This window comes from Sorex fumeus, unplaced genomic scaffold (genome assembly GCF_029834395.1).
Source record: "Sorex fumeus unplaced genomic scaffold, SorFum_2.1 ptg000037l, whole genome shotgun sequence".
Classification (NCBI taxonomy): domain Eukaryota; kingdom Metazoa; phylum Chordata; class Mammalia; order Eulipotyphla; family Soricidae; genus Sorex; species Sorex fumeus.
In genome coordinates this window covers 1,796,749-1,868,314 of record NW_026606094.1, presented here as the reverse complement: position 1 = coordinate 1,868,314, position 71,566 = coordinate 1,796,749, and the positions used below count along the sequence as shown (strand labels likewise).

Sequence of the window (71,566 nt, the reverse complement as noted above, 5' to 3'; positions counted from 1 at the left end):
GCACTGGTGGAGGGATGGATGTTTGATAATTGTATGACTGAAACTCAAACATGAAAGCTTATAAATGTATCTCATGGTGATTCAATAAAAAAAGGAGGAGAAGGGAGGAGGAGGAGGAGGAAGAAGAAGAAGAAGAAGAAGAAGAAGAAGAAGAAGAAGAAGAAGAAGAAGAAGAAGAAGAAGAAGAAGAAGAAGAAGAAGAAGAAAAAGAAGAAGAAGAAGAAGAAGAAGAAGAAGAAGAAGAAGAAGAAGAAGAAGAAGAAGAAGAAGAAGAAGAAGAAGAAGAAGTCGCAGCAATTCAATGAGCTTAAGAAGCTGCCTGAAAGCCACAAAGGTCTATTGCCTTGGATAGCAGGAAAGTACTAGCAAGGAAAAAGCTGTACTCAGCAGGACTGGAGATCAAATTTAGGGTCTCACACATGCTAGGCATGTTCCCTACCACATGAACCACCTTCTTGGCCCTTTGTTCTTAATGTGGTGGGACTTGACTATCACCAAGCTAATCAGGGAAACTTTCCTGGAGCCAAGTGATATACAAACTACAGTGGCTTAGAAGGACCAACACAAACACAGGGTCACCCATTGACATCCCCAGAGGCCAACCCTGTTTGTGGGCACTTGAGATCACACACAAGCAGCACTAAGAGCCTATTGCCCCCAAAGAGGGGCCAACACGAGCATGCCAGGGGAGCCTCCACTGCACCCCGCTGCTCCTCTCCTCAGAAGGCCTGGGATCTGTGCCATGGGCCAGACTGGGAGGTGTTGGGTGATGCTAGGGGAACTTTCACCCTCTGGGTTCTTCTCAGGAGGAACAAGCAAACAAGTTTACATCCGACAGAGGAAGAGGAGAAAAGGACCTGATTTCATTCCAGGCTGATAGAGAATGTACAAGGCTCTGAGTTCTGGAGTTAAGGGGCCAACTGAGATTTCAGATCCTGAGCTCAGCAATGGGTCAGAAGCCTGGGGTGCCAAGCAGAGGATGGGGGCTCCTACATGATGAGGAAGGCATGACTTCAAAGAGCAGAGCCCTGCCTGGAGAGCTTTCCCTGGGCTGGGGACGGGGCCAGCAGCACAGCTCTCGCCTTGCCCGTGTGTAGCCCTGGTTTTATCCCCCACCCTTTCCCCTTGAGAAAGATAAATGCCTGTGATGAAAAAGTAAGACTCGTTCTAGACATGACCCTATATCAAGGTTATCTTCACTCGTGAAAGCTGTGATAACCAAAAATAAATTGAAAAATTACGCTAAGAGTTTCTCCAAGCCACACGGGGTCACTGACCTTCATTCCACAGATCAAAGTGACAGTTTTGGACCAAAAAAAAAGAGCTCTGGACATCTTGGGGAAAGCTACCTCAAAAGTTTGGGGAGAAAAAATAAACTTTGGGGAGTTAGGGGCAGAGGAATAATACTGCTGGCAGGGCACTTATCTTGTACAAGCTAATTGGGGTTCAATCCTCAGCACCCCATATAGTCCCCTGAGTCTCACCAAGAATAATTCTTGAGCACAGAGCCAGGAGTCAGCCCTAAGCAATGCCAGGTATAACCCCAAAACAATAAAAAAAGTTTGGGGAGCCCAAGAGACTCCAGTCCACAGACTCTGTCCCTGTACCAGCCTCCTTGTCTTTTCTTTCTCTGCCCATCACCCATTCTCCACCCTCCCAGCCCAGAAACCTGGTCAGCAAGAGGGTGGGCACTCCCCCCACATTCCCACACAACCCACAAGCTCCACTTGTGACTAGAGGAACTAGGAGAGCCAGCATGGCCAAGTGGCCTCCTTGGGGTGAGGAAGAGCCTCTGGGTAAGTGGGGAATCTCCCTCCCGCATTCCTTGTTCTCCTCTGGAAAGCTCCAGGCCATCCTGAAGCCTGAGCAAACCCCAAGGTAAGGTCCAGGTAATGCTGAACCCCGCCCCTCCAGCACCGTTACTAGACCTGCTGTGAGAACACAGCAGGACACTGGCCAGAGCGGAGCACCATCTCTGAAGCACTCTGGGAAAGCTTCTCTGTGTGGGCCCCAGACACCGCTCTGGGGGGTGGTTGGCATGGAGCTCTTTCCCAGTGCTGACTGAGGGGAGCCACGGGTCTTCCCCCGAGCCTGTGGGTCACAGGAGACACACACAGTGCATTCACCCTGCTGCCCTGGGTCTGGCTAAGGCTTCCATTCTAGAAGGTTCTACCAGGCAGCAAAGAAAAGAGTGGATAGCAGTAACTCATCCATCTGACAGGATTTGTGTTCCTTCCCTTGGAGGAAAAAAAAACCAATCACACCTTCTCCCAGTTGGAATGTGAACAATTACCCAACCCACCCTAAATGGAAAATGAATGCCAGGATTACTCAAATGACATCACTCTGGGAACCCAACGCATCCCGGCACCAATCTCTTTGAAAAGGCCCATATGGGAAGCTACAAATTCAATTTGTCTTGTCTCAGGGAAAAATGAGTTTTTAAGTATGTGGAATCAAAAATGATCTCCTATGTTCCAGACATTAGTGATCCAAAACAAATGCCCTGGGAGAAGAATTAGCCTGAAAATTCGAAGCATGCAGGTTGCCAAAGAGAAGAGAATTTAGGCTGTTATCCCAGCACAGAGTGTCTGCACTGGACACCCCCATATTCCACTGGGACTGTGGAGGAACAGCTACCGCAGACAGAAGCTTGGGCCCTTTGGCCCAGCCTGGGCCACTTCCCTGTACACACTTCTACCACCTCCCAGAACTTAAGGTCATCCTGCTAGGCTGGTCTGTGAACTGGGGTCTGTTCCAGGAACCAACCTGAAGGGGGTAGGTAGAGGAGAAAATGTTGGGAAGAGAAGGAAGGTTCTCACCAGTTTTGATCGGTTTCCCAAAGGTGAAGAACCTTAACACTCTTTTAAAAAGTCAGTTTAGGGGGCCTGAGAGATCCTATAGCAGGTAGGGCAGTTGCCTTGCAAGCAGCCAACCCAGATTCCATGCCCTGTATGCCATATTGTCCCCCAATCCCTGGCAGGAGCGATCCCTCAAAGCCAGGAATAAGCCCTGAGGAACACTGGGTGTGGCCCAAATCCCTCCCCTCAAAAGTCAGTTTATAAGGCCCAGAGAGATAACTGCACATGTCAGAACATATGCTTCGCAGGCAGGAGACCAAGGTCTGATCCTCACCACCGCCTGGTCCTCTAAGTATCTCCAGGAGTGACCCATCCCACCCCACAAGCACAAAGCCAGGAGAAGCACCTGAGCACCCTTGGGTGAGCTGCCAGACTAAAGATAAATGGATCACTTGATCACTTGACATCCTGTTACTCATCGATTTGCTCAAGCGGGCACCAGTAACGTCTCCATTCATCCCTGTCACATGCTAGTGTAGCCCAGTGGTGTCTGCTCATTCTAGGAACATGAAGAGCCTCAAACCGATCGTTCAGGATCTTGACGAAGAAGTCTGACCATCTCGTAGGTGGGCGGCCATGCGATCTTTTGACGTCCCATGGAATCCAGTCGGTAATGGCTCTAGTCCAGCAGTCATCTCCAAATCTCATTATGTGTCCAGCCCAACTGATTTTCGATGCCTTGGCAAATGAGACAGCGTCCCTGATTCTTGACCGTCGACGGAGATCGGAACTCGGGATTCTTTCTCTCATTTGAGTGAAGCCTGATACTCCAAGCTCCTTTCAATTCCTCTTTGGGAGATCCAAATATATAAATGGATAAATATTATTAAATAATCAGTTTCCAAGTCCTGGAGAGCACTGGTTGTTCTTTCCCAAGACAAACTGTTGACTAAAAAAGTCTGAGGCTGGAAGCCAGGAGACATCTGAGTTTAGACTCCACACTGACTGCTAGTGGTTGGTTAGCGCCAGGGTCTGGGATAAAATTCTTCCCGCCTCAAGTCCTTCCATTCCTCCACTGGTGAAACAATGATATGTAACTGACATCCGTATCTCTTTCACCCCCATACCTGAGGTATTTTTCTTTCTTTTCTTTCTGGATGTCTTTCAAGAGTCTCTAGAGCAGAGTCAGCGCACACAGTCTTCTAAATCAATCTGGGGGACCAGAGGTGCGACTCAGTTCTTGTCCTGACATGTGGTTCAATCCCCAGCACCATCATAACAAACAGGATTTAAAAATAAAAAATAAAAAAAAAGCAGTTTGTATTGGGTTTGACTCCAATCTCTGCTGCTTTGAACTGTGTGACCTCGAGCAAGACACTTAACCTCTCTGTGCTTTCCTTTCTTCTGTGAAAGATGATTTTACCTGTCTCCTAGCTTTGTGAAAGGGTAAGATGAATTAAGATCACTCAGGGTGGTGGGTAGCGCCATCATTTCCTGAGCAACTACTGTGTCCCAGATTCTACACAAGGCATTGTGGCTACAGAAAGGAGGCAGCGAGCCAGGCTCTCTGGCTGTCCAGGACTTTATTATCTCTGAGCAAAATGGGGGCCCAGGAGGCCTCTTGCAAGGTCACCTATGTGTGTCTGCCAGGGCACAGTGATTTGGGCATCCTGCATGACTGAGCGCCCGGCGGGACCCCAGAGCTCAGGCTGGGCCAGCTGCCATCTGCCCCATTTTCCTCCCCTGCTCCTTCCCTGCTTTCCTGCTCCGATTCCACTTGCAGGCTGACTTCACAGATGTCAGGGAGGTGGGACGGGGTCATGCTCAGTAACAGAGTCCACATCTCACCTGGGGGATGCTCTGGATGTACTCACCAACACTCCCCTGGCCCCCCAGAAAACCCTGCCCAAGCCCCAGACAATAATGATGGATCAAATCCCTCACTCAAAAGGTGGATCAACTCCCCCCCACACTTTTCTCCTCCCTCCTCCCTGCTCTCTCTGACATTCACCCCACTCTGTACTACCTCCAATTGCATCACTGTTCAGGGCCAGGGGCGGGGGGGGGGCACTCCACGAGCCCCATTTGAGGACTCAGAGCCTCCCTCGGCACCTCCCTCCCTCTGTGCCTGCTGAGGAAGACACTCCGGCCTGACTTTTCCTAGAACCCGCCTGAGCCTTCACCTCCTTGGGCGTGAGGACACTGGCTGCGGGAACATTCAGTTTTGTTTTTCCCAGAGGCATGGGGGTGGGAGCCCCCAGACTTGCTCCGATCCTGCCCAGTTGGCAGGGGGGAAGTAATGGAGACCACGCTGGGCACTGCTGAATGCAGCTGTGTCCTCAGCCCAGGATGATGAGAGCTGCAGGGGTCACAGACCCTCCATCCTGGGGGAAAGAAGGAGGTGATGGCCCAGAAATACCAAAGGGTTCCCTGCGGGCTCCCGGGCTGGCTGATGGATGCCTTTAATAGACACAGGGGGAGTTGGCAGGCCAAATGTTTATGCCCAAATACACACCGGCTGTTGAAGGAATTCCCACCCCCTCGCTGGAGCCTAGATGGTGAAAAACATTTTCGGAGGCTGCCTGTCCATGGCCTCCTGGGCATTTCTGCTCATCCCTGGGCTGCCAAGCAGTGGAGAGAGCAAGGAGCAGGGCAAAGGGCAAGCCTTTGGTCAATCCCAGCAAGCTCTGGGTCAAACCGATGAAATGACGACTAGTGAGAAGCGAGAGGGAAAGATAAGGCTGAAGAAATAGGTTTTCCCTCACATGCCACTGGCCTCAGTTAGATCCCTGACACGGCATAGGATCCCCTGAGCAGAACCAGGAGTGATTCCCTGAGGACAGAGCCAGGAGTAAGCCCTGAGCATTGAAAGGTAGGAGTCAAACTAAAATAAGAGGAAATGGGGAGGAAGTGGAGGAGGAGGAGAAGAGGGAAGTCGAAGGAGGAGAAAAAAAGGAGGAGGAGGAAAGAGAAGAGGAAGAGAAGGATATAACTAATTTGGGGGACAGGAAGTTGGTGCAGCACCCTAAGTTTTATCCCTGGTATCACATAACCTCTGAGTAGTGCTGAATTATGTGCCCCCCCCCACCCTTCATGGAAAAAAATAGCAATAATAATAATAATAGCTGTTTGGGCAACTGTTCCTCTGGGGGGGGGGGTTGTTTGTTTTTGTTTTTGTTTTGCTTTTTGGGTCACACCCGGCAATGCACAGAGGTTACTCCTGGCTCATGCACTCAGGAATTACTCCTGGAGGTGCTCAGGAGACCATACGGAATGCTGGGAATCGAACCTGGGTCAGCCGCATGCAAGGCAAACAAACGCGCTAACCACTGTGTTATAGCTCCAGCCCTGGGCCAACTGTTCTTGAGTGTTTACTATGTGCTAAGCCTGGTGCCAGCCTTGGGGAAAACAAAAGCAAATAAAGGCAAACTGAGCTCAGAGCCTCACCAGCAGACAGTTGCTCTGAGGGAGCAACGGGCAGGCTCCTGACTCAGCAGGAAACACTCAACGGGAGTCTTTGGGATGCAGTGCCCTTGCCTTCAATCCTCTCTTACCCTCCCCCCGCCCATGGGTGCCATAACCCTACCACAATAATGCTGATAAATAAAAGACTATTTTCAGCTTGACTTGTGTAAAGAGACAGTGCCCTGCCACATAAAGGTGGTTGACTGAAACAACATTTCACACATCCTGACAGATCTGCTGTGGGGAGGCCAGAAATTCTAAGTTAGCATGAGCCTGGGCTCCCCGCCTGCGCTGCCTTTTTAGCTGCATGAGCTGGGGCAAGTCCCCCCGCCCCCCGCCCATGTGGCATCTGCCCTGCTTTCACCCCCACAGGAGTGAGGCTCTGCACACACATAGGTGGGTCCTTGCCCTGGAGTTTTACCTAAGAGTTATTGGGATATTGCAATATGTAACAAGGCCAGGCCTTGGACAATGGTGTGATGCGTGTGTGTGTGTGGTGTGTGTGTGGTGTGTGTGTGATGTGTGGTGTGTGTGTGGTGTGTGTGTGTGTGTGTGTGCGGGGTGTGTGTGTGTGTGTGTGCGTGTGTGAGTGATTTCCTCCCCCTGCACCAAATCTTTACAAATGCAGCATCAGTGTCATCTAAAACAGACAAGATGGGAACCAGGTGGCCCTGGGACCTGGATAGCAGAAGTCATGGGCCCGCATGTCTGGCTGTCATTCCTTCCGTTAGACTGAACCCGGACTTGGGTCCCGAACCTCGTGACTGACAAAGAGGCCACGCCCCTGGCGCCCTCCTCAGTTCCACCGCCAGGGGGCGCTGGGCCAGAGAAGCATCTCAGTCTCTCATTCACCCCACCCCACCCCACCCCGCTCCACCCCTGCCTTGTTCTCCAAGCCCAGAGCAGGATATTCACCTTTGCTCCTACGGGTGTAGAAGTCTGAGATGGTGGGTGCCGCTGTACCTCTGATACCCAGAGGCGTGCAGGATCCGAGCCGCCCCCGTCAATGCAGACAGCAAGAGCTAATTCTCTTGCTGCCTGGCCTGGGACTCTTTCCTTTGCTTTGTTTGTTTGTTTGTTTGTTTGTTTGGGGAAGGGGGACGGCGTCACACCCGGCGTTGCTCAGGGCTGACTCCTGACTCTGCTCAGGAATCACTCCTGGCGGGGCTCAGGTGGGGGAAACATATGGGATGCTGGGACCAAACCAAGGTGGGCTTGTGTGCAAGATCACAGCCCTTCCCTGCTGTTCTGTCTCTCCAGTCTCAGAAATTTTCACTGCTCCCGGCCTCAGTTTTCTCATCTGGAAAAAAAAAAAAAAAAACTTGTGCTGGGCTTCTTATGGGTCTGTTCTAGATTTACTGGTTCCAAAAACAAATGCATCAGGGAAAGAACGATGCGCAGTCCAACCCTCCAGCAAACACAGAGCGTGGCCTGGAGCCAGCAAATAGAACACTCCTGGAAAATGAGTTTATTTCCTGCGCTGACTCAGGTCTGCGGGTTGCAGTTATCCCGAGGGCTTTGCTGATAATTCTGGCTGCAGCCAAGGGACCTGGAAGGTGGAGGGTTAAAAAAAAAAAAAAACGGGGCTGGCAAGGGCCAACAACGCCTGGGTACTCACCAGCTGTGCGATTTGGACAAGTTACTCAATCTCTCCCAGCTCAGAGATGCTAATGCGGCTGCCTCTCGGGCTGGGGGATGATGAATGAGCAAACGCAAGGGGAATCCTGGCCCCCGCGCCCCAGCAAGGCTGCACCCGGCGCTGCCGAGGGAGGAGGGAGTTGGAGGGGGCGCCCGTTAGGGGGGCTGCGGGGCCGCCTGGCTCCATCCCCTCTTCCCCAAGGATCTGGCCGGTTCTTGGCACCCGTTTCACCCGGAAAGGGGATTAAGAATCTCTACGTGACAGAGACTTGAGTCGGAGAAGGCGATTCCGCACCCCCACCCCCAAACGTTCGTGCACCCGCGGAGTTGCTCCTTCCTTTCTCTTTTTCCTGGAGGGAGGGGGTTATCGTTTATCGTTCCCAGAAAACGCCCGTGCGACCCCTTACCATCCCCGGGCTCACCCTGTGCCTTTCTCGAGACAGAGGGCAGGAGCCAGGGCCAGTCGCGCCTTTTCCAGGTGTGGAGCCTTTTGGGGGGGGGGGGCGGGGAGAGCTAGGGAAGGGGGTCCTGGTCTCCCTCCAGGATTCTCACCGCCCTTCCCCAGCCCCGCAGCTCAGGAGGCAGGAGCGGTCCTAACAATCCATCGCCGCCGCCGCGCCCCCTCCCCTCTCCCCCACCCCCGCCCCCCGCTGGCATCCAGCCGCGCACCCCCGTGCTGGGTCTAATGCATCGGTTTAGCAAATTTCCCTTTATTGTTGTTGGTTTGGGCTGTTGGCTCCCCCTCGCCCAACCTTTTTCATTTCCTTGTTCCCTTGAGTCAGCAATGCCGAGTCCAATGAAGCAGATGTGGGCGAAGGTAGAGAGATGCGCCTCCGGGCCCCCAGAGCAGCCCCAGCGTGGCCTGACTGTGCTTCTTGCCCTTTTTTCTGCCCAGGGCAGCCTTGGAGGGTTGGAGGGTCGGGTGAAGGCCACTGCTGTCCCGGAGGCAGGCCAGCCTCTCTTCTCTCACTCTCTGTCTCTGTCTCTCTCTGTCTCTGTCTCTCTCTGTCTCTGTCTCTCTCTGTCTCTGTCTCTGTATATCTCTGTCTCTCTCTGTCTCTGTCTCTGTATGTATCTGTCTCTCTCTGTCTCTGTCTCTGTATGTCTCTGTCTCTGTCTGTCTCTGTCTCTGTCTGTCTCTCTGTCTCTGTCTGTCTCTCTGTCTCTGTCTCTCTCTGTCTCTCTGTCTCTGTATGTCTCCGTCTCTCTCTGTCTCCGTCTCTCCCCCTACCCTTTCTGAGCCACACCCTGCACAGCTGGTGATCTAACCCAGTGTTATGCCTACTAAACTTGAGCATACTTTAGCCCTTTAAGACATCCCTGGGGCCAGATCTGTAGCGGAGCGAGAAGGACACTTGCCTTTCCTTGTACAAGCCCCACCAGCAGAAGTCACCCCTGAGTGCACAACCTGGAGTAAGCCAGGAGTGGCCCCAAAAACGAAAAGCAAAGGAAAAGAAAACCAAGTTAACACAATGGCCCTTTTGAACCTCAGGGATTTCGAATCCTTGATCAGTGTGTCACATTTAACTCATGTCATTCTCACTAGGAAATGCTGGATTAGTCGGATTATTACCCTCACATCGATACTGTCAGCTGCCAGACTGAGAAGACTGATGAAATGATAGAGTCGAGTCACCCATAACTTTTCATCTAAGCACTAAGACTTGTGGGATCACAGAGCAGCCCAACTGCTCAGAGGCCTGGAGCACATGCACTGTTGCATGCAGGAAACTCAGGTTTGATCCCTGACAGTGCATGTTCTCCTCCAGGACCCTCCAGGAGTGACCCCAGGAACCACCAGATGTGCACACCCTCTCCAAAAGAAAAGATCTGAAGAGTTATGTGGATGATTCCTGCCCACAAAAATATGACTCTTGAGGCTGGAAAGAGCACAGTCGGTAGGGCGTTTGCCTTGCACGCAGCCAACCGGGTTCAATTCCCAGCAGCCCATATGGTCCCCTGAGCACCGCCAGAAGTAACTCCTGAGTGCAGAGCCAGGAGTAATCCCTGTGCATCGCCAGGTGTGACCCAAAAAGCAAAAATTAAAAAAAAAAAAGACTCTTAAGGTCAGGGAGATAGAACAGAGGTTCCAGTGCTTGTTTTGCACACAGCTAACTCCAGTTTGAACCCCGACACCACATATGATCCCCCGAGCACCCTCAGAAATGATCCCTGAGCACAAAGTCAGGAGTGGCCTTGTGCATAATTGAGTGTGGCCCACCCAGAGGAGAAAGGAGAGACCTTCTATTCATTTGGTCTTGGGGCCATGGCCAGCTGAGTTCAGGGCTTACTTCTGTTGGGGCTCAGGGAACCCTATGTGGTGCCAGGGGTCAAACGCCTGCAAGGCAAGCACCTTACCCCTATACTATCTCTCCAGCCCAGAGCTTGCTTTTCAGCCAAAGGCCAGGAGAGGCAAGGCTGAGGCTGCAGTGGGTGGGCTCTAAGTCCAATTTCAAAGAATGATGCGAGTCGGCTGTTAAACAGCTGTTATGAACATTAAATTAGAATATATCCATACACTATGCCCCACTGATTTTTCACAAAGGTGCAAAAGCAATTCAATAAAGGATAAATAGCTTTAGCCACAAAGGATGCTGAAGCTATCGGAACTCATCAAAATGAAAAGTTTTGCTCTGCAAAGGATCCTGTTGAGAAGAAGAAAAGGCAGGCTACAGGCTGGGGGAAATACCTATAAATCATACAGCCTGGCAGCAAAACAAGTAGTAGCTAGAGGATAGAAAGGAGTTGAAAAATTCAACAGTGAAGAAGCCAAACAATTCAATTAGATAATGGGCAATTGCCAAGCACGGACATTTCCCTGACAAGATGAAATGTATAGACCGCAAGTAGTAATGAGTGAGATGTCCCAAAGCATTAAACACTGGGGAAATGAGACACAACCCACAGTAGTGTATCAATCACTGGGAGCCCAGCAGAGTGGCTAAAGTAGAAGTAATGGGCCACGATGGGGGAAATTGTCTGCTACGGAGGCAGGGGGAAGGTGGGAAAGGTGGGGTATACTCGGGAAATTGGTGGTGGGGAATGTGTGCTGGTGGGGGGATGGGTGTTTGATCATTGTGCGATTGTAACCCAAACATGAAAGTTTGTAACTGTATCTCACGGTGATTCAATAGAAAGAAAGAAAGAAAGAAAGAAAGAAAGAAAGAAAGAAAGAAAGAAAGAGAGAGAGAGAGAGAAGGGAGGGAGGGAGGGAGGGAGGGAGGAAGGAAGGAAGGAAGGAAGGAAGGAAGGAAGGAAGGAAGAGGCTGGAGCAATAGCTCAGTGGGTAGGGCATTTGCCTTGCACATGGCCGACCCAGGTTCAATTCCCAGCATCCCATATGGTCTCCTGAGCACTGCCAGGAGTAATTTCTGAGTGCAGAGTCAGGAGTAACACCTGTGCATTGCCAGATGTGACCCAAAAAAAAGAAAAAGAAAGAAAGAAAGAAGGAAAGAAAGAAAGAAAGAAAGAAAGAAAGAAAGAAAGATGGATAGAAAGAAAGAAAGAAAGAAAGAAAGAAAGAAAGAAAGAAAGAAAGAAAGAGCTACGGAGAAAGCTCGAAGGACCAGAGAGTGAGCTCTGAGTGTGGGGTGCAGAGTCTTATCCTGGGTATGGGACGGTCCCCTGATCCCACCTAGAGTAGCCACCCTGCCCCAGCCCCACCAGCATCAGCAAGTGAGGCTCCAAAATGAACTAAATTAAATTAAAATAATCACGGTCACGGTCACGATCCTCCCGTTGTTCATCGATTTGCTCGAGCAGGCCCAGTAACGTCTCCATCATGAGACTTGTTACTGTGTTTGGCATAAGCTCTGCCGTGTGGGTGACATACTCTCGGTAGCTTGCCAGGCTCTCCGAGAGGGGCGGAGGAATCGAACTCGGGTCGACCATGTTGGCCGCTTGTAAGGCAAACGCCCTACCGCTGTGCTATCAACACAAAATGCTAGGGAGGTTACTGGAGAAATGATTCACTGGCATATTGCTGAGAATGCTAAAGATAGATGGTGTCATCATTCTGTACTCAAGGCAGTTTCTTTCTTTCTCCTTTTCTTTTTTTTCAGTTTTTGAGTCACACCCAGTGCAATGCTCAGGGGTTACTCCTGACTCTGCATTCAGAAATTACTCCCAGCGGTGCTCTGGGCACCATATGGGATGTCAAGGATCGAACCTGAGTCGGCTGTATGCAAGGCAAGCTCCCTACCCACGGTACTATCTCTCCAGCCCTCAGGGCAAGCATTTTCTTACAACATAAAACACATGCTCACTTTATCCCAGAGATGGAAATGAACAAGCGGGAAAAGCCTGTTCATGAGGGTTCATGGCAGCTTTATTCACAATTGCCAAAAATGGAAGAAAGGACCCTCCATGCCTCTGGCGCTATCTAAGCTCATTAACGGGCATGATCCAGAGAACTCACAAATAAAGCTCCAGGAAGAGAGCAACACAGAACAATATGCCATAGAGATGCCTCCAGACCCCGTGCCAGGCTGCTTCATCTGGGGCAAACTGAAGCGAGGGTGGGTGAGTTCCCCTCCCCACCTCAAGTGAGCCTGGGGCAGCCGAAAACCTCCAAAACTCAATTGCTGCCATGTTCCACATGCTCAGACAGCCTCATCCATGAGTGAATCTGCTGAAAAGCCCAGGTATGTGGAACCTGTGACTGAAATCTCCAGGCCCAGGAACCGCCTCTGGTGCCGTCTAAGCTCATTAATGGCCATGATCCAGAGATGCACAAATAAAGCTCTCAGAAGAGAGCAACACAGAAAGATACCCCACAGAGATGCCTCCGGACCCCAAAGTCACCATCAAGTTTTAAAAAAAATTTAATTAACCTCAGCTGTATAACTATACTTAAAATTTTAAAATTCCTGGAGCAGCGCAACATTTTACATGTTGGTAATCTCTTATACAAGGGCTTACTGACTCCAGGGTGAGATACACACTTTCCTCCAAGGAAACTTTTGTGGAACATTTTTAGCGGATTATTCATAACAAGCAATACAAAATAAATTATTTAGGTCCTGCTTTGGGGGCAGGGTTTGGAGGTTAGGGTAGAAACATTCAAAATATGACTGGTGAGTAGGTGTAATGATGGTGTTGGAAGTGTTGGAATATTAAAAGTATCAAATCATCTTTTCTAATAGCTACACACAAGTGCTACTACATGGAAAGTATCATGCTAAGTGAAATGAGTCAGAAAGAGAGGGACAGACATAGAAAGATTGTATTCATCTGGGGAACATAAAGTAACATAATAGGAGACTAACACCCAAGAATAGCCAAGATAAGTACCAGGAGGTTTACTCCATGGCTTCGAGGCCAGCCGCACATGCTAGGGGAAAAGGCAGCTCAGATAGAGAAGGGAGCACCAAATAAAGGGTGTTGGGAGGATCCTCCCAGAATGGGAGATGCATGCTGAAAGTAGATTATAAACCGAACATAATTGCCACTCAATGCCTCTTTTGTAAACCACAGCACTCAAAAGGAGAGAGAGAACAAAAGGGCAGGGTGGGATGAGGGGGGGATTGGGGGTGGGAGGGATACTGGGATCAGTGGTGGTGGAGAATGGGCACTGGTGAAGGGATAGGTACTCGATCACTGTATAACTGAAACCCAGGCACAAAAATTTGTAAGTCTACAACTGTACTTCATGGTGTTTCACTAATAAAAAAATTTTTTAAAAAAGTAACAAATCATTGTGAACAACTTTTTTTTGTCATGACCAGCAATGCTCAGGAGTTACTCCTGGCTCATGTACTCAGGAATTACACCTGGTGGTGCTCGGGGGACCGTATGGGATGCTGGGAATCAAACCCGGGAATCAAAACACCCTACCCGCTCTGCTATCGTTCCAGCCCCTGTGAACAACTTTTAAAAATAAAAATAAAAATAATGGACCCCCCTTCTATGGAACTGAGCAACTCTATACCCAGGAATGCTAATCCTCATAAAAAAAAAAAGGAACAAAGTTTAGAAGCTGGGGAGATAATACAGAGGGTCAATTCCTATATCACATGGCCTCCTGCACATCATCAGGTGTGGACGTGAGGTCCAGCCTGTTGGTGTGGCCCTGGTGACCCTGGTGCAGGCCTGAGCAGCACTCTATCCTAGGGCCCTAGCAGTTGAAATGCTGGCCTGATTGACCAGACACCCCTAGGAGTGGGTCCTGTCTCTGAATATCATTTGGGAGACCCTCCCCAACCACCCCCCACACACACACACAGAAAGAGAGAGAGAGAGAGAGAGAGAGAGAGAGAGAGAGAGAGAGAGAGAGAATACAAAGCAGTGTTCTTTGGGCCACAGCGATAGTACAGTGGTAGGGTCACTTACACAGGGCCAACCTAGATTTAGTCCCCAGGACTATATATGGTCCCCCACGCACTGCCAGGAGTGATCCCTGAGCACATAGCCAGGAGCAAACCCTGAGCCTAGTCAGGTGTGATCCAAAAAAACAAAATCAAAGTAGTGATGTCTTAGAATTGATCTCCCTCGCCCACCCACCCACCCAACCCTACCCCAGTCATCATAAAGCCCTGCATGGGGGAAAAAAATAGTCAAATCCCAAAACTCATAGACTATATGATTTCTACTTATATAATATCCCCCCAAATGAAAATATACACTGGTGGAGGGATGGTTATTGGAATACAGTATGACTGAAATCCAGTCATGAATAGCTTTGTAAGGGTCTATCTCATAGTGATTCAATAAAAAGTTAAAAAAAAGAAAAAATATTCCCTCAAACGACACCATTATGGAAAGGGAGAAGAGATTCGTGGCTGTCACTTGTCAGGAATGAAAAGGGGAAAGAAAGGTAAGTGTGGCTTTAAAAAAGCAAAAGGAACATTCTTAGTGGTCATGGAAATGTGGATCTGTTACCCATGTGGAGGATGTCAAGATCCTGGCTGTGAGACTGTGGTTTGGGAGAGCCCAGTGACAGACTTCCTGCCTTGCAGGCATGAGGCCTTGAGTTCAATCCCCAGCCCCATCCCACATGCGCTGAGCATCATACCTCTGGCATTGCCCTCTCGGATCACTCTCTTCACAAGGTGTGTGCAACCCCCAGTGGGCCACAGCCAAAAGTGTGCAACCTCGACAACAACCAAATGTGTGTGCCTCCAGACATCAGAGCAACTGTGAAAGGGAAGAGAAGGAAGTACTGGACACTGGACTGGGGGTGGGGCAGCTGTTACCCTTGGCGGAAACTGGAGAGACACAGACCTCTCTCTTTGGGGAAGGGGGTTGGGGCCACACCCTATAGTGCTCAGGGTCCCCAGCACTTCTGGGCTTGGTGCTCAGGAGTGACCCCTGGCTGTGCTTGCAGGACCACCTGTGAATCCAGGGACCCAACCAGGGTCAAACACATGCAAAGAAAGGGCCTCACCTCCTACTCTTTCCCTCTAGCCCCTCCTTCTGTATTATTGTTACAATTCCATGTACTCAACTTGGGTTTTTTTGGGGGGGAACATACCTAGCAGTGCTCAGGAACCCTGTGTGGGACCAGGATCATCCTTATCTGTTGTACTATCTCTCTGGCTTCCCTTGAGTTCAATTTTTGGTGGTGTTGGATTTATTTGTAGTGCTGGGAACAGAACATTGAAGACAAACATGGTACTACTAAGCAGTATCCCCTGCCCTTCTCTCTGTATATTTTATTATTGTTATTATTATTATTGTTATTATTATTATTATTATGCTTTTGTTTCCACCCAACTGTGCTCAGGAAACTAACATAAAACTTCTGGCAGGCACAGGTGACTCTATAGGATTCTGAGGGTCAAACCCAGATCAGCCGCATGCAAGCAAGTGCCTTACCAGTTCTGGGGCAAACTCTCTGTACTATTTCTTACAATTTCATGTCTATTGATGATGATCTCAGAATTTAAAATTTTAATGAAAATATATACGTAAAAGGTTTACGTTTATGTCTTTGATGCCCCCCCCACCCCCGTGGGGAATCCACACCCAGGGTTGTTTAAGGAAACCATGTGCTGTTAGGGATCAAACCCAGAGTTCCCACATACTAAACATGTGCTCCAGTCAACTGAACCATTGCCTGGAACTCAAATAAAGTACAATTTTGGGGGAGAGGGGAAGATGAGGGGCACTCCCAAAGATGCTGGGAACCTTCAGAGTCATAACCAGCAATGCTGGGGCCCAACCCAGGACCCTATGCATGCCAGGCACGCACTCCAGCCCCAGGAGCTAGCTCTCTGGTCCTATTTGATTCTGTGGATATAATATCCTTGAAATGACAGTTATAAAGATGAACAGATTGGAGGCTGTCAGCGTGGAGGGTAGGAGGAGGGAGAGCTGTAGGTTTAAATTATTAGCAGGCGGGACCTTCATGTGCAAGTTGAGTTTGATTCTTGACTATCCTGTTCACACAAGTCTATATACGTGGCAAGACTCTCTCACACACAAATGCTCTCACACACAAATGCTCTCACACACAAATGTATAACCAGTGGCATATGAGCAAGGCTGGTTGGAGTGTACAGATTTCAGGTTTCTGCTAGAAATATGGGACTATATATAGGATGTTATAGGCCAGAGAGATGGTAGAGGGGTTAAGGTGCTTCCCTTGTACGTGGGCTGGTCCCAAGCACTGCATATGGTCCGTCAAGTACTGCCAGGAATGATCCTTGAGCACAGATACAGAAATAAGCCCTACCACAGCCAGATGTGGCCCAAACACCTCCTACTCCCACCCCCTTCAAAAGATGCTATCACTGGATGAAGGGTAGAAAAAGGTGTCTCTATAGTATGTCTTACCGCTGCATGGAAATACATAGTTATCACCCCAAAAAAGAGACTTCATTTTTGCAAATCTAGGGACTGTATCTGGGCTCTCCATGTATGACACAGGTGCTCTGCCCCTGAGCTACATCTCTGGCCCAACAACTTTTAATTAAGTGATATAAATAAAATCAATGACGTTTGAGGAGATGAACACTAAACCTACCCCTTCCGAGTTATCTCCCTCTACTGGCTCTGGCCTCCGGAGGCTCCTGGTGTCTACGCGTGACTTTGATGCTCTACTGGAATTTGTCACAATGGTGAGTAGATTTGGACCATACGAATGGGCCAGCACCACCCATTAGGTCTTCCTACCCTGCTCCAGAGCTGCTGCAAGACGCCAGCCAGCATCCCTTGGGGAGGGCGAGCCTGTTGTGGAGGGTGGGGTGGGGGTCACGGGTAGGGGAGGGCAAGCATGTTCGTTGCTGAGGGCAGAACTGCTGACAAGAGACCGAGGAGGAGCATAACTCGAGAACAGATGCTGTGAGTGGAGGCCTGGGTTTAGCCGGAAGGGGGGTCGGGGAGAGGGGGATGCAGCCTATGACAGAGGGGCCAGGACAGGGAGGATGCTGCAGTTCTGGACCATCAGTGTTTGAAGCTGGAAGGAAGCCAAGAGGGAGCCCTGGGGAGGAAGAGAGGGGACAGCTAGGAAGGGGTGGGAGCGTAAGCTGGAGAACCCAAGGAAAGTGAAAGGAGGAAGGGGTGTGGGGGGTGAGCAGGGATGAGATGAGAGGGGAGCTGAAGGGCTCAGACTCCATCCTGGAGACGGTCCTGTCCAGGTGGGCTGGAAAGAGGGTCCCCGGGGTGGGAGAGCCAAGGGTGCAAGATCCCAGGAGATGAGCGGATTTCCAGGGGGAAATCCTGCTGTTTTGGAACTGCTGGGGACAGGAGGGACACTGGGAGAGAGAGGGGGTGGGAGAGGAGAGGAACAGAGGACCCAAAGGCCGAGGGGATGAGTCTTCATTCGTAGCAAAGTCTAGAGAGGAAGATGAATGTATAAAGCTACAGGGCATCTGAGGAGCCTCGTTTAATGATATTAAATGTCTCTATTTTAATCAAAAAGGCTAAAGGGCTTGGTGGAGAATCTAAATTACTCCAAGGAGCAGGCTAAATTCCTGCCTTTTCACAACGCTCACATTTTCTTAGGAGTCTGGGCTCTGGAGTCAATGCTCTGGAATCTATTCCACAGTGGAAGCAGGAATGTGAAGAGGCCAGAACCTTCTATCAGCACCTGCCCCACCGGCTGCCATCTCTGCTCCTCAGAGGTTCTGAGGGAGGAGGCTTCAAAGGCAAAGACTAAGGGACCAACCAGAAGGTAGAGGGAGGTGAGATCAAATCTCACTTCTCCAAAATTCAAAATGGCACTCAGGAGTACCCCCTGCTCAAATCCAGGGAACTCTGTGTTGACCATTTGGATTTAGGGGAGCGAGTGGAGGGTGGATGGTTCTGGCCAGTTGCAGAAACCCTGTCTTTATTACTGGGACAGAGATTTGGAGTACCTGGCCCTGTGTATTGTACTCCTTAGTGAGGGCTTAGCATATGTTTACATCATGGAATGGGAAAGAGAGAGAGAGAGAGAGAGAGAGAGAGAGAGAGAGAGAGAGAGAGAGAGAGAGAATGGAGAGAGAGCATCAAATAGTCAAATGACATATTATCAGGGACATGACATGTCCCATGTCCTCTTAGATTTTACATATAAACTGGGTGGGGGGTAGGAGGGAAGCAATGGGTTGAGAGAGGAGGGGTAGGGAGGAGACCTCAGCACAGGAACCCAGAACCCAGCACACTCCAGCAGGCTCCATGTAGACTACCTGGATAGAGAAGGTGGAGAGAACCTTCCCTTTACTTCTCCATCCTTCGGGTCACTGCTCAGGCTGTCTGTGGGGTCCCAGCTGATATCCCAACTCTGACCTCTTCAGGTTGGGTTGGAGGGACTGTTGTCATGCCCTTTGGATGGGTGGACCGGGGTGGGGGGGGAGGGCAGGTCGGATAATCCCTCCCAGACAGGCTGCTTCTCAGACAAACCACCCGCCCCACTGGGGGCCCAGTACTGCCCTTGATCCATGGAGAAGTGGGGTATGGAAAAACCCAGACTGCACGGGGACGGGAGCTGGGAGGAGGAGATGAGGATAGGAAATGATTCCAAAACAGCTGAACTTTGAAAAACGCCAGAAAACTCTCTCAGGCGCTGCGGGGAAGTACATTTTGGAATGAGACTGTGCTAACGGGCTGAAAAATTGCTGATGAGCAGAGGCCACAGAGCAGCTGAGCCAAAGGCAGCAGGGACGTGCTGGGGGGGGGGGGCAGTGCATCCAGAGGCCCTGGGACCACGCGGGGCAAGGGTCCGGGGGTCATCACACCTCCTGCCACAGGGAACGGCCACTGCCGCCACAAACACCAATGCAGCAGCCACTGTATACAGTGGCCCTGCCCACAGCAGACGCAGGTGAAGCTGTAGGCACCAGATACACAGGCACCAGCCACTACAGACACCGAGTGTACTACAGGTACCACCTGCCATGGACACTTCTATGAAGCTCATCAATGAAGCTCGCCCCTTAAGAGGTCGCAGATACTATAGGTACCATATATGACACCACTAACTACCATAGATGCCACCTACTAGGACACAAAATATACTACACGTACCAGTACTATAGATGATGAATACCCAAGGTGCTGCAGGGCATCCCTACTCCAGACACTGCAGATTTTGCATACTCAGTCGTGGTCACGATCTTCCCATTGTTCATCGATTTGCTCGAGCGGGCCCAGTAACGTCTCCTTCGTGAGACTTGTTGTTACTGTGTTTGGCATATCGAATACATCACTGGTAGCTTGCCAGGCTCTGCCGTGCAGGCGAGATACTCTCAGTAGCTTGCCAGGCTCTCCAAGAGGGGGGGAGGAATCGAACTCAAGTCGGCCGTGTTGGCTGCATGCAAGGCAAACACCCTACCCGCTGTGCTATCTCTCCAGTTCTTCACATACTACAGAGACTAAATACTAGAGACTAGATACTAGGAGCTACATACCAGAGGCTAGATACTGCGGACACGCCCTACTACATACATGAAATACCCCTACATGAGAGGTGCTGCAAACACTTGGACCCACTATAGACTGTAAATGCCATAAATGCTGAGACTTCAGGTTCTACCTACTACAGATACTAAATACCATAGGTACTAGATAGCACATAATACAGGCACTAAATATCAAGTTACAGTTACAGTTACAGACATTAAGTAGTATAGATACTGACTACTCAGACATTAAATACCACAGATACAAAATAGCACAGGCACCTTATACCACAGATACTAAATACTATAAACAACAAATACTATAGACATTAAATGACATAGAGACTAAATACTATCTACATTATATCTCACAGGCACTAAGTACAATAGGCACCAAATGCCAGTTACTGTGAACCACAGCACAGGCATTAAATGCATATGTGCTAAATACTACAGATACTAAACAAAATTCTATAGATGCTAAATCAAAATATGTACAGACTCTAAATTCTACAAAAACTAACATTAAACTATTTTAGGCACTAACTCTCAGTACTAAATATCCATTTACTAAATATTATAGATACTAATTGACATAAACAGTAAATACTACATCACCATACTATATATAGTGAATTCTATGAACACTGTGTACCATAGACACTAAATACTATAAGCACTCAATACCATAGATCTAAAAACTACAGACACTATGATAGATACTAAATACCAGAGATTCTAAATACTACCAACATTAAATACTATAGACAACAAATACTACAGTCATTAAATAAATACTGTAAACATTAAACGCGACAATATTACAAGCACTAAATATTACAGGCACTAACTATAATAATTACTGAATGCTATAACCACTAAATTCTGTAAGCACTAAACATTTCATCCACTAAGTTCTGCAGTGCTACATGATAACCACTAATGCTACAGCAAATATAGTCTAGCAACTTCTAGTGTGGAAGGTATGGGCACTTTGCTGGTAAATGTACTATGGTAACAATGTACTATGGTACGATGGTAACATTGTACCTCCAACACAGAAGCATTAACACTCTTGTAAACCATTATTACTTAGATTCGAAAAAGAAAGAAGAAAATGAGTTTTGTTTCTCCCATAGACCGTGTCTAAGAACAATAATGTGTGAACTGTATTGGGTGTCGGTATTGGCTCCATTGTCTGGGGATCCAAAGCAGTCAGACCATAGTCGGAGAGCAGCTAGGGTGAGGAGTGAGTTGTCCAGTTGCCCCTTTGGTGCAGGACCCCACCCTGAGTCATTGGTGGAAGACCAGAAACCAGGTAACTCTGAAATTGCCAGGTGATGCTTTTTCTATCGGGGAGACTGCTGGTGACCAAGAGATGCTCTGTTCAGTTTTAAATCCCTCCTCACTCCCCCTTTGCTGTTATGCTGATGTTGTTGTTGACACAGGGGGTGGTACCCCCCTCCCTCCTGGCTGTGGGGTTTTCACTCTGGAAAGTGGTGTTCAGCAAGGTTTGAATTCCTTCATTTAAGGTGTTTGCACCCATGCTCTGGGGGAGAGAGGGAGGGCTCAGCCCCTTTGTAGCACTCGCACATAACCAGCTGCACTGTGGCTGGAAAATGCTTGCGGTGCCAGGACAAGCAGACAGCAATGCCGCCAGGATCACACTTGGCTCATGTGGGACACCAGGGATTTGAACTCCTGACCAAATGTTTCTCAGGCAGGCATTCCTGAGCCACACCCTGTTATTCTTCTGGGCCACGGGGTTTTATTTATTTTTTAATCATTTGGGGATCTGGAAGAGGGGTGTGTCTGGTGGTGTCTGCTAGGCAGGTCTTACCTGTGAGCCTGCCACCTGCCTGCTCTCACTGGTCAGTTTCCCTGGCTTGAAGGACCGAGCAGTAGACAGAAGAAGCCTGGATCTCCATGTGGGGCCCATCAAGAACCTTCCAGGTGGAAACCCCTGCAAACCTGGAGCTCTCCTGGCTCATCGGGCTGTTCTCATCCTTGGTGTCTGGGAGGGAAATCAAAAGAAACCGAAAGAAGGAAAAGAAATGTGTAGAAGTTGGTGCAGAACTGTTGCTTCCATGAGGGATATTCTCTCTTTTTGTGGGGTGGAGGGTGCAGGTATCGGCACACCTAACAGTGCTCAGGGCTTGCTCCTGGCTCTGCACTCAGGAATCATTCCTGGTGGGCTCAGCTGTGCAATAGCTCCAGCCCCTGGACTTTCTCTTGACTACTTTCAGCCGTTGCTGGGGAGCTGGGACCCCTCCCCTGTTTGACTGGAACTGTTTGTCTGGAACCTCCATGCTTCTGCTATTACCCCTCTCTCCCTGGACCAGTCTGGACTTGCTCACAGTGTGGGTCTGAGGCGAGGGGGGACTTCCAGCTCACAGGTGTGTGTGGTGTCTCTCTCAAGGCTTCCTCAGAAATCCTGCAAAGTTCCCTCTGCCACGTCCCACTGACTAAGAGATGTCATGGAGCTGGTGCACCTGCTCAGTAAAGGAGAAGCACACTGCCACTCCCAACAGGAGGAGGGGAATGAAACCAAAGAATTCTCACCCCACCGTAGCACACCACAGCAAGGCCTCTGAAATGGGAGCACTGTAGCATACAGCTCAATTAGTCGGGGTTCTCCATAAAGAATGACTAGGGGGTCTAGACAAGGATCATATAGACAAATAGAGACAGAATATGAGACTCAGAGACACAGAGGTGGGTATAGGTATAGATACTTGCTCTGAGCATCGCTGAAAGAAGTGGGCTCACCCAACTGTGCAAGTTGAGAAGCTCCAACATCTACAGGGATGAGCAAGATGGAGGTGATGGCACCAACGGAAGAGTTACGGTCCAAGGCTTGAGAACCAGGAGAGTCGAGTCAGTTCCTATCCAAGTCTGAGTTCAAAGGTGAGAGAAGACAGTTGGCCCAGCTTGAAAAGTCAGGCAGAGGCAGGAGGAGGGCGGGGAGCAAGGGGAGAGAGGAAAGGAGAGAGAGAGAGAAAGAGAGAGAGAGGGGGGAAAGAGGAAAAGAGAGAATTATTTTTTAATTGAATCACAGTGAGATACACAGTTAAAATCTGTTTATCATTGGGTTTCAGTTACATAGTGTTCCAACACCCGACCCTTCACCACTAATTTTCCCACCACCAATGTCCCCACTTTCCCTCCCGCCCCCACCTCCTGGCTCTCTCTGGCATAATGGTTTGCAATACATATACTGAAGGGTTATCATGTATATCCCTTTGCATACTTTCAACACTCAGTTCTTGTCCAGAATGATCGTTTCCAAATATTACTGCCATACTGGTCCCTTTTCTATCCTAACTGCCCTTTTTTCCATACACACTTGTGTCAAGTTAAAACAGAGAATTTTTGAGTCTATTTCTTGGCCTTGGATTCTACCCAGGCCTTGGACAGATGGGTTGAGAGCCGCCCCACCAACCCCCAATCCTGCACAGCATGGAGTACTTGACTCTCTCTCTCTCTCTCTCTGCAGTCCACCCATTCAGATGTTCATTATACCCAGACACAGCCACAATATGGGACCAACTCTCTGGCCACTGCAGGGCCCTGTCAGATTGGCACATACATGAACTTTCCCCTTTAAGAGGGAGAAAGTAGTACAGATTTCTGCCAAGAGAGACTCTAGCTGGGTCTTTCCCTCCGGAAATTATTCTTCCCCCAAAGTTAGGTCAAAGATGGAGGGAGACCAGAGACTTCCCCTCACCTGAAGAGCCATTCCTGTTTCAGATGTCCCTGCGGGATCTACAATGACTTTGTTGAGAAATAATCACAGGTCAGCTCATCAATATGTACATCAATATACACAAATCTATCTCCCAGCATTTCCCAGGAGTCTGACAGAGGTCCGGGGAGGAAGAAGCTGAATCCTAATGGGCAGCTAAAGGTCTGAATAGCCTCTGGACATTCATTCAATGTGTGAAGCAGCCTGTAATGGTGTGGGTAGCAAGCGGATCAGTAGACTGAGGTGAAAACAAGGCAAACATGAACCTAACCAATCTGCTAATATTGATTATTTATCTCCAACTTTCACCATTAAAAACAGAAACTCTGGATATATATGCCTCGAACCTGAATCCTTGGTCCAATTTCTGATCATTTTAAGGGCTGCTTCTGAGCAAGGAAGTGATGTCTTCAAGAATATGAGGCTACCGGAACTTTCCAAGGCCGCTATTCACACTGCATTTACCCAGCATTCTCCTTCACTCCAATTCCCTAAATTTGTAAGAGACTTAAATTGGGGAAGGTCATTGATTCCGTTGGAGAGTTAATTATTCATTTGAATTGGTTTGTGCAAAGGGCTCCAGAGAGCCTACAAGAATAAATTGAAAAGCTATTAGAACTAACAGGCGAATTTAATAAAGTGGCTCCATGCAAAATTCAATAGCTTCCTCATCCACTAGCAATAGCCAATTAGAAAATATAATGAGGGTGGGTAGATGGGAGAACAGAGAACATAATCACAATAGCAACAACAATAACCCAAATGCTTGGGATTGGTTTCACCTACCAATGTGGGAAACGAGAAGACTGTAGCTTACACATTGGAAAATTCTTCTAAAACACAAGAAAGAATTAATTAGATGGAAAGGCAGTGTTCCTGTGGGGAGACCGAATGTGCTGTAGCGTTCACTTGTAGATTTAACACAGCCCAATTAAAAGTCCAAGGAGATTTGTTTTTCTGTCGATGTCAAACATGCCACAGCCATTCTAAAATTTATTTAGATGAACAGCATAGGCAAGAAGGGCTAAGGAAAAAAATGACGATGAATGAGGAGGGATTTTGTCCAACTGGATACTAAAGATACAATGAAGTTATAAATAATAAAACAGACTTGCTTAGAGTAAAAATTGGCAGGCACATCAGTGGTCCTATCTACAAGTAGAAGTTAGTGTGCAAGGACTGGAGAGATAGTACAGCAGGTAGGGTGGTTTGCCTGGCACCTGACCTAGCTCAATCCTCAACACCCCATTGTGTCCTCTGAGCCCTATCAGGAATGAGCCCTGAGCACAGTTCCAGGAGTAACTCCTGAGTACTTCTAAGTATGGTCCAAAACAAACAAAAAGCAAACTAGACGTTTGTGTACAAGAATCTACTGTCTGGGAATCTTGGTGAGAACCCAGTAGCAAAAGCACAAGCCTTGCATGCATGAAGCTATGCATTCATTCTGAGCACCAGCCAACCTACACAGAGTAGCCCCTGGCACAGCCCTTCATGACCCACTGTTTTTATGATGCCCAGAAAGTGAGGGACATCAGGCACACTGCAACCAAGGGTGCAAACACTGCCACTAAAGTGTGTGTAACTTTCTTTGCTTCACTTTAAGTACTTAGCTCCTTTTTAGTGTCAATTATAAATCTGATGGTTTAGCTCAGGGCTCTCAATTCTGATCCATTGGTCTGCAGATCTAGCTTTAATTCCAGTACCATGCAGTTTTGATTACTATAGCTTTGTCATATAGCTCAATGTTGGAAACCACAGGACCTCCCCATTTTCTTAAGGTTGTTTTGGCTATTTGGGGATGTTTTCTTGTTCCTCAGATAGCTTTTTAAAATAAGTAGTATAGAGAGCAATAGGTTAACTGTTTGGAGGAGGAAACAGTTCCCCTTTCTCTCATCCACACATCCAAAGACATAAATTGCAATCAATGTCAGAAGTTAATATCAGGGTTGAGCTGGATTCTTTCCTAGAAAAAATATTCTGATGTTCTAATGCCCAGAGCCTCAAGAGGTGACCCTCATTGCTGCCTAGTAACCACACATGTGTTTTAATAGTGTTTTGGTCAAAGAACAGACCATTCCATATGCTGGTGCTTCCTGTGGGTCTGGTATATCAGACCTGGACCGGTCACCATCCATCCATCTAGGTATGTGTGACCACACTCTGTGGCGTTGCACAAAGCAAAGGCTGTGCCTAATGACACACCTCTCTGAGTCTCTCCCAGAAAGGGAAACTTGAAGGCAAGAAAGTTTCACGAGAGAAGAACTTAGGCCCTGACACAGTGAGACTTTGGCGACGACAGCAAGGGAATCAGAAGGGAGAGGTGCAAGGCTCAGGCTCTGCGGGATCCCAAACATCTGAAGTTCCCTGAGCTGTAAAAGCCCAAAAAGAAGTCACCGGTCTTCAGCCTCCTGAGGTCGAAGAGCCTATATCCCTATTGCCCTAAATCACCCTCTTTGCCATAGTTTTCATTTTGCCCAAGGCAACATGACTGTTCAGTTCAAACCCTGTTCGGAGTCTAAGAAAATATAGGTGGGGAGTGTCCACACTTTCAAAAGCAGTAAGGATTTTATACACATGAAAGTGATTAAAAATATCCAAATGGAAAACCTAGACCTTAAATATATCAAAACTTAAACTTGCAGGAAAAATACCTTGGTCAAAATTAAAAGGTGAACAGATAACTGAGAGGTATAATCCCTACCAAATGGCAAGTGGTCCTTAGTTCTCAGGCAGAAAGATAATGCTCTATAGTAGAGCAGATGCCGTGAGCACCCCTGGAAGAACACAGAGAAACACTATTACTGAGGCCACCAGGTTGTGAACGCAGGGGGCTGAGGACCAAAGTTATGTGGGACAGAGGTATTTTACCTTTATTGTTTGAGAAGTAATAAATTCAGATCTGCAAGTTTCGCTTATGCCTGCCTTTTTTTTTCTTTTTGGGTCACAGCCAGTGATGCTCAGGGGTTCCTCCTGCACTCAGGAATCACCCCTGGCAGTGCTCGGGGGACCATATGGGATGCCAGGGATCGAACCTGGGTTGGCCGCGTGCAAGGCAAACACCTTACCTGCTGTGCTATCGCTCCGACCCCACGCTTATGCCTGCTTTGCACCATGTTCAAGTTGGAGGCAGAGACTCGGGCTGTGCATCCTCAAGGAGACACACCTCCAGCAGCTCAGGGCTCCTCCCAGGGCTCTGAGCAAATAGGGGGAGAACCCTGACTGGAGCCTCCTCCGGGGGCCACGGGAATGTGAGCTCCCAGACACAGGCCCATGGGGCTGCCTACAGCTCCCACAGCTCTTGCAGGAGCACCCCGCACAGAGCTGGGGCTCCCCTCATATTTGAGGGGTGAATGAAGGGACACACCCCCTGGCTCTCTCTGCAGTGCCCAATAAGCACCCCACCTGCCAGCTGCCACCTCCCAGCCTGGAGGAATTCATGAAGCTGGAATCCCGGGGTCTGACCCCCGCTGCCTCCTCTGTAAACGAAGTTGAGCAGAGAAACCAGGGCTGAGCCCGACGCGGCCCCACGGCCAGAAGCTCCGCCAGAGGCTACTGTTAACAGAGCTTTGCACTTGGCAGAGGCAGGGTTGGCAAGCAGCCTTACCCCCGCTGCCAGTGCCAGGGCCTGCTGTGTTTGCCTGGACAGTTGGTTGCAAAGGGCGTGGAGGCCAAGTCTGGGCTGGCTGGCAGGAGGGCTGGACCGGTGATGTTAGCCGTGCACAGAGGAAGGGAGGTGCCCTGGGCACCCCTCATCTGCCATTTCCTCATCAGACCACTCATCCCCAGGGAACTCCTCAAATGTCAGAGCAGGCCCCCCAGAGAGCAAGAATGTGGAGACAAGAGAAACTTGCAGGGCCAGTGATAGCACAAGGGGTAGGGCATTTATTTGCCTTGCACGCTGCTGGCCCTGGTTTGATCCCTGGCAACCCATATGGTTCCCCAAGCACCGCCAGGAGTAATTCCTGAGTGCAGAGCTAGGAGACCCCTCAGCATCACTCAGTATGATCCCAGCCCCCCACCCCCAAAAGACAGACTTGTTCCCCTGCAGTTTAGAGGGGGAAAAAAAAGGATTCCCAAGGAGGGGAGCTCCTGAGAGCAGAGCCTGGTGCCCGTGGTGACATCCCCCTGCTGAGGTGGAACTGGGGGCAGCATCACCCTCCGTGACAGGGACAACTGCCCCATCCAGGCAGGAGAGGAGGAACTAGTCAGTGACCCTACCTGCCTGGATGGGGCAGTTGTCCCTTTCTTTCTTGACTCTCCTGCAGATTTACTGGGGACACTGGGGGGGGGGGGGGCGTGGGCACAGACCTCACAGACACAATCCCCAGCTGCTCCAGGTGCTGCCGGCCCACCCTTGAATGATGGTCCACAGTCCTTTGCAGTAGTTCCATGAGCGTGCACAAACCATTGTGCACAGCAAACTTTATCACCTCTTCTCTGCAGTGGAGCACAAACACGCAAGGGATGAGGCCGTATGTATGGTAAAGTGTGTGCTCTGCATGTTGAAGTTCCTGGCTCGGTCCCTCATAGACACACACACACACACACACATACCCACATAGCACACATACACACCCACACAGTACACATACACACAAATACCCACACAGCACACACACAGCACAACACACTAGCACACACGTATGCTTACACAGCACACACACACACATACACACATACTTACACAGTATGCACACACAAACACACATACCACTCACTCAGGTGAGACTGATAATTCTTACTGCGTTCCTTCCCAGATCTTGGAATCTCTTGGAAGGAGACTTTGCCAGCATCTCCACAGCCCCCAGCCCCAGAGTTCAAAGTCACCTCACTGACCTCATCCCTGATGCCATGATGACCCTCACACAGGCAGGTCCCAAGCAGGGAGGAGCTTCCGTGCCAGGAACCAAACCACACCAATGACAGCAAACTGAGAAATCGCAGCATTGCGTGGCCTTGCTATTTCCCAACAAACCCTAGAGGAGCAACGTCGGGACCCTCCCTCCCTCTGTACCACCAGCCCCTCCTACAGGCCCCTGCCCAGAGCAGCCTGGCATAGGCACAGTCCAAGGAGAAAGGCATCCAAAGCACACACCGGGGTATCATGTGGCTGCAAGGTGTGTGCCTGCATTCAAAGGTGCGAGAGGTCCCGGGAGAGAACAGGAGGTCAAACGGGAGGAGGGCAGGGTGACAAGGTGACACGGGAGAACCAGCTTCTACACATCTGAAACTGGGAGCCAGTTTGAGTGGAAGACAACGTTCACTAAGACAACACCAGAAAGAGATTGAACAGAGGATCCCTGTCTTTTCTTTTTGGGCTTTTGGGCATCACACCCAACGATACTCAGGACTTTCTCCTGGCTCCGTGGTCAGTGGACTGTATATAGTGAGCAAAAATTAAACCAGTGTTGGCTGCATGCAAAGCCAGGTCTGAACCCCTGCACTATCTGTCCGGCTGAGAACCCGTTTCTTACAGCTGGGGTTTTCGTGCAGATCGTGGGGCCAGCAACGTGAGCCCTCAGACAGTGGGCAGGCAGGAATGGGGAGGGGGTCAGCTATGGTGTGGAGGAAGCCAGCTGAGGCTGCTAGTGAGACCCCAGAGGAGGGCACAGAGAAGTTGACACGGAGGCCAGCTGTGAGGAAGAAGCTATCCACTGAGGCTTGAGACCCTCCTCTGCCTCCTCATTCACCTGTCACCAGATAGCCAGGCCCAAACTAGAGTTAGGATCAGAGGGACATAGTTCTTGTCATCAGGGGGTCTGCGTCTACTTGGGGAGATGAGTAATCTTTGCAGGAGGGAGCCACAGGGCAGAGGAGCTGTGGGATGGTGCCACGATGCCTAGCAAGGCTGAAGGAGCAACAGTCAGAGCCTGGCACCTTGAGCTTGCGCTCGAGTGCTGGACAATTAGCTTGGGTGAGGCCGCGCCGGAAGAACACAGATGATGTGTTCACGGGACTGTGACCAGCCGTTTATTCTCTTCCTATCCCTCTCTATCGGGCCCCGCTCACGGCTCACCTCGGGAAATGACTGCTGTTCTTCTCAAGCCCAGTTAAGCTCTGGAACAAATGGTCTTCCGTGAGCAGAACAGAATTGAACGAACTCCTACTTAGGAGTAAATCAGGGTTAAGCAGTACAGACCGTGGGAAGTGTGAGAGGCCCAGCCTTCAAGGACACAGTGGATTTTCCTTGTCAAACGGCCAAGTGAAGGGGATTGATCCATGGTGGAGTGAGCCTCAGAAGTGAGGAGCACCATCGGGGAGCACGAGGCTCCGCTTAGGGCTGGAGAGATAGTCCAGGGGGGACAGCACTAGCCTGGCACACAGCAGACCCTGCTTTGACACCAGGCTTTGAGTGTGGCCCCCAGTACTACTGTAGGATCAAGCAGCTCTGAGCCAACAGGCCCTCCCACCAAATTCCTGTTTACTCCCAGAGGTTCCCTTGAGTTACTGGTCCCCCAAAGCAATAATACAGCGGGGAGGGCATTTGTCTTGCATGTGCACTGACCTGGGTTCAACCCCCGCATCCCATCAGGTTCCCCACGCCCACCCCCGATTGCCACCAGGAGTATTCCTGAGTGCAGAGCCAGGAGGAACCCTTGAGCATCACTGGGCGCGACCAAAAAATTAAAAAACAAAGAAGGTTCCATTCAGAGGGGCTCCCAAAGTGTCCTCTCACAGACACCTTGAGTCACAGAAGCTCACGCATGGTCCAGCTCCAGTTCAGAACCCAAAGCTAAACCCATTACCAGCTCAATGACTAATCCAACAGTGCTGAGAAGCACCCCCGGGCCCCAGGCTGCTCACCCAGGAGGGAAGAGGAACAAGGACAAGAGTGAAAGCCCAGAGGGGCCAGAGAGAGAGTACAGTGGGTAGACCACTTGCCTTGCACGAGACAAACCTGGGTTCCATCATGACATCCCTTGTGATCCCCCTGAGCACTACCAGGAGCAATTTCTAAATGTAGCAACAGAAGTAACCTCTGAGCATTGCTGGGCATGACCCCAAAACCAAAATAATCATAATAATAGTGCTTATTATTGTTTATATTATATATTATTATAATAGCGATCACGATCACGATAATCCTGTTGTTCATCAATTGCCTCGAACAGGCACCAGTAACGTCTCCTTCATCCTAGCCCTGAGGATTTTATAGTGCCATATTCAAGGCTATTTCAGGGTTAGGAGAATGAGACCCATCATTGTTACTGGTATTGGGCCTATTGGGTAGACCATGGGGAATTTGCCAGACTCTGCCGTGTGGGCAGATTACATTCAGTAGCCTGCCAGGGTTGTTCAAAATAAGAATGAGATAATAAGATGTTATATATATTATTAATTATAATAAAAATTGTGAGAACCCAAACAAGGCAGGATGTAGGTCTCCCCTCAGTTGGCCATCCTTGGGCCAAAGGTTCCGCTTTATCCCGAAATCTTTATTTAGCCTGAGAGTGACGGGAACTTTCTTTACAGATGTTCTCAAGGGATGAGTATGGAAAGGCAGATGCAGGGCCCACCAAGGCCCCCTGGAAAGACAAGCTCACCGGAGCAGCCCCCCTTGTGGGGTGACAGGAGCAGTGGTCGGTGCAGAGGTTCAGAAACTTTTAGCAGAGCCTGGTAGGGCTGTAACTCCTGAGAAGAACTGGCAGGAGCCTATCCTGGTGTTCAGACAGCGGGCATTGGCATATCATGCCAGAGGCTAATGATGGAAGATTCTGGATGCTCAACTCAGGTGATCGGAAGCCAAATAAATCAGTGAGGAGGAAGGCTCCCTGGAGCCTAAAGGGGTTTTCACTAGAAATTTTGGTTTGGGAGCCATAACTGGCCGGGCTCAGGGCTCACTCCTCCTGGCTCTGCGCTCAGGGACTACTCCTGGAATGCTGGGGATTGAACCTGGGTTGTGCAAGGTAAATGTACCCGCTGTACCATCACCCCAGGCCCCTGCCCAACCCCCATGCAAAAAAGGGGGGAAAAAGCCCTTTTCAAAGATGTCTGGCAGTATATTGAAGAATGAATTCATGTGCCCTAACTTTGCAATGGGAAGCAGCAGGCGTCATTTTAAGATGGTTGAGGCATACTCCTGTGTCAGGCTAACTCGAGGGGAAGGGACTGTATATCCTGGACCAAAGTAGATCTCTCAAAACTATGAGGCAGACCACACACTCCCTAAGAAAAGGCAGCATGGGGCTAGAACGATAGCACAGCAGGTAGGGTGTTTGCCTTGCACGCGACCGACCCAGGTTCGATTCCCAGCATCCCACACGGTTCCCTGAGCACCGCCAGGAGTTAATTCCTGAATACAGAACCAGGAGTAACCCCTGTGCATTGCCGGGTGTGATCCAAAAAGCAAAAAAAAAAAAAAAAGGTAGCAAAGGGTCAGTACCTAATGGTGAGACTCCAGGTTTGAGAGGACTATGTCATCACACAGAAATATGTGACTGAAACTCAACATATTTGACTCACATGCTTCATTGGCTTAAATCTCAAATATTAACCAAACCGTCTGTCATTGTTAGTTTGTTTTACTTTCTTTTTGTTTTTAATTTTTTTTCTTTGTATCAATATTATTTAACCCAGCACTCTGTCCTGCTGCCTTCCCAGTTAATTCAGAAAACTTTTCCCTGGGCATAGAGTGAAAAAGTGAGCACGATTCTCGTTGCTCACACCCAGGGCAAGTGAAATGAACTGTCCAATGACCCGAGAGGAGCCCAAACGACACCACAGGGACCTGGAGGGGTGGGAAAGCGGATGGTTTGTCTTGCTGCTTCTTTCAAGAACTGTGCAACCATCTTTTCAGCAATTGAACCATGTTTCACACATGCTGGGTCAAGGTTAGGGCTAGTCCAGCAGCAGCGCACCTGCCCTAGATGTGAGGCTGTGAGTTTGACCCCCAGCACTGCCTCACACAACCCAGGTGCGGAAACCAGCAGTACTGTCCTCTGGGGACCCCAGGGTCATGGCACTGACTTTCATCAAATAAGGTGCAGGATGGCGAGGTGACAGTTGGTGCAGGACAGCAGCTGGGTTAACAGCATGTCAAGATAGTCTGTGTGTATCCAAAACGAAGTATCAGTGTGTTGAGTCTAGGGTTTGTTTGTTTTTGCTTTTTAGCGATGCTCTGGGGTCACTCCCAGCTCTGTTCTCAGAATTACTCCTGGCAGTGCTCAGAAGACCCTATGGGGTACCTAGAATTAAACCCAGGTGCGCTATGTGCAAGGCAAATGCCCCACATACTGTACTATGGCTCTATGATGAAGTATCGTTGTCCCTCCATAGTGCTCAGACCACACCAAGGTTTATGGGGTGCAAAATTGTTGCAAAATTCCTAAGTCACATGGTCTTGGGCTAACTCAGGTCGTAGAGCTCCCATCCTACCCCTTGTCCTTAGATTTGTCTCTAAAAGAAAGTTTAAAGTCTTTCAGAGTTCTCCTTTATTTTTTAAATTCAATTAAGGGCATGGGGAGGGGGAGGGAACCACACCTGGTGATGGTCTCAGGGAACCATGCAGTGCCAGAAATAAAACCCAGACCTCCCATATCTTACACACACACACACGCACACACACAGAGTCATTTTGGATCCATCACTGGTTTCCCAAGATACGACAACAAAACCCTCCTATCCCAAGGTCACACCAGTACTGAAGGGCCATCACTTCCTGTAGCACCAGATTGAAATGAAGGACCTGGGGCTCTCTCCCCACCTCTCTGGGTTCCCAGTAGTTTCTGCCATTGCCTTCTTAATTTTTCATTTAAAAATGTTTACTGAGGCTAGGAAGATAGTATACCTAATAAGGCATTTGCCTTCCATGCAGCTGGCCCGGATTTGATTTCTGGTATCCCACATGGTCTCCTGAGCACTGCCAGGGGTGATACTGAGCACAAAGTCAGAAATAAACCCTGAGCATAGCTGGGTGTGCCACTCCCTCCCCATGCCCCCCCAAAAAAAACACAGCCAAACAAGATTGTTTACTGACAGGATGGAGATAGTATAGGGGTTGAGATACTTGTTTTGCACACCACCAATCCCAGTTCAATCCCAGCATCACATACGGTCCTCCAAGGTCCATCAAGAGTGACCCTGATTAAGAGCCAGGAATAAGTACTGCCAAGTACTAACACCCCTAACACCCCTAGCCCCCCCCCAACACACACACACACACACACACACACACACACACACACACACACACACCGTTAATTTACTGGATACCCACTTGCATGTCAAGACTCAGTTCTAGGTGCCATGTCTACAGGATTAAACAAGTAAAATGCAGTTTCTTTCACAAAGCATCCTCTCCCAATGAGGGGGAACAAAAAAGTCTCATCCAGAAATGAGCACTTTCTTAGAAAGGGAAACATTGAACCAGGGAACAGAATTCAGGGGGCTGAAGTAGAACAGAGTGAGAGGGAGAAAAGCCGGGTTAGTCAGGGAGGCGTTCTGAAGGAAGACAGCTCCGTGGGGATCTGAAGGGATCAAACACAAAGGCAGTGAGGAAGGGAACTGAAGGCAGACCTGTATGAGCAGGGGCAAAAGGCTGAGAGAGAGGATAAAGACAGGTGGGAGTCTCCCTCCCCGCCCCAAGCAGAACCCCAGCAGTCGAACACCTCCAGAACCCAAACATACTCAAAGCCACTCTCCACACGCTCAGATGACCTCACCCAAGAGGGGATTGGCCTCACTCAAGACGGGATGAACCTCACCAGAGAGCAGACCGGCAGGAAAACCCAGGTACGTGGGAGCCTGTGACTGAGATCTCTAAGCCTGCTCGGATCCGGACTGAGCCTCTTCCTCTCAGCTCCCCAATTTTCCAGTAGCTCGGCAGTCACACCCACAAACTGCCCCCTGGAGCCATGTAATCTCAACGGCCAGGACCCAAAGACTATAAACTAAAGCTCCTGGAAGAGAGCGACAGTATTTCCAGTGTGCACAGCCACAAATGTGGCCGCATGACCTTTTATACTCTACCTCACTTACTTATCAGAAGTATCACACATTTGTTTGGTGTCTAACATACTTGCTGTGTATTTTCTTATATTCGGGCTTAAATGGCTCCAGAATGAAATACAACCCTCACACACTTACCTCTTATTGTGGTAGGAAGGTGGTCAGTGGTGCGATTGGTGTTTGAATATTATCTGTAATGAACTATTGTGAAGCACTTTTATGAAAACATATATTAAAAAAAAAAAAAGACAGGCAGGTAGGACGGGGGCTTGAGACCAGGGCACTGGGACCACATTACGGGGAGGGGCAGGAACCTGTGAGAGGAGAAATCACAGGCGAGTCTGTGGCAGCAGCTCAGCCACTTCAGCCATAGCAGAGCTATGGGATGTCAAAGATCAAGAACATGAACACAGGATTCCTGAACATCCTTCAACTACATTTGGACTGTTCTGGTGATGAGACTCACAGCCCCTGCCTGCTACCCCACACAGCCTCCTGAAGTTCTTCCTTATACGAAGCCAACATCAGATTCTCTGTGACTTCTTGGCCTCCCTCTGGCACTCCCACTCAGTATGTTTATTTAGTCCAAGAATTCCCTTCTTAGGCAGGTCAGGACGAGTTTGGTTATTCATCTGACTTTGACTTTTCTTCTAGGAAATCTCACATGTCCAAAGGCATGGAAAAAAACAAAGTTCCCTGTACTTGTGACTGGTTTCAATAACCATCAACTCAGGATCTATTGTCTCCATCTGACATTTTGGTTTCTTTCACCCACTTGGTCATTACATGATCGTGCTGGCGGATGGAAGATGTGGGGGCGACAGGATGTGGTTTGGGTCACATCTGGCAGTGCTCAGGGCTTACTCCAGGTTCTGTACTTAAGGATCACTGTGGCAGTGTTCAGTGGACCTTACCTGGAACCAAACCCTGGTTAACCACAAGAAGGCAAGAGCCTTAACCCTGATATCATCTCTCTGACCCCTTAAATTTTTTTCCTATACCTGAGATACCTGAGCCCTCACTCAAAGGCACAGGTAAATCCAGATCCAGTTCACAGGTAAGTCCAGGTAAGTTCACAGCCACCCACTGGCTAAAGTCAGATTAGACAAGAATCTAGGCCTCAAGCTCCAGCTGTCTCTGGCCCCACTACCTTCCAGAATCCTCGGGAGAAGGTGCTCCGTGGGACAAAGAGCAGGATATCAGTCATTAGGGCTAGTGGCTGTGTCTAGTGTCTAGCTGTTTGTTTAGTGGGCCACAGAAACCATGGACAGACAAGCACCAATTACATCTGGCAAACAATTATCAGCTGTTGTTCTCTCGGGCTCTGCTGCTTTCAATTACTTCCCAAGTCTCTCCCACTTCCCGAGATTACACTGGAAATCATTTGTCTCTGCTCTTAATCAATTTCTGCACTATGAAGGATGATGTAAATGAATTAGTTAGAAATGTAAAATGTGTGTAAATATTAAAGATTCATAGACATATTAGAAGTGAGACACTGTCTGTTATTCAAAAAGCCACAAAATATCTCATTTAGAGAAGACACTTCATAAAATATACATCTTCAAAATCCAGCAAAGTGCTGTTTACAACTGCTTCCACTTGAGGAACAAAGACTCCAAATGGGAAATAACTGAAGACACAAACGCACACAATACTCCAGATAACATACAGCAGCTCAACGTCTTCCTGGTAATTCTCTTTGTGGTTCCTGAACCACACACCAGGGAGGGAGTAGAGTTCCAATGTGCACAGTGCAGGGAGGACCCCAGGGCGGTGTGGGGGTGGGGTGGAGGTCCTTTCCTTGAGTCAATGACAGAAGGGTATGGGGAGCCGGGGCCTTGGAGCCTCAAAGAGCACACAGTCCAACTTCTCCGCACGGTTGCCCTCAGCTGTCAAACCATTTGCTTCTTTTGGCGAGAGGCGCTCCTTTAGAAGGTCCCAGTAACTTCTGCTTGTACTGTTCGACCATCTGGTTGAAGCGCATCTCTGCCTTGTTTCTCTTAGGTGCCTTTTTCTTAGGTGGCTACAAATGCAAGGAAACAAAATCATTTTCAGACGAAGAGCATCCGACTCTCAGGCCTCCAAAGTGAGAAAACAAGCAGGTCCAAAGATCTTGCCCACCACGTGAGGGGGCTCTGAGATCTCACGAGAACTCCCCACGGGGAGAGCAGATCTGGATGCCGAGAGCAGCTCCCCCAGAGTAACTCGGAGTCTCAGAGGCTTTCACCACTGGTTCTCAAATGTGCCCATGAGTGTTCTGGACATTATTACCTGCCTTTCCCCTCATCGAGATTACGGTTCACAGGATTTCAGAGCTAGAGCACTATAAAATGGGATGATAAGTGGAAAGACAGTACTTCCTCCTTAAAACAAAGGAAGCTGCGAAGGCAAAAGAGTGCCTGGCCTCAAGTGTTTAAGAACAGGCTTGTTTTTTTTTTTTGGGGGGGGGGGGCGGGGCTGGAGAGAGAACACATTGGGAAGGGCGCTCGCCTTGCATGTGGCTGACCCAGGTACGATCCCCAGCATCCCCTCTGGTCCCCTAAGAGTGATTCCTGAATACAGAGCCAGGAATAACTCCTAGGTATCACCAAATCAAAACAAGAACAGACTTGTTTTTAAAAGGAGGACCCAGTGCACATTCGCCAACAATTCTCCCCCTGCCTCCATACTCTCTACTTTTGAGCATTAGGGTTTGCAATACAGATACTAAGAGGTCCTTTATATTTGGTCCTTTATGTACTTTCAGCACACATCTCCCATCCCGAATGATTCCTCCAACCATCATTGTCTTAGTGATTTCTTCTCTATTCCATCATGTGCACTGGTGGAGGGATGGGCGTTTGATCAATGTATGACTGAAACTCAAACACGAAAGCTTTTTAACTGTATCTCATGGTGATTCAATGAAAAAAAAAGTTAAAATAAATAAACAAAAAGGTGAGAAATAAAGACAAACAAAAAAAAAAAGAGGACCCATTTCAGAGGGTAGGATAACTATCGAGGGTGTGTGCACTCCTGGAGTCTGACGCTCCGAGATGCACTCTGAGGGTTGCTGCCGAGCAACAGATCACCAGAGACACTGCTGGGTGAGAGTCTGTTTTACGGGAGGGGTGCAGGATGGGAAGCATGTACTGGGAAAAAGGTAAAACCAGACCGCAGCTGAAGCTGAGTAACTGGTGAATGGGGCCGTCACCTCCCTATTCTTACTTTTAGGACAGCGTGCCTCAAGAATCTCTCTCTCTCTAAAAATACTACAGTCATGCAGCCAGAAACTGTTTCTCTCAACTCAGTTTATCCAAGGACTAAAGAGGCTGCCAGCCCCCACAGAGCTGGGCCGCCCGAGTACTCCGTGGAACACTCACCTGTTGGGAAGGTGATTTCTGTTTCTCCTGCTTCCGCTGATTGATCTGGGGCTTTGGCTTTTTCGGAGGGAGAGACTTGATTTTGCCTTTGTCCCGTAACCTGCAGTAAGATGTCAAGTAAGTGTCACCCCTGCCTTCCTTCTCTAATTGGCACCCTGGAGGTTCTCTTAAGCCCAGAAAAAAAAAATATCCTTTTCTTATACCAGCTCTTTCTAAGCCCAGGATAAGAAAAAAGAGACAGTGCCACAGAATTTCCTAGGAATGTATAATGCGTATATTATTTTTTTTGGCGGGGGGAGGGGCGGGGAGAGCAGTGTTTTGATTTAAAATCTCAAAGGTACCTCCCAAATCACTTAACAAGTACTTCATACAGATCTACTTTGGTTCATAACACTAAACTGATGTCCCAAACAGACTCATAAGGGAACCAGAAGCAGATGGAGCTCAGCTTAAAAGAGAACCTAAAAGTGAGAGAGTCTTCAGAAGACAGAAATAGCACGAAAGCTAGTTCTAGAAGGCTCCAAGGCCCCTCTGCCAGTCTAGCCCTGCTTCCCTTGGTGCAAGAGCACCAACCCTCCCAATGAAGAAGCAATCGCCCATCAACCCTTCCGGGGGACTCACACAGTACCAGGCTTCCTTTCATCTAAACACACCACCAAGAAGGAAAGCGCAAGGCAGAAACAATCCCAACCACCCACTATCACAAGTCCCATCTGCGTCTCACCGGATTTTGGGGCCTCGGTGAGATGGGAGCACCAGGACCTTCCTTCTCTTCTTCCCGTCCGGCAGCTCGACCTGCTCCACTTCAGCCTTTGTCTGGAACCCTGACCAGGAGGCCGAGCCCGCTGTTCCCTTCTGCTCGGCTGGGGCCTTGCGTGGTGTCTGCGTCCGGGTCTGCGCTGCTTTCTGCGCCTGGTCTTTCCCAGCCGCCGGCTGCCCCTGCTGCGGCTTGCCGCTGGGGGACTTGGATTTCGCCTTCTGCTGCATGAAACAAGAGGATGTCATCTGGTTTCTGGGGAAGGATTACTCGCTGGAAAAGGACAAGCGTTTTGAAGGAGTTCGGTGAAAGAAGGGGGCATCTTCCCAAACAGTTACCCGCTACAATTTGGAAACTGAACACTGTAAACAGATGACTACTGAGTGGGGTCGCCAGACCCCCATTCCCACTCCCAGAAGCAGAAATGGACAAAGTGCGTGCATGCCCAATACTCAAAAGCCAGCAGAAAACATAAAAGCCAAGGACACCGAACAACTGTTAAAGGTGCAATAAGCACCTGAGATGGGAATACCAGAAGAACTATTTCAAGTCATGAGGACTAAAAAGTTTCTATAATTTAAAAACAACAGATTCGGAAAACTCAGAACACCAAGCATGTGGAATTCTAAAAATTCTACGGCAACATAAAATTAAGTAATCTCAAAACGTCCACATCTAGGCATTTTAAATTTTGACTGCAGAAATCCAAAGATGAGGAGAAAATCTTGAAAGCAGCCAGGTGGAGGGAAATCCTCACCTGAAGGGTCCAAAGGTCAGAAGCCATCTGAGTGAGCAGGAGAGCCAACATCTTGAAAGAAAAAGTCACAAACCCAGAATTCGGTACCCAACAAAAGGAGTCATCAAAAGTCACAGAGAAATAAAGGAATATCAAGGAACTCTCTCAACTCTAGACATAGCCTGCACAAGCACTGAGCAAAGACCAGAAGAACAGCACAGGGGACAAGGCACTTGCCATACACGCGGCTGACCTGGGTCAAAAATCCCAGCACTGCATATGGTTCCCCCAAGCACCACTAGGGATGATCGCGGAGCACAGAGCCAGGAGCAAACCCTGCACACCACCAGAAGTGTCCAGAACAAACCCACCAACCAACCTAACAAAAGACCAGTAATTTACATAGAATGAGAGGCAGCAGACTGAGGTAAAGGCCGCAAGGGAGGGGCTTTAGGAAGGAAGACAGGAGGATATTGGGTTTATTCTGCGCCACAGTGAAAGGGAGAAAAAAAAGATTCAAGTGGAATTAGTGAAATTACCTGTCATTTTGACCTTTACACTTTAGCAATCTAGACAGGCTCTCCTCTCCGTCTGCTACATGATAGTCTCTATTTCTACAGGGTCAGGAGATGATGGAAGAAATGAAATGTTGCTGTTCACACCTCATCTATGGGCCACTGCTCTTGCACACACAAGGCCTACTTGGGTTCGATTCCCTGCATCTCATCCCAGACCACTGCCAGGCGTGATTCCTGGAGAGCCAGGAGAAAGCCCTGAGCATTGCCGGACACAGCTCCCTACACATCCCCGCACCCCCCCCCCAAAAAAAAGAGATTAAAAACTCATCTACATAGAAGGAAGAGATGCATATTGAAGCAAGGCAAAGACTACAGCTGACTGGGAAAGTGCTAAAGTGTCTCTAAATTAAATTGCAAAACTGAGAAGAGTCTTCCTCGGGGAAAGGTGACGCTATTTCCAAAGTCCCTTTTATTTATTTATTTATTTATTTTCTTTTTGGGTCACACCCGGCGATGCTCAGGGGTTACTCCTGGCTCATGCACTCAGGAATTACTCCTGGCGGTGCCCGGGAGACCATATGGGATGCTGGGAATCAAACCCAGGTCGGCTGTATGCAAGGCAGACGCCCTACCCACTGTGCTATCGCTCCAGCCCGGAAAGCTGCTACGTTTAAACAGCAGGAGTAATATATATCTAAATATAAGCCACAAAGAGAACCATGTGTGTGTGTGTTTTTTTAAGCTAGTAGCTTCAGAATTACCTCTGAAACAAGTGGTGAAGGCAGTAAATAACTCTACTTGTAGCCTAATTAAGCTACCTAGAACCATAATCAGAGCCAGGATTTCCAAGCCAGGGCCACTGCTCCTCTACCAGCCAGCCACGCCATGGAATACCCTACAAAGACTGCGCATGCCTGGCCTTGGTGCAAGGGGAAGCCCTGGTACCTCAGACCATCGGGCCCTGGAGCCCTGCAGCACGGGGAGGAGGAGAGCCCGGCGCGCGTGGCGACCGAGCAGCGTGCGAGACGGATGACGCAGGAGGCTACACTCAGTCTCCATCAATCATGCGAGGCAGAGGTTGTCAGCCCCATTTTACAACTCGGAACTGAAACTGAGAGAGAGAGTCACTTGCCAAGGAACGTGCAGCAAGGACGGGACAGAGCCAGGGCTGGAACAAGAGCATTTCTATTTCCAAAGGAAGGCCCTGATCTCTCCTCTCTGTACCAGAGAGGTCGAGACCAGTCCAGCGGCCAGCGAGACAGTGAGGCCAGTAAGGCGCTCATCTGCGCGCGGTGACCTGGCCTCAACCCTAGCACCCACGTGGGGCCCCAGGCGCCCCCGGAAACAGCCCTGAGCTCCTACAGTCTCGCATGCCCATGACCCTCCACCTCCTCCAAAGAACATCACACCTCCAGAGACATTTATGAAGGGGGAGAAAAATACTACGAAAAGGATGACCCCCAATCAGTAAGCCAGGAGTGGGCACTGAGCACCCTCTGCCAGGATCCAAAAAGAAACACACAAACAAACAAACAAAAGGAAAAAGACAGATGTTAAAAGCCATCCGTAAGTTCAGTACCAGGCTGCGTTGAATCCTCAGCTCCTTTATCTTAAGTTTCCGTCGATCTTCCAAAGAGAACTCCACTATCGGTCTCTGTGCAGAGAGAGAAAGACAGGAGAGAGGACAGAGGGAGGGGTGGGGGAGGGAAGGAAGAGAGATAGAGAGAGAGAGAGAGAGAGATGGGAGAGAAAGAGAGGAGAGAGAAGGGAGGGAGGGAGAGAGGAGAGAGGGAAGACGAGGGCGAGATGAGAAAGCAAGGAGAGAGAGAAAGAAAAGAGAGAAAGGGGGAGAGAGGACGAGAGGGAGAGAGAAAGAGGGAGAGAGAAAGAGGAGAGCGAAAGAGAGAGGGAGAGGGGAGAGAGAAAGGGAACGAGGGAGGGAGACAGAGGGAGAGGGGGAGCCCTTTGTTAGACCTCTTTCTTCACCGTGAGCAATAAGCCAAGCTGTCCCCACCACTGCCCCGTTTTCCAGCATGTCAGAAGTCGCAGCGCCTTCTGCACAGGTAAGGGGAGGGTGCGATGAACAGCCTTCCTGGCCAGGCTGGGTGGGGCGCAGACAGGAGAGAGGCCGGGGCTCACCTTCTGCGGCCCGAAGATGTCCGGGTTGTTGTTGATGTGGCGCAGGGCGCAGAGGGCGTGCTCGTGCTCCTGGAACTCGGCAAAGGCGTAGCCCAGCGACTGCCCCTTCAAGTTCCCGTGGGTGCCTTTGAGGTCTCGCATCACCCTGCACTGGGAGAACAAGGCACAGAGACCCTGAGAGGCGGCCCCTGAACAGATCAGCGAGAAGGTCTCTGGGCCGGAGAGTCCTGCCCACCCTGCACGCAGCCAACCCTGGTTCTATCCCCAGGCCCACATACGCACCCCAGAGCACGGTCAGGTCAGGACCAAAAACCAAGAAAGGGGGAAAAAACAGGAAGAAAGAAATGAAATGAAAGGAAGGAAGGAAGGAAGGAAGGAAGGAAGGAAGGAAGAGGGCAACTAGGGCAGACTCTCCATCTGCAGCCTCGCCATAGGAACTGCGCTAGAAGAACATTTAGAATGCCAGTCTTATTAAAATATCCCACTGAGAGCATAAAACAAATAATAGATATTTGGTTACAGCAATGTAAGAGATGACAGACATCAAACCAGACCTCAAGTTAAGTCTGCACATAAAATAAACTTCCCAAGGAAAAAAACTGTAACTGCTTTTAAAGAAAAAACTGGTAACAGAATAATACACACAACTGAGAGCTACAGGATACTTCCAGGTTCTGTCCGCATGGGAGAAACACTGCCCAGAGGCCGCATCGCTCTGCAGGCACTCTGAAAGGGAGTTACAAAGGGGACAGAGCAAGGCCTGGTGGTTTCACATCACAGACGTTTCATGCATGGTCAGAGCCGGCCCAGCCCAGTCTCACGAAGACCAGCAGCCACAGCAGTAGCAGCCTCTGCCTGGGTTGAATTCCCTGTCGTGACTTTCCCCTAAATCCTTAAGCCAGAATTAAGAGGCATCCTCTGAGGTTCACAAGGGTACTGGGGAAACTGATCATTCACACTCTATTCACTGCACCAAAAGCGCTCTCAGCAGCAATAGGTTTTACTTTGGGTTTTTTGTTTCACTACTTTTGGGAGCCTCACTATCAGCAGTGGGAGTTTCCAGGGCAACATCTAGAATACAGAAGTCTAGTGACTGGGGCCATAGGATGCTGCACTTGGTACATCCAAAAATCTATTCTGAGCCTAGAACTGTGTCACACACTATAGCAGAATTCAGAAAAGCAAAAACTGAGGTTTCCATATTCAGGAAGCTTAGTTTTTTGCTAAGTCACTATTGTTATGTATATGAAAAAATTAAGGGGAAGCTGCAAAATACAGTAAATATAACAAGTGCATTATAAATGCATGTAAATATATGAAATGCATGTAAGCAAATGAAATGTTGCAAAATACACACAACTTGTGCTCTCAGCAACAACTGGTTTCATTTTGGGTCTTTTGTTTCACTGCTTTCAGGAGCCTCACTATCAGCAGTGGGAGTTTCCAGGGCTACACCTAATGGTATTCCAGAGGCCATGGTTGCATCAGGCCTAGAACTGGGCATGCCAGGTCTGTGCTCCAACCCCTTGGGGGTCCATGTAGCAGGTTTGAAATGACAAATATTTATGTACTGAATATGGTGGATACTGACAGGAGAAATTATACAACGTATGGCAGCAATACTTAAAACCGTTTTACTAAGAGTGGGGTCAGAAATGTGTTGGTAGGCCTTCGTCCCTCATCTAATTAGTCAACCATCAGTACTATTTTTTTTTTTTTTTGTAATGCAGATGGTAGGAACCAGGGCCTCACACATATAAGGCAGGTTCTCTACCGCTGAGCTGGCCCAATAATACACATATTTTAATCAGTCTTTTAAGAAATCAGGAAAACCATTTTGGTGATGAAAGAGGCCAAAGAAGACTCCTAACACTGGCTGGTACTTTTTCAAAGAGAGTGATGGAGAGATTACTATGTGCCCTGTGCTGCAGCAAGGATGATACCTGCCCTCCCAGACTTCACCTGGACGGGAGAGAGGACAGCGCACACAGGGCAGTGCCCCAGTGAGTGCCACGACAGAGGCACACGAAGGCCTTTGTGCCCCATAGGTGACTCTGCCTTCATACAGCGCCCGGCCGAGTCTTGGTGCTTTCCTGCTAGATGGGACAAGGACCCCTGCTACACCCGTGCTCACTTCCGTGCTTAGAAAAGGCTCAGGGCTACAGCCTAAGTGGCAGGGAAATGTCCTCATTTCTATTTCTATGCAAGAAAATTAACATTACAGTCCCTGCTCTAATACTGAGCATACGACAGACATTCAAGAAACGCTTGCCAAATTAATTCACCAGGGCAGAGACTTCCGTATACTCTTGCTTCAATTGGTCAGGTATGAATGTTCTTAGAAAAGAAAAAAATAAAAGGGGATGGGGGTGGGGGTGGGGAGCCAAACTCAAGATTCATCTCCTGGCAGAGCATTCCAAACCAAATCTGGGAACCAGAGACAGTACAGGGGTGAAGATGCTTGCTTGACTTGCACAGGACCAACCCAATTAGATCCCAGTCACCACATATGGTCCACTGAGCACCACCAGGTGTAAGCCCTGAGCACAGAACCAGGAGTAAGCCCTGAGCACAGAGCCGGGAGTAAGCCCTGAGCACTGCCAGGTGTGGCTCCCAAACAAACAAAAGCCCAAAGCTGTGCATCTGTGAGCGCCACATCCTGAAACACCCGAGCAGCCGGACTCCGTGAGACAATCGGGCAGGACGGCCTCTTACCTCCTTGATCCGCACGCCCTTCTCCCCCCTCGTGGCAGTCAACAGTAACTTTCGGAGTTGCTTGTCATCTACAGCCTTCGGGAGATTGTGCAGGCAGAGTCTGGTCCGGGAGACAAAGATGTTCTGATCCTTGAGTTTCTGATGCTTCAGCAGCTCAAACTAAAAGAAAAAAAAAATTAAGTGTTAATAATACAACCTCCTCTGCCAAAATCAGGGTCCTGGGACCAACGAGATGGCTCAAAAGGCTGGAGGACATGCTTTGAATGTGGGAGGCGCGGGCTCAATTCCTGGCCTGTAGGGTCCCCTGTGCACCACCTGAAGTGGGGAGTGAACCCTGAGAACTACCATAGCCCCTGAGCAAACAGAAGCCCAGGGCCAGCTCTTCCCAGAACCATAGAGAGACAAGAGGAGGGAGACAGGGCTGGCAGCCTCATCCCGCCGCCCAGTCGACGAAAGGTGAGTCTGTGTGATGCGAGCGGTGTGAGATCCGGGACTCTGCTCTCAGAAGGAACTGGAAATTCACCCCTATAGCTGACCTTACAGGAAATTCCTAAAGCTTCCAATGTTTTCATCTACGAGGCAGAATGACAAGTGAAAATTTCCATCTCTCAGGGGCCAGAGTGATAGTACGGCAAATAGGACACTTGCCTTACATGTGGCTGACCTGGGTTCAATCCCTGGCATCCGTTATGGTCCCCAAGCACTACCAAGAGTAATTCCTGAGTGGCAAGCCAGGATTAACCCCCGAGCATCAACAGGAGTGGCCCCAAAACAAAAATAAAAATAACCTCCCCCCAAAAAATCTATCTCTCCAGACATGACATGAGGGGCCAGAGAGATAGCACAGAGGTAGGGCCCCTGCCCTCACAGGACCAACCCGGGTGTGATCCCCAGCACACTTGTGGTACCCCCGAGCCCCACCAGGAATGCCGCCTGAGTACACGGTCAGGAGTAAATCGTGAGCACTGCTGGGTGCATCTGGTCCAAAGGTCAAACTAAATCCAAAAACCACCGACATGAAGTGGAAAACATTAACAGAGAGAAAACCCTGAACTCAAAACCTGGCCACGAGCAGAAAAGAAATAATACTGTGCTATATATCTATTCCCTTACCTTTCTTTCACCACTACAGCTAAGGATCTAGCCCTTCCAAAAGGAAGTGGGTTGCGGTTCGAGACTTCGAGACTTGACAGAATCCTGACTCAACTCTGCCACCGTGTGGCCAAAGAACGGCTGGGCTCCAGGCGGGCCGTGACTAACTACACAGCGCACTTGCTGCACTGGCCTGCAAACCTCAAAGAGAAGCAGCCAGCTTCTTTAAGTTTCTGAAAGTCAGGTTAACCAAAAAAACGTTTTAAATACATTATTTTCTTTCACTAAGTCTTCACTCTCTGGCTGCACTTCGTTTGACAAAGGCATAGCACATTAAAAAATTCTAGAATATCTGGGAAATGAAATCTCAAGGGATCTCCGAAGAAGCTATCATACATAGCCCTTCAACAGCTTTCAAAGGTCCAATTTTTCTCCCAGGAAACATTGTGTCTGCTCTGAATTATAACACATATAGTCTTACTCAAAAATAAAAACACTGATTTTAAGAGATTTTAAGTGTGCCATTATTGCACGATGACGAGAAAAAGACATATAATGCCCCTCCCACCTGCTACCCAATACCATAATTTCCGGATGCTCACAACCAAAGCCGCTTTATTTGCCCGTTCTGAAGCAATTCTGCTCATTATATGCACCTTTTTAAGAGTCACAGGTGATTTAGCATTTGAGAAGTTACATGGGGAAATTACTGGGAACTAATATTAGCAAGTGTAGCAAGTAGCAAAGTAACTTCTATCAGTTATTAAAGAAAACCTGCATGACAATATGGTGTTTTACTGGGGGCCAGAGCAATAGTACAGCAAACAGGGCATTTGCATTGCACATAGCTGACCTAGGTTGATCCCTGGCATCCCATATGATCCCCTGAGCACCATCAGGAGTCATTTCTGAGTTCAAAGCCAGGAGCAACCTCTGAGCAATGCAGGTGTGACCCAAAAACCAACCAAACATGAAAAAAAAAAAAGTTTTTCCTGATATGACTTATATTGTGATGATATCAACCTCCACACCAATGTGGAAATTTTACCTCTTAAGACTCACATCTAGTCTACTAACTCCAATCCACACACTAATATTGTGTGTGTGTGTGTGTGTGTGTGTGTGCACAAATGCACACACCAGCAATAACTGAACCCAGGGCCTCATACATGCAGCACATAACTTCTACCACCAAGCTACATGCCTGCACTGATATGCCTTACGTGTTACTCTGTATTTATGCTGATTCCTAGTTACACACAGCCCTAAAGTTTGACTGCATACTCTAGAAGGATACAGTTTAGCAAACACTGCTGAGCACTAGAAAACAAAGAATTAAAGGCAGCTGTTACAGTGGCTCCTAATGCTAAGGTAACTACCAGGGAAATACGTCAGATGTAGAGCACCTGCCAGGCATATCCTGAGGACGTGGGTTTAACCCCATGCCCACCCCACACTGAAAAATAAAAGTTTTATACATAATTCTGGATTAGTTGCTGTGCATTTTCTAACAAGAGTGCAAATGGGGTCTGTGACTGCCACACAGTCCTTTGATGAAACCTCTAGCATGCCATCATGATCATGGACTAGGAAGCCGTGCAGAACCAGAGACTCGGGCCTCATCTACTCACCCGTTCCCTTTTGGCCATATCAGCAGCGCTCAAACCCTCCGCAGCCTTCGTCCCAGCACGAATCACTGCAGAGAGAGGGGAGTGAGGCCAAGGCGTTGGCAAGGGACTTTTCGCAGAGCAACAAGAGGAATGCGACTGGAGTGATGCAAGCTCTCAGTTCAGGGCCCAGAGGACCAGGCTGGCGAGTACATAGAGGCATTTGGGTAGGTCCAGAAATAGGCTACAGGGCTAAGTTCTTGGCTCGGAGCTACTCTCAAGGACTAAAACTCTTCCATTTTTTTTGTGATTTTTGTTCTTCTTTTTCTTCCCTTGTCTCAAGAAGCTTCTTGTATATATCTAAAGTCATAAGGTAAGGTCTAGAGGAAATTCTGAGCATCAACACCTTTTTGGCATTTGGAATGCAGACGACGCTCCCCTTCTAATCAGCCCTATATGGAAACGCTGTTCCTTACGTACTTGGGGGTTGTTACAACCTGATGAGATAATCATATAGAAAACAGCCAACTGCCATACAGAGGTCAAGTAGCAGAGGCTAATGGATAACTACGCAGAGCCTGGGCCACGCAGCTGTGCAGAAGGCGAGCTACTACTCTATGACCCAGAGAAAAGGATTCCTTTTATTTTACAATTAAAGCTAATTTCTGGAGACCTTTCTGGCATGAAGGGAAAGATACTGAGTCTACATTTAAATCCATGAATAATCCAAGAATAATTTTAGTCATAACTTTCAACACCTTCAGAAAACCTCTCATTAGAAATGATGACACGCAGCAGAGGTACTTTGAGTTTTTCCTCCCTCCGTGCCCTGCCAATCGTCTGATGAAAGGTCTACAGGCAAGCAAGGCAGCAAAGAGAACAGGACTGTGTGGTTAATGCAAAAAATGGGTGAAGGTTTCCTATAGGAAAAGCCCATCTGCCACGGGTCAGTAACAGTAAACAAGAGTGACAGACAGTCTGCGGGTTTTCCATCTGAAACATGCCCCCACACACACCCGCCCCGGGGGTCACCGTCATGGCATAGGGCCAGTTACTCGGAACCAGTCCCTTGTCCCACTACTCACGGCCTTCCCGGGCCAGATAGAGGTTCCGGGTTCCGGTCGGCTTCTTCACCTTCTTTGTCTGTAGCTTCGCAGCCTCTTCCCGTGTCACTGCCAAGTCAATCTTGAGCTGCCGGCCGTTCAATTTAAGCCCACCACCCTGGAACACATTGTCACCCTTCCTCTTAAAATGCAAGCCAAGGGCCGCAAAGAGAACACAGCCACGAAGGCACTTGTCCTACATGCAGTCAACCCACACCAGATCCCCAGCACCATATATGGTCTCTCTGAGCACTGCCAGGAGTGATCCCTGAGTAAAGAGCCAGCAGTAAGCCCTGAGCGCTGCCGGGTGTGACCCAAAAGCCAAAACCAAAAAATACTCTTGTTCTATGGAAGCTGATTAGACCCCAAGTAGGCCCGAACTAAGAAGAGTGATGTATGAACAGGCCAGCTTGTAGTATTCTAAAGAAACTCCTTAACTGGTAGTGTTAACTCTACTGGAGAAACCATAGCAGTAAGGGGTAGCTTTACCTCCAAATGACTTTTACTTGGTTATTGAAAAAGTCTCTATCACCCACTTTCTCTTTCACAGGTGGTCTTCATCCCTTCTTGTCTTCCATGCTATTAACCTTATCTGCAGGTTCACACACAGTGATCGATAGAATTTACGTTACGTGACCTGTCTCCTCACTTATAAATGGGGCCAATTCCTGTGTTCGGATTACCTACCCCTCCAAGGCCGAGGAGGGACCACGTGAGACCCTGTCTGCAGAGACCTGACACAGGAAGTGCTCATGAAACATCAGTCGTGTAGTTACTATCTTTCTGGAACAGCAAGCGCCATGTGCTGCCTGGGGAGTCACTTTTTTTTTTTTTTTTGCTTCTTGGGTCACACCCGGTGATGCTCAGGGGCCACTCCTGGCTTTGCACTCAGGAATCACTCCTGGCGGTGCTCGGGGGACCATATGGGATGCTGGGAATAGAACCCGGGTCAGCCGCGTGCAAGGCAAATGCCCTACCCGCTGTGCTATTGCTCCAGCCTCTGGGGAGTCACTCTTGCCCACATTACAGGGTGACAGAGAACAGGACAGAGGGACCCTTCCTCTCAAAAAGGCAGCATCCTCTCCTTACCTCAGACTCTGGAGAAGCTGCCTCAAGGCATTTCTGAGCTGCTTCCTGAGTCATGAACTGGGCAAACGCACAACCTGCACCAAGAGACAAAACGAGATGAGGGTCTGCATTCCCACCTCCAGCAGCAAGGCGAAGGCCATGCGCCCACGAAGGCACATTCATGAGCTAGGTTCTTTGCTATGGGCACTGAAAGCGCAGAGTCCGGTAAGACATAAGCTTACCCAGAAATCTTATGACAACCCCCAGTGCCTCTCAGAACTTCATTCTTATCGACCTCTCACTTTAGAAGCGATCCACAAGACACAGTAGAGAAATTCCAGCTTGCCACTGAATTCTACCTTCTCGGCTGCACTTCTATGGACCAAACCCTACAGCAGGAGCGACACATCTCAGACGCACCACCGTCCCTTGGGAGGCACCCAGTGAAGGCCTGTGTGTCCCTGGGAGGCCAGGCCTCTGTTGGGGGAACACAGCAGTGACCCAGAAAACATGACCCATGCCCCGGAACAGAGGTCCCTAAACTTCTTTGGCCCACCTCCCCTTTTCAGTCAAAAAAACCCACCCAGGGTCTCTTGGAAATAAGAGATTAAAACCTCGCATGTCCCTTGCACGGGAGAACAGTGTCACATTTCCTAGATCACTGAGAGCTGAACAGTGTATGACAGTTAACAACTGATACGGACCACAAGTGGCAGGCCGACCCGATGACCCCTGTCTAGGGGGTGTTCCAGTTCTTCCTCCCACAAGCCAAGGGCCCATGCCTAGTCCAGCCTACTCAGGAGATGATTGCCCACAGCCTGAATGTCTCAGGAATCAGGAGCACAGTCTTGGGGGCTTCTGCCTCTCTAGCATCAACCACAGTGCCCAGCACAGATAGATACTCAAGTGGAAGAAACAGGTCAGAAGTACTAGGGAAGGAATTTTCTCTTTTGTTGCTGCCCTTGCATGGGGTGGGAGGGTTGCAGAGGGCTACACCGAGGAGTGCTGGAGGCTGCTTAGATGCCACAAGGCCGAACCCAGGGCCTCACACACACGCAAGGTGTGTATTCTACCAGGTCACAGCCAAAAATGCTGCTCAAAGGCAGATTCCATATTTTGCCCGATATGAAGGAAACAGAAACTTCTCTCTGAATGGGTAAGTTGGAATTTCCAGGGTCTGAACTGATTTCAATCTCTTTTTCCCCCCGGAGCACCAGGGGCCACAATGGCTATACCAGGCAATGCCTAGGAGGGCCTGCAGTGCCAGGAAAGAAACCTGGTGAGTACCAGACATGTGCGACATCCCTTTGAGCCATCTCCCCAGCCCGTTTTCATCCTCACACATCCTCTTGTGGGCACTGAAATGGCCTGCTGGCAGAGATGAACTGCAGAACAAGCCAGGCCATGCGAGCAGGAGGAAAAAGTCAGAAATTTCTAATATACACTAGGAGAAGACAATGCATTTAAAGATAATAACTATGTTTATTAATATCATGAACTCTTAGATACAATTACTTGACCAAGAAAGAAACTAAACGAGTCCACCACAGACTATCCGGTATTCACTCTTCATGTATGAACGTGATCCTGCACTCAAAAAGGGACAAAAACTTCCTCAAAATGAAGCAACGCACCCCCTCCCCCAACTTGCACACCCTATGCAATTCTAGTCGCCTACTTTTAGAAAAGCATACTGCCAGTGGAAGAGATCCAAGAAGTATAATTGAATAATAATGCTGAAGGCACCTTAAGTGATTACGCTCGTTGAACCCACTCATTCTACAGATAAGAACTGAAGTCCACAGTGGATAAATGACTTGCCAAAACTCACCCAGCTGGCTGTGGCTTAGCTAGGATTACAGTCCTAATCTTTGGGAAGCAGTTCAGTTTTCATTCCATCATACTGCCTTATTTACATCTTTTTTTTTAAAAAAAAAAAAAAAGCTGAGTGAAAACCCAAAATGATCGGATCTCATCAATTCTGGGAAAGAAGGATTAGAATGGAGGTGTTTAATCCGTGGCTAGGCTCCAGAGCACTCAGAACTTTGAAGGGGAATCTTTCCGGGACTTGAGTTCTAAGCTTTTGCTTGATCTCTGAGGAACCAAGCAAGCATCAGAGTGAATTAAGAAGGCCCTTCTTTAGGAAGACGACTGCAGGTAATAAAATAAACGATGATAAATGGGCCAAAAGGATGCTTACCCAAACAACAGTGCCACAGAATGAGGAATGGGCAGGCCTGACAGCTGCAAACCGCTTTAGGGGAAAAAAACCAAACAAGGCAGCACTCCTTCTACACTTTTCCTGCTGACTGCTGCTACTGCATGGAAGCTTCCATCAGCCTCCCTCTCTGAGGCAAGCGACTGAAAAAGATGCCAGTAATCTGAAGTGATGGGGAATGATTAATATCCATGAGATATTCTCACATTTGAAATTCAAAGGAGAACAACAAAACGGAATTCATTACCCTACAAGTAAACAGGCAAGGGCTTTGGACGCTCAGGCAAAATCACGGCCGGCAGTGCCATTAGAGGCGCCGAGTCTGACAGCGTAGAAGACAACCTCGGGATGCCCTTGGTGGGCTGTGTGTGGGCTAGAAACACGGGGCTGGAGAGACCGTGGCCCCCTCAGAACGGCACACGCTCTGCTCTCACGTGTGACTGTCCAGCCAACCCACAAATACCTTTTGAGTGCTCTGTGTCCGGATGCAAGACGATGCGCACGTATTTAAGGTCTCCGAACTGCTGAAGGAGCTCCCCGAGGTCTTCTTCCTCAGAGTCAAATGACAGGTTCCTACAGAACATGGTGGTCACGAGGTCAACAGGGAGAGCGAGAATTCGAATCGGGGGAGTCAGACATCAGCTAGAGGGGCTCCCCGGTACCCCAAGCACCCTCCTTTCCTCCGCTCAGGAGAGTAACCACACACAGCAAGGGCCCGAGGGGACAGCCGCGGCCAGCAGACACCGCTCTGGCGCCTCAGTCACAGCTGAAGTGCCTTCCTGTGGCAATCAGTCTCTCTCTCAGGAATTTAAAACTTGAATATATTCAGGGGTGAGCTAGTACAGTGGGTAGGGTGTTTGCCTTGTACGCGGCCAACCCGGGTTCGATTCCCAGCATCCCATATTGTCCACCGAGCACTGCCAGGAGTAATTCCTGAGCGCAGAGCAAGGAGTAATCCCTGAGCATTGCCAGGTGTGACCCCAAAAAACAAACAAAAAAACTTAAACATGTTTAAAGACAGGAGACTGTAGACAGAGGCTCATTTCAAAACAGCAGTGCACCATCTGAGGAAAAGTTCTGGAAAAACTGAAATGTTCTATAGTTTCACCTGGATGGTTACATGTGTGTGTATCTAGATACACACCAACCAGATCGTGTGTTTGTGCGTGTATATACACACGTGTACACACACACGCGCGCGCGTGGTGTGTGTGTGTGTGTGTGTGTGTGTGTGTGTGTAAAACGTCACTGAGCTGTGAACTCAGATCAGTTCACTGGTGAGTTTCAAAAGAAAAAGCGCAGTGGCGCACAGGACTTGAGCATTCCAAGGCCAAGAGCCACCTCCCTAGGCCAGACAATAGCAATGGACGGATTAAGGACTGGGGGAATGAAGAAACAGGGCCTGGGCCCCAGGCTTGTTGGTAGTCTTTTTTTTTTTTTCTGTCTCCTCCCCCACATAGTCCGATCTCCCCCTTACAGCATAATTGTAGCCATAGTTTTGGTCATAGTTCCACCATCCTAGTCTCCTCACAGACCTCAAAGTCCTCTGTCTATCATATTTCCCTCTTTCCCCTTACAGCAAAGAGATATAGAAATTGTGAAGGGTCGAGGTACATATAGGTGGGGTTGAATATTGTCATAACAATAAACAAAGGTAAGGCCACTCCTTCTCCACTCCTAGGAGATTAACTCAAGGACAAAATTTTATCTGAGGGTTCAGCACTCCAGATTACTAGGAGATTCACTCAAGGGTGGGATTCCATCTTGAGTGAATTGCTTTCTCCTTTCCTCAGCTAGTAATCCATTTAAACGATCATAGTAAATTTACTTCTTATAGTATTTCTAGTCATTTTGTATGAACACAGTAAGGTATATTGGCTTAAAGGTTGGCTTTTCCTGGAGACATCTCGCCATATATCCCAGACCACAGTCCTCAGGCCAGCTTAGTCTTTCCTAACCCCAAGCAGGGTCCTTATTCAGTTACTACTTTTTTGGGTAATGACAGAATTTGTCCATGACCATGCTCTTAACTTACTATACTTATGGCGCTTAGCTTGTCCCCTTTTGATGCTAGGGTAGCTTACAGCTTGCCCTAGTTCCATCCAGTCCCTTCGTCAGGACCCCTCTTTTAGAGTTCTAGGAACTAAGGGCAACTGAGGCTTAGGTCAAGTAACTATGGGTACCCAAGAGTAAATATTATTTTGGATTAACTCCCATGTTACAAAGCATAGCATCAACTGTCTTCCTGTATCTATACAAAAAGGACACTGATAAACAATGCAAATGACATAAAGGAAAGAGAAAAGAAATATAGGATTATTAGTCCTTGATGGAATTGGGCTGGAGCGACAGCACAGCAGTAGGATGTTTGCCTTGCACGCAGCCAGCCCGGCTGAGCCGGGTTCAATTCCTCCGCCCCTCTCGGAGAGCCCGGCAAGCTACCGAGAGTATCCCACCCACACAGCAAAGCCTGGCAAGCTCCCCGTGGCATATTCGATATGCCAAACACAGTAACAAGTCTCATAATGGAGACATTACTGGGCCCGCTCGAGCAAAGGATGAACAACAGGAGAACAGTGCTACAGTGCTATAGATGGAATTGGGTGTGCAACAGGGCACTATTGTGGGAGTAACTCAATAAACCTAAGCTCCCTGCGGGAGAAGCAAGGACAACCCAATGTTATCCTACAAGTTCACTTCACAGAATGTTGTACCTTAAAAAGGGGAGAAAAAAGGGCCAGAGATGTAGTTCAGAGGTAGAATGTTTGCTTTGCATGTGAAGACTGGGTTCAATCCCTAACACACACACACACATACACACACACACACACACACACACACACACACACACGATTACCTCAGAGGAAAAAAAAGCAGTCTCTATCTCCCCCCTCTTTTTTCCCTCCCTCCTACAGTTAGCAATTTCCTCCTATTTTGCTATAGAATTCAGTTTTCAGTTCAAATACTCTAAGAGAAAACCCTCCAAAACAATTCATGAGCAAATATGGTAACGCTTGCTGGCTAAGTACTGGGAGAAAAAAAAAAAAAAACACAAAAAACTATTTTTCTTGATGGAATTAAAATATGCAGGAAGATTCCATTCTACAAACTTTCAACACAGTGCAGCTTTGTCAGTTCCCAGCTCTGCATGTTCGTGAGGATGAGTAAACCAACCTTTCCTTTTTCTTTTTGCTTAGGTTTTGGGGCAACACCTGGTAAACTCAAAGATCGCTCCTGGCAGTGCTCAGGGGACCATATGTGGTGCTGAAGTCTGTGGTGATGACACTGAGGTCCACTGTGAGCACCTTAAACAGCCAGCATCTTAATCACTCTACTATCTTTCTGCTCTGCATTCGTGCCAACCTTTTCCCTTTCTAGTCCTGTCAACAGCCCCTAAATGATGCTATAGCCCATGGAGTGACCGACGTAAGATGCTCTGCAATATGACAGTCCCTAGTCTTGATGCACTATGGAACTGGTCATATCATGTAGAGTTTTGTCACCCTCCTCCCCCACCCCCACCCCATCTTTTGTTTTACTTTCCTAAGTTTGTCATTAGTTTAAAAATGCACGATGACAGCCTTTGTGCTAACATCACAGATCTTTTCTTTTTTTTTTTAATTGAATCCCTCTGAGATACAAAGTTACAAAGTTGCTCATGATTGGGTTTAAGTCATACAATGTTCCAATATCTATCCCTTCACCAGCGGTCATTTCCTACCACCAGTGTCCCCAGCTTAAGTGAGGCGTTTCTTTCCTTCTGTCAGGGTCCTCTATGAACACTAATGTATTCATACAGCAATTCAAACAAAACTGTTAAAAAAAAAAAGTGGGCGGGGAGGGATGGGGGCTGAAGATGGGTAGTGGGTAGCACAGTGGGTAAGATGTATGCCTTGCAGGCAGCCAACCTGGGTTGGATCCCTGGCATCATAAATGGTCCCAGAACCTACCAGGAGTGATCCCAAGCAGGAGAAAGCCCTAATCACAGCTGGGTGTGGCCCAAATCAGGGAGAAAAAAATAAAAAAGAAGAATGGCTGTTAAGGAAGAAAATGGACTAGAGTACAGACTGTATGGGCTAAACTCAGCTCTGTAAATATGTATAATTGTATGCCATCTCTAAATGGTTAGCACTGTTAGCACTGTCCTCCTGTTGTTCATTGATTTGCTCCAGCGGGCACCAGGAACATCTCCATTGTGAGACTTGTTCCTGTTTTTGGCATATCGAATACGTCACGGGTAGCTTGCCAGGCTTTGCCGTGTGGTTATGAATGGTTAATTTTTTGGTGTCTTTTTCCTTATTTCCTAAATTTCCTACAGTAAACATAAATTACTTGTATAATAAAAACAATCTTAAAAGACTATAGAAAAGAATAAAATACACAGCTTTTAAATAGGACCCAACGGCCACAGCATATTGGTACTCAAGAAAGGGCAAAAAGGTGTGCCTGAGGCTAACAGTTTTGTTTGAAACTGCCGTATGAATACGTTAGTGTTCACAGAGGACCCTGACAGGAGGAAAGGAACGTCTCGCTTAAGCTGGGGACAGGGTGGTGGGAAATGTCCACTGATGAAGGGATAGGTATTGGAACACTGTATGATTGAACCCCAATCATACTAAAGCTATGCCAGCCTTACGAAAACTAACCTACCAGCCAGCTTGAACAGCAGTGTCCTCGTGAGACAAAGTTGCCCTCCCCCGCAGCGCCCACCTGTGACTTTCCCGGAAACCAGTGGGAGACCTTCCCTGATTCGAGACCCAGCTTCAGAGCTAAGACAGGCACGATGAGAGAAATCAGCCGGGACCCTGAGAGCAACCTCCTGCCAGACGCTTCCGAACACAAAGGTCAGAAAAAAGACATGTTCAGTGGCTGAAGACTAGTGTCGCCGCAAATGCCAACCCAATTATAAAACCTGAAATCTAAATAATGATAAGCTACCAAGTCCCTGGCTACTGACCTTCTGTGTAGTCCAATTCACCTACATTTCTCACAATTTGGAAGGTTCCCGAGAACAGGTATATTCCCGGACTTAAGAGAAGGAGAGAAAACAAAAGGGGAAATAAAAGGAAGAAGAGGGAGGAAAGAAAGTCATGAAAGTAATATCAATAGCAATTCTCGAGAGAGAAAGGCATACCTGATAAAAACAGTTTTCCCTTCATTCACATCCGAGGGTAATTTTCTCTTCTTTTTCTTTGAGACTTGGATATCTGAGGAGTAGAAGAACAAATTAAAAGACTTATGCAAGGGCTGGAGACGTAGTACAGTGGGCGAAGCACTTGCAAACCATGAGTGATTTCTAAGTACAGAGCCAGGATTAACCCCTGAGCACTGCCAGGTGTGACCCCCCCCCCAAAAAAAAGACTCATGACTCATCAAGCTCTAAAATAAAGGGCTACCTTCTTAAAGTTTAAAAAAAAAACTGCTTAAATTCATAACCCAAAATATTAAAAATGAACAAAGGAAAACCAAAGAGAGTTTTCTTTCGATGGGCTGGATGCAGGTTTTATATGCAGGAAGCCGAGATTTGATCCCCAGCACCATATCGTTCCTGAGCACTAAGAGGAATGAACTCAAGCACCACTATGGCCCCCAAATAAAACAGACGAACAGATGAACAAAGTACATGAAAAGGAGCTCAAACTAACCATTAAAGGAAAGCAATACAAGAAATGAGCTATGAGGCTGGGGTTTCGTTCAAGCGGCAGAGCACAAGTCTCGCATGTTGATGCCCTGGGTTCGATCCCTGGCACTTGATGGCTCCACAATCAAACCAGACATAGTTCTGTGAATATACACAGACAGGATCACATGCAAATAAGAGGATTTAACAGGAAACTTCTGGAAAGATACTGATAGAGGAGTGGAGAGGAACTTTTTTGTATTTTCAATACTTTTTGTATTATGCACTGCCCTCTTGTGCTTCTCTTTCATCATGTGTCACTCCTGTGATTTCTCAAGAGGGACCATGGGAAGGGTTAACTGAATCTGGGCAGCTGAACAAAAGCTCCCACAGTGCTTTGGTATAAGAGCGTCTAAGATTCTAAGGGGCCTACCATTCTTGCTTCACAGGAAAAGATTGTTTCCCCAGTTTTCTTTCTTTTGGGGGGCAATGGGGGCTCACAAGCAGTGCTCAGAGGGCCTGGGGGCCACTCCAGGTACACCCGGATAGTTCACTGCTCAGGGTTGCTGGTGGGCACCTCGAGACCTCAGCCACACCAAGTGGTGCTGCAGGGGACTGATCTTGGAAGCCTGTGCTTACCAGGCCTGCGTGAGCCCGCCCCTGAGCCATCTCCCAGGTTTCTGTGGGGGAGCTTAGCAGAAGCCCCCTCCTCGTGATTCTTAGCCAGCCAGGCTTTTGGTTCCAGACAAGTACGCAGAGATGTGATGCTACTTGGGCCTCACACCCTCGAGCAGTACCAGGAATACCCAAGTACCGGGAGTCACCCTGGCGAAGCTCAGGGCCCCAAGAACTACACCTGGTGATGCTTGAGTGACCTAACCGAGGTTGGCTGTATGAACCCCAACCCCTGGAATCTCTCGGGCGCCCTCCCCAGATTTTCAGATGGCCAAACCAGCAACATGCCAGACTTTCAGAAATAAAGCAAGGGTGAATGGCCTGAGGAGGGAATCAAACCTTGCGTCCAGGGTCTGAGAGACAGCGCTGAGGACTGGGGTGCAGCAGGCTGCGCGCGGGGGAGGCGCGGACTCAATCCCCGCACCACGGGAGCCACCCTGGCCCTGAGCACTCAAACACAAACACCCACTGCCAGCCAGCCTCGAGTTCCAGCTGCCTCTCCCCACTCTGTCACGCTTGGTCTCTCTCAGTGAATCAGTCAAGCTGACCCCAACATTAAGGGAGCACTGGGACTTGCTTTTGGTTCTCACAAACCATCTCCTCACAGGGTCTTTTGATCCGGACATGGGGCCACCCCTAGCAGGACGCAGTGGCAACTCCCACCGTGCTCCTCGACTTCACTCTCCACGGTCCTCAGGGAGGCACACTCGCCCTGAGCCGTGCTCCTGCACCCCAAGAGCTCTTTATACTCACCGCAACTCACAAGCGACATTCAGGGACAGGGGAGAGGGCTCCAGGGGCCAGAGCACAGGCTCTGCATGCAGGAGCCCAGATACAGTCGCCAGCACACCACGGTCCCCACACACCTGAGCACTAAGCTGGGGGTACTGAGCACCACCAAGTAGAGCAGCCTCACGCCCGCCCCCGCCCCCCAAACTTTAGAAAGCTGTTCAAAAGCCATCTGGTGTTAAGATGCAGTATGTTGTTTGTCCAATTCTTCATTCAAATTGGATAATAATTGAGGGGGGGGGCCCTCAGCAGTAAGCTAGATTTCAAATTCCCTAAGAAAGAACTTTTAACTCTCAAACACCATTCCAAATTCATTAAAGAAAAAAAGGGGGAGAAAAACCCACCACTTTAGAATAAAAGAATAGCAAGGTTTCACTTTCAGCATAGACATAAATTTGACAGGGGCCCTCGGGGCCCTATTTAAAGGCACCTGGACAGAGACAGCTGCAGGTGCTGAGTGGGCACAGGCTCACTCTGCAGGCCAGCAGGGGCCCCTGAGCACTGCCCGCGGGGACCCCAGAACCAGAGCAAGGAACAGCACCTTAGCACTGCGAGTGTGGCCCCCAGACAAAATAATATTAACAGAGACTAAACAAGTGAAAGCAAAGCGACCTGCATGAAACCAATGCCCTTTTCTGAAAGACCCCCGGTTTCAAAAGAAAAGCTGACGCCCCTCCCCGCCACCCAAGGCGCACCTTCATCTTCCAGCTCTTCGGCACTGCCGTCACTCCTCGCCGACTCCTCGCCACTGTCGTCGGCGCTGTCGCTCTCGTCCAGCTCACTGTCCTCGTCACTGCTCTCGGTGACGGCCTTCTTCCCGGCTCTGCCAAGACCCAGTGGGCTCAGGACCGAGGACCAGGGCTGGCAACCCAGTACCCAGTGTTTGCAGTGATGGGACGGGGAGATGGGGTTTCCTCCAAGACAGTCCAACTCCTCTACCAGCTTACCTCTTCTGACCCTGCACGGTCTTGGCCCTCTGTGAGCCTCCATGCTCCTGCTTCTCCTCCTCTTCATCCTCACCATCATCATCATCATCATCATCATCGTCGTCGTCGTCGTCGTCATCATCATCGTCATCATTGTCATCATCGCCATCATCGTCGTCATCATCATCATCGTCATCACCTTCTGTATCCTCTTTTCCCCTGCCATTCTCTTTACCTAACTCCTGATTAGGTATAGATTTCTTCTCCTCAGCTACATAGGAAGGCAAAGAAAGTCAAGATTTCATTCAGTATCCAAAATAAAGTGAGTTTCAAAGAGTAACTAACCCACCCCCCCATCCGCCAAGTTCCTGGATGCTTTGGTTTCAGAGAATCTCATGATTTTATTTCCATAGAAGGAGAAAACATGAAGGGGAAAGAAAAAAAAAAATGAAGAGGCAGGGATGTAGCTCCGCGGCAGACCGCCTGACTCACAGGGTCAACCTGGTCGCCACCACCACAGACGAGCAAAGAGAATAACGAAAGCCCCTCCACACTGAGACGGCCTCGGGGCACGCCCAGTCAGAAAAGGCTGGAGGGCCAGTCCAGGATGAGAGGAGCAGCAGCCGAGCCCCCTCCTCCCACGGCTCACACGAGCCCACCCAGGAACCTGACTCTCAGTGAGTTCTCTGCGCTCCTCGCGGGTTGCAAGGCGATTGTTTCCTAAGTAACACTTCTTCACGCCCTGCTGCTCCCAGTTACACGGCGCCGGGACAGCCAAGTGAGACACACCCTCTCTTCCACACCGAAAGCTCCCATGTTTGAAGATCAAACCCCCAGCTCTGGGCTGACTTCTGGGCCCACGGGAATCCAGACACTCCTTGGTCTCATGGGCTGTTGGTGTCTCGGGGCCCACCCTCTTCCTGCTGGCAAGGAGAGCGGCCCGACACATTCACTGCAGAGTTGTTTCTGCGTGCGCTCCAGCCCTTACGACGGCTCCCACCCAACCAGCATATCTTACCTGGAGCGGAGACAGGCTGGGTGTTTTTGTATTTATCCTTTGCTACGGCCCAGTCCACGGCCACGGGTCGCCCTGGCACACAAAACAGTAGCATCAGAAAGGTCTTTCTTGTTAATTAGAACTCATCTGCCTCACAGGAATTGGGAGGGGTGGGAGGTGGGGTTCTATTGGGGTTCGCGGTTAAAAATAAGTATTGGTAAAGGGAAATGTGTTTGGTATTTACATGACTGAGACCTAAACCTGAAAGCTCTGTAACTTTTCCCACATGATTCAATAAATAAATAAATTTAAAAAAGAAAAAAAAAAAAGAAAGGTCTTCCTTATGCGGCAACATCGTTAGTCAAAAACATAAACATTACCACGACTGCAACCAGTTCACTTATACGAAAATTAAAATTAAAATGCGAAGCCAGGACAGTAGTACAGTGGGTAGGGCATTTGCTTTACACATGACTGAACAAGGCATAATCCCTGGCATCCGAGATGGCACCAGGAGTAATTCCTGAGTGCAGAGCCAGCAGTAACCCCTAAGCATGGCTGGGTGTGGCCCAAAAACAAACAAAAACCCAAAGTAAACAAATCTTTTATTTAAATCATTTTTATTTATTAAAAGAAGGACAGGTCTCCCCCTTTTAACATGTATGTCTCCCACAGTGACTTTATCAGACACAGAAATGGGACCAAAGGAGACAAAGAATCTGCAGTTTCTTTAGGGATGATCATGGGGAAAGAAAAAAAAGCTTCCAAAGCTGCCTCCTCCCATCAATCCTTAACCTTTCTATCAGTCACCCGAAAGTCTACGTCTCCTCACACCATCACTGCTGGAGGGAGACAGTGAAACAGTGCTCCCCAACCCATGGCCAGTTAGACCACCAAGAGGGAGCTATCTGGAACTCTCTGCTCTCTGCACAGAGGACAGGAAGTCTTTCTAAGCCAGACCCTTCACAGGCACAAAGCCTAGTAAGCTGACGCCCAGAGTGTGGCTGCACTGTCAGCTTAATAGATCAAAGAGGCTAGACAGTGACCAAAACCAAAAGGGAAGGACCTGAAAATCCCTCATCCCCTAGATAGCAATCTGCACCAACCAGTAACTACTTCAAGGACATTTCTCATTGGATTTAAAGGGACACGCAGCAGCAATTAAGGAGAATCGTGGCCTCATTTAAGTTTAAGCCGAAACACAAATATTAGGGTTACCCAAACAGCCACCACCTCAGCAGTGAGACTCTCAGCAAATGCATACACTATTGAAAATGCAGAGAGTGGGTTACTGTGCTAACCCACCCAGACACCAGAAGTACCTGGTGAACGTAAAGGTATAGAATATCTGGGCCTCGGTAAAGGTTCAGAAAACTCACCTTTAATCTCTTTCATGTTCATGCTTTTCAGAGCTTTTCCTGCTTCGAGGAGGTTTTTGAACTGAACAAAGGCAAAACCACGCATCTTTCCATCTGAGTGCAAATGGACAAAGAAGTGAGACACAGCAGGTGAGAGGGAAATCACAACCCAGTGCTGGCAAGATGGCCCCAAGTCAGCCAACCCGTCAGCCTCTTGCCCAGAACACTAGTGTGAGACACTCAGCATATAGCCTGACTCAGGCTTGGAGAGCACAATGCATTTCCTCAAACTGTTAAAATGCCCTGTAAAATTAGTTCTAATCTAACAATACCAGCAGGGGAAAGACGCTCTATTATCTGAGTTTTTGATATCTGTCAAGTACTCTGCATGACACTCTATAGCAAATGAAATTCAGAAGAACTTTAAAACTTTTAAACATTTTTAACATTTCAGTGTTTATTTATGATTTCCAGGCCACACCTGGTGGTGGCTATGGGTTACTCCCGGCGTATTTGGTCAGAGGTCACTTCTGATGGTGCTCAGGAGACCATGCGGTGCTGAGGATGAAACCTGGACCTCCCACAGGCACACTAGCCCTTTGAATTATCTGCTTGGCCCTATATTCGTATTCTAAATGGTGCTTAGTTCAAAGGTAGAAAAGGGCAAGGAATGTGGGAGCCTATCATATTAATTAATCAACCTATCTCACACCAAACAAAGGTTTGCTAGTACCTGGTTTCTTAGGAATGTTTACTTCCAGAACAGTCCCGTACTGAGCAAATACGATCTTCAAGTCATCTTCTGAACACTGCAGTCAAAAGGAAAGAGAGAAAGAGAAGTAGCACCAGAGTAAATAAACAACGAGAAACTTCAATCACTAAATTGGTTCATCAGGAAGAACTTGAATATTTTCACTCCTTGTTGACTTTTAAGATTAAGACAGCCAGTGATTCTGAGTGGAAGACATCACGCTTGGTAACTAAAGGCAGAAAGGATATCAGAGGACAGGCAGAAAGGACAGTATCCTCCCCTCTCTTTCTTACAACATTTTCTCCAAAGGGAAAGCATCTTCACACTTAGTATCTATAGCAATTTCAGAGCAGGGATCACTCCTGAGTTGGTGTTCAGGGATCCTGTGGTCCCCAGATTGAACCAGGGTTGGCTACAAGCAAAATAAGTGCCCTCATTCCTCTACTGCCTCTCCTGCCCCCATTTTCTGGTTACTATTGGTGGTAGTGGTGGTGGTGGTGGTGGTGGTGGTGGTGGTGGTGATTTGGGGTCACTCCCAGCTGTGCTCAGGAAATCAATGAGTGCCAGGACTGAAACCAGCCTTTCACATGTAAAGCATGTGCTCAGCCCCGAGTTATCTCTCCAGTCCACCTCCTTTCCTGAATTCAACAGGGCTAAGGTTCAATCCAGAGATAAATGCCCAATTTATAATATCCTGGCGAAGGTGCTACCAATAAGTATACCTCAGCCCCAACAACCCTCAGATGATGAGGTCTGAGTTTCCGTGGTCACTTACCTTAAAGCTCAGGTTCCGAATAATCAATCTGGCTTTCTTATCTGCCGCTTTGGGTTTTTTAGGCTTCTGTTCCTTCTTTGGTGATTCTGAATTTTCTTAAAAGGTAGAAAAGGCAAAAAGAATAAATAAATTCGTGCCCCAAATGCATGCACTCTAGGCCTAAAGCACCTTAGAGAAGAAACTATGAGACAGCACTGACCACAGGGTTGCACATAGTAACACCCAGACACCAGATCTGCCAGACTCAGAAGTTAAACGAAGACTAAAATGATAACAACACATTAGACAAAGTGGGACAATACTGAGGTACAAAGAGGCACTCCTGAAACTTAAATAGTGCCATAAACTATGTTAAACCATAAACTGAGTTTTTTTTTGTTTGTTTGGTTTTTTGGGGGGAGGGGTCACATCCAGCAATGCTTGGGGCTGACTCCTGGCTCTGCACTCAGGGATGACTCCTTGCAGTGCTCAGAGGATGATATGGTGTGCCAGGGATCAAACACACATAGGCCACATGCAAGGCAAACACTCTCCCCACTGTACTGTTTCTCTGGCCCCTAAACTGAATTTTGAAAAGACCTTCAGGAAACTAAGTCTGGAAGCTACTCCCCTTCCACGCCACCTCTTCCTGACCCTGAAAGAAAACCTCCTTCAGGTATTAGAAACTCACCTTTTTGCCCCTTTTCCTTGGACTTGTTCCTCAGTTTTTTCTTGGCCACAGTCACAGCGATCTTGCTGCCTTCGAAGGTGTTAATCTCTTTGAGGGCCCTCTGAACATCTTCCTGCATGGAAAAGGTGACGTAGCCAAAGCCTCGACATGCCTTACTCCCTGGAACAGAGAGGCAAGGGGTAATGGCAACGACCGAAAACCAAGAGCTACAAAGCAACACTCAAAGCAACAAGGCTGACTGGCATCCATGTCCCCAACCTCACGCTACTCGGACACTCTTGGGCTTCCTCTTCTAACTCACTCTCTTGCTGTTAGTGCCAAGGAAGGTACAAGAAGCCGATAGGGCAGCTTTGGAAATTACAACGCAATAGCGCAGCTCCTCCTGAGAACAGAGGACCAGAGGATGCAGGGGGATCTGAGGGAAACTTCTAAGAGGATTCACCATTTCGGGAGCCTACAGATACTGTCACCCTAATACCACCCTTAGTACTCAATATCCAAGTAAACCTTTCCAAAGCAGCTGCAAATCTCCCTTTATTTGTAGAACAAATCGAGGTGGATTCAGGGAGAGTACTATTGTCCCGTCTTCCCCAGCAAGTAATTTGAGACAAAGGGAAGTAAAGGCACTGGCTATTGTCCCTGGGGGTGTTGGCGGATGAACAAATTTCTCACTACCAGCCGCCCCCTTCTCCAAGGAACTCCACCAGTCCAGTGAACACAGAGATTAGGGCCATGCAGTTGAATAGCTGTGAAAGGCACCACTGTTCTTATTGTCGGACTTGCTGGGGTTTAACATTTTTTGTCTACTAAATTTGAAGTCATTTGCTGCATCACAAAAAAGAAAGGTCAAACCAAGTAGTCTGTCTAGTGCCCGCGTGAGCTCTGCTTCTTTTCCAACTCTGGGCACAAGGCCTTTCACGAAGGCCGGGACCCACGCTGCACGGGCCGGAGGCGGCACTCAGCAGGAACCGAGGATGCACGCTGTGGTACGGAGGTGGGCTTCTGTTCTCTTGGAACTCCTTTGCACAAAGGCCGGCCCACTCATCTCTCAGAAAACAGGAACAAAGAAAATGCAGGGCCCTTCCCTGCTCCTTCCGTACAACCACAAAGAAAGCAGCTGGGATGCTGAAGGCAGGTAGTGACAGATCAAAGCCCCTCACTGTTCCCGGCTGCAACAAAGCACTCTCCTATTTACCGGATCCTCACAATGATCATGTGGAGTCGTTCCCATCTTAGAGAGGCGACTGCACACTCCAGTCCCCTCTGTCCTGTCCCATGTCGGTGTGACTGGCTAGGAAAGCACAGTGGTGTTTGCAAGGGGAAATGGGTGCCCTACCTGCTCTGCTATCTCTCCAGATCCCAATTAATATTCTTTAAAGTTTTGGGGCCACATACAGAATATACAAAGTCAGGTTACATGTAGCCTATATTCCAAGAACCCGAGGGCGAATTCCCATTCAACCAACAGCCTGTTCTGCTAGAGCACAACTCCCAGAACTATTTCCAACCCACGTGATAAATGGAACATAGAGTGGAACCCAGCACACATATATATTCTCCATGAGAAACCAGAAAAAAAAAATTATGAAGATTACGCTTTACCAAGTAATAATGCACTCCTATTATTTTATTTCATTTTTTAAAATGTGAGTTTCAACCCACTCAAGTCCCATGGATAGGTAATGAAGGGTGGGAAAAAACAGTACTGAGAACCAAGTTATCCCCTTTAGGGGTTATAGGATAACCTCAGTGCTATAATAAGTCTAGGAAATACCTTGCATTTCCTAGACCTATTATTTATATAACACAGTTAACTGAGATCATCCAGTGTTTGTCCTCCTCCTTCTGGCTTGTTTCAGTTAACAAAGTATTCTCCAATTTGGGGTTGGAGTGATAGCACAGCAGATAGGACTTTTGCCTTCATGAAGTCAATCCAGATTCAATCCCCAGCATCCCATATGCCCCTCAAAGACCCACCCAGCACCGCCAGGAGTAATTCCTGAGTGTAGAGTCAGGCATGACTCCAGAGCAGCACCAGCTGTGGCCCAAAAAACAAACAAAAAAATACGCTCCAGTTTCATCCAACTTGCAACAAATGGAATGATTTCATCACTCCTTTCAGCTATATAGCATTTCACTGTGTCTATATGCTGTTATGGTGCATTCATGCTCTCATCTACCCATATCGATATGTAAAACGACAAGGAATCAGGCAGGTGCCCTGGCTTGTAGAGCACTCAGACCCACGTCTCAACCCTAACTACAACTTCTGTGACTGACACAGTGAAACTAGAGATGGGGTGATTACTACCTGTTCACCCACCTACTCACCTACAGATCATCCCCCAAAAGTCAGTGTTCTGCAGAAAGATGGAGACAGGTCCCAGTAGAGATGGCCTCATGATTTGAAAGGGAGTGGGAGGTTCTGGGTAACTTGTGCCCCAAGAGCCCAGGTAAGTGGAAGGAACCCTCCCTCACAGCAATGCAATGAGCATGGGCCAGAAAGTTAAGCCAGTGGCTGCAGATCCCAAGGAAATGAATCTCACCCTGGCTCAAGCCCCAAGCTTTTTTTTTTTTAAATATTGGTCACTGAAAATAGTGATGTGCACCCAAATAATTCACTGCATGAGCCCAGCACCGCAGTCACTGGACCAGATGACCAGAGAGGAAGGTGAAGATGCTACTTCTTGACAAGGTGGGCGTCTCTGAAGCTGGGGTGTGAAAAACACTCAAGTGAGGAGCTTTCCTGTCCCTGTGTGGACATGCCTGAGATGACCATGGAGAGGCAGCTGGCCATAGGCTGCAGAAGCTGGTGGCAGGCTCGTCCCAGTCTGGAGGGGGGAGGGAGGAGGCTTAGGGGGTAAGGGGAAGTTTCTAGGGAAAGGAGTATCAGTATCTGACTGCAAGAGGTTCAAGGCTGTCTCCAGTTGAAGACCCTGAGTAGATGGGAGGCCAAGGTGAGTAGAAGGAAAAGGAAAAGGAATGGCATGGGGAGAACAAGGCCACTGACTCCCAATCCCCATCCAGAGGGTAAGGACCACGCCCCCCCATCTTCATATCCATGGCACCCGTCCATACAGGAGTGAGGATAACGGATGCCGGAGTCTAATGGTCTGACTGTCCTCTTTCCTATCTCACAGTTCAGTTGCCTGGGCTTTTTTGGGGGGTGGGGAGAGAAATGAACCCCAGGGCCTCACGCAGGCAAAGGCAGGTCCTCTCCCACTGAGCCTCAGCCCTGGGAACTCTTCCTGACACAAGCCGCTCCCTCTACCTCTGACCTTCTCTACCTCCGCCTTCTTCAGGGTTTGAATCCAGGATTGGAGTCATGCAGTTCATGTGGGAAGTCCCTGGTCACCCCGGGAGCCAGCACTAGGCCAGCCTCTGGAGGCATGGGATCCTGTGGGGGAGGTCAAAATATAGGGCAGGGGCCAGAGAGATGGGACCACAGTTAGGGCACTAACCTTGCATGCAGCAGGCTCAAGCTCTGGCATCAAATAGGATCTGTCCCTGTCTCCCCTCCCCAGCACCAGCAGGGTCGGCCCCTAAGAACCCCTGGGCTACTGTGTCTCGCTGCCTGTCACATTCAATAAAGTATTCACTCAATAAATAAATTAGTGAATGACTGGAATAATGGTCTGGTGGGGCTAGGGCAATAGCTCAGTGGGTAGGGCGTTTGCCTTGCACCAGGCCATCCCGGGTTCGATCCCCAGCATCCGGTATGGTGCCCTGTGCACTTGCTAGGAGTGATTCCTGAGTGCAGAGCCAGGAATAACCCCGGAGCATCACCAAGTGTGACCCAGAAAGCAAAACAAAATAAATAAATAATGATCTGGGAAGCTACCGAGAGTATCTCACCCACTCTCACCCACGTGGCAAAGCCTGGCAAGTGACCTGCGACGTATTCAATATGCCAAACACAGTAATAACAAGTCTCAAAAAAAAGGAGACGTTACTGGGCCCACTCGAGCAAATCGATGAACAAGGGAGGACAGTGTTTGTTTGTTCGTGTTTGATCTGGGAAGCAGATTCGCATTTCACTACTTCCTGTTTGTTCAAATTTACACTGTGTGTGTGTGGGTGGGGGGGGGAGGGGAGGGAGAGACAGAGACAGAGACAGACACAGAGACAGACACAGAACCCTCCATCCAACAAGACTAATGTTAAGAAATGTCAATGCGGTGACAACGTGAAACTCATCACTGCACCTGTGCCTCAGTCGACTCTCGATAAGCCTTACTGGTGTTTTATTAAAAAATGAGTTCTTTTTCATCATTACCGAAAATAACCTAATACTGCGCACGCACAATAAAGGAACGCCGCTGATAAAGACACCCCAAGCGAAGGTTCTGACTTTTGGAAAACAGTCGGTGATGGGTTCCTCGAAAGCAGAGTTCGCCGGGAAAAGAAACTGGCTCCCCAGCCCCGTGCCCGAGGTGTGGGTAAGGAAACACGCGGCCCCCCGGGGAGGAAGAGCGTGTCCCGGCCCGCAGCGACCGCCGCGCCCCCTACCTTTCTCGGTCACCACGAAGCACTGCTTCACCGGCCCCACCTGGCTGAACAGCTCCTCCAGCTGCTCGCTGCGGGCCGAGGGCGGCAGCCGGCTCACAAACAGGGTCAGCCCTGCCATGGGGCCGAGTTGCCGACGGCAGAGACGCAGCAAGAGAAGCGAGCAGCGCGCCCGGTTCCCGGGAACCGGCTGGGGCAGGCGGAACACGCCGCGCGCACGGGAGATGCCGGAAGTGCGCGTCGCTCAAAATAGTCCGGAGGAACACGAGGTGGGAAGGGAGAGTTTAAAAAAAAAAAAGGATTCCGGAATCCAAAAGTGGTGACACCCGGGGCGGAGCTTCTTTAAGGGGGTTGGAATCCAGTACCGCTTCCCTCCCCCGCCGGCGGTAGGGGAGCAGCTTAAATTACTAACCTCGGAATCTCACCGCCAAGGATGAAGCCCAAACTCATAGTCGCTTTTGCATCTAGGATAATGTTTAATATTTTTAAAGGTGCCGCTCTAGACTTACCCCAGATTACTTGCATAAAATACAATCAGAAGGTACTCCAGTGCATCCTATGCAATGCAGTTTGTGTCCAAAGTTTGAACGATTCTTTGCTTTTCGTTTTTGTTTTTTTGTTTCCTTTCTCTTTTCTTTGTTGTTGTTGGAGGATCTGACGTTGGTATATGTGGGAGATCTCCCCTTTGCTCCGTGTGTGCATCTGGTATCACCAATAACAATGAGATGCATTCAGCATGGGGAGTGTTCAGGACCTAACTGAGGCCTCTTACCTGCAAGGTAGGCCCTCCACCACTGAGGCACAGTCCCAGTCCCTGGAACAATTCGAATGTTCTCTAAGAATATGAGCCATTCTATCACAATATAGCATTATTCTAACTGTGCATACAGCACTTAACAGACAAATTGTACCTACTAAAGTACTCTGATAAATCATACAGAATAATTTTGTCAATAAACACTGATTTTTTTTTTTTTTTTTTTTTTTGCTTTTGGGTCACACTCGGCAATGCACAGGGGTTATTACTGGCTTTGCACTCAGGAATTACTCCTGGCAGTGCTTGGGAGACCATATGGGATGCTGGGAATCTAACCTGGGTCAGCCGCATGCAAGGCAAAAACCCTACCCCACTGTACTATTGCTCCAGCCCCATATTTACTGATCTATATGTCAGATACTAGGGTTATATTTTATGAATGAAGAAAAGATGACTTGGGCCAGAGAGATAGTACAGTGAGTAGGACACTTGCCCAGCATGTGACCAACCCAGATTCCATCCCTGATACCACATATAGTCCCCAGAGCCCTGCGAGAAGTAAGCCCTGAGCACAGCCAGGTGTCGCCAAATAAAACAAAAAGAAAAAGAAAAGACAGGCTTCCTGACCTTAAGGATAATGCAGACTAGTAGAGGTAGACAAACACTAATCCAAAATAATCTTAGAAATAAATCACTGATGCACACTAAAAAATAACATGAGGGGCTGGAGAGATAGCACAGCGGGTAGGGCGTTTGCCTTGCACGCGGCCGACCCGGGTTCGATTCCCAGTATCCCATATGGTGCCCTGAGCACCACCAAGAGTAACTCCTGAGTGCAGAGCCAGGAGTAACCCCTATGCATTGTCAGGTGTGACCCAAAAAGCAAAAAATAAATAAATAAATAAATAAATAACATGAGAAAATGCCGAAAGCAAATATGTCAGGCTTAGACAAACCCAGAACCCAAGTCTTCCCACAGGCTGATTTTCACCCCCTAAATTATCTTCTCAGTGAGACCACAGACTCAGGGATCTCACTGGCCAGGAAGAAATCTGGTTGCTCTTGGATCCTAGAGCACAGCTCCACTGAGCTCAGGAACTGGTCTCATCTAAGACTGCAGCAGCTTACAGAATGTCCATCTGAAAAAAAAGTATTCAAAAAAAGCATATTTTAAATAATTTTTTATTGATAGTAACCTGAACAATTCAAAAGTACAATGAAAAGTAAGTTTCCTTCAGACCTTCTTGGAGTCAGGATGGGTGACATCTCCCCTATCTCTATCCTTCCAGAAACCTCGGCAGCCACACTCACGTCTCACCTACACTCCCACATAAGCTCATCTACCAGCCCTGTTCCAGAGACTCATAAGATAAATAAATCTTGAGAGCAATCAGCTAACCTTAAAAATCTCCCAGACACTTATTCCCAGCTGAGACCTACAGGGTGATCTCGGGGGAACAAAGGGGGCAGCTCCTACCCTAAAAAATCCCTGTCAGCCACTTCCACACCCCAAAGCTACTGCCATGCCTCCAGCCAGACATCCTAGTTAAACAAAAAACATTTTAACACAGAAAATTGAACTTACAGCCACAGCTTAATAAACTCCAGACAATGACTTCACGTCAGATACAATTTTCACAAATTTTCTTCCATGGAAATATATTTCAATCATCCTGGTAGCCATCTAGTGGCAACAATAATAAATATTTAAATATACAGTGGTAGGGCGTTTGCCTTACAAGCGGCCAACATGGCCGACCCGAGTTCGATTCCTCTGCCCCTCTCAGAGAGCCCGGCAAGCTACTGAGAGTATCTCGCCCGCACAGCAGAGCCTGGCAAGCTACCCGTGATGTATTCGCTATGCCAAACACAGTAACAACAAGTCTCATGATGGAGACGTTACTGGGCCCGCTTGAGCAAATCGATGAACAATGGGAGGATCATGACTTCGATTAATAAATAATAAATATTTAAATTATTATATTATGACAATAATGTAATAAATT

General features: G+C 48.6%; 1 protein-coding gene across 2 annotated transcripts; it reads right to left on the bottom strand.

The window, feature by feature from the left end:
- Positions 1-35,908: 35,908 nt before the first annotated feature.
- Positions 35,909-69,032, bottom strand: RBM28 (RNA binding motif protein 28). Of its 2 annotated transcripts, none has more exons than XM_056118120.1 (19): positions 68,807-69,032; positions 64,298-64,456; positions 63,628-63,722; positions 62,835-62,910; positions 62,123-62,215; positions 60,765-60,836; positions 59,768-60,017; positions 59,516-59,643; positions 56,871-56,943; positions 52,200-52,309; positions 49,540-49,613; positions 48,433-48,568; positions 47,372-47,436; positions 44,649-44,807; positions 41,934-42,083; positions 41,374-41,448; positions 38,508-38,761; positions 37,784-37,883; positions 35,909-36,444 (listed from the first exon to the last, which is right to left on the bottom strand). In XM_056118120.1, the coding sequence occupies exons 1-19, from the start codon at positions 68,922-68,924 to the stop codon at positions 36,307-36,309; spliced, it is 2,325 nt and encodes a 774-aa protein (XP_055974095.1). In that variant the 5' UTR covers positions 68,925-69,032; the 3' UTR covers positions 35,909-36,306. The 2 variants fall into 2 exon arrangements, with proteins under 2 accessions (XP_055974095.1, XP_055974094.1); XM_056118119.1 differs by having other exon boundaries at positions 38,508-38,764; positions 68,807-69,031.
- Positions 69,033-71,566: the final 2,534 nt, after the last annotated feature.

What these genes read in the sequence shown, in the direction of transcription:
- RBM28 (XM_056118119.1), bottom strand. Translation starts at nt 68,924, where the DNA reads ATGGCAGGGCTGACCCTGTTTGTGAGCCGGCTGCCGCCCTCGGCCCGC. An exon ending in CCAGCCTGTCTCCGCTCCAG is followed by an intron (nt 60,018 to 60,764) that starts GTAAGATATGCT and finishes CTTCCTATGTAG; the next exon opens with CTGAGGAGAAGAAATCTATA. An exon ending in ATATGGCCAAAAGGGAACGG is followed by an intron (nt 44,808 to 47,371) that starts GTGAGTAGATGA and finishes TTTTTCTTTTAG; the next exon opens with TTTGAGCTGCTGAAGCATCA.